Raw genomic sequence first — 72,089 nt, 5'->3', positions numbered from 1 at the left:
GCCTAACAACTCATGAAACTCCGCAACACATAGATCAGACAGAACGAGCATCTAACCCGAAATTACTGCTTATCCATACTTCAACAATATTCCAAGACAAAATAAATACCAATCACGGACGACTTGACCACAATATTATTACAGAATGGGGTTTTCCAATTACATACCAGAGACTTCTTGCGGCTCGACCTTGACCTCCTGAGGAACGATGATCGCTGGAATCTAAATTCCTTCTGTCCTCAACGCAGAACAACTGGATCTGAAATGACCTGGCTGGTGACAGTGAAAGCATATCCGATTCTTCTTGCAATCCTGTTGGACATGCCCTCTCTCCTCGTACTGGTAGCACCTGAATTTGTGACACGTAAATCCGTGGGTTCCCCCACACTTGCCACACACCTCCTGACCCTCCTGACTTCCAGTACTTAGGTTAGCTATCTCCAACACTTCGTCCTCAGCTGAAAAGTCCCTCCTCCTCTTTCCTAGTCGTGACCCCACCACCGGCACTCCCCCAATAGTCATCCCGGTAGAAACATCTCTCACAGATTGCAACGCTGAAACTTGCTCCTCGCACTTGGCGATCACCCTGGCGGTGACCCGGTCCACGACACCGAACAATTCTTCTCACAAAACCTGAGAAACCTCAACGGAAATCATCTACCGTATCTGATCGACAGACAATACTGGCCTATCCTGGCCACTCGCTCCCGATCCTGATCCGGATCCCGCCTCAAATCGATTTGCCATCACTATACCGAACATATACCAGGGAGATATCAAATAATCCGCATACATGACGGGGAACCTACTCCCGACCGAACCCTAGGGGTTGTGATGTAACGCCCGTGTTTCTGGGCTAGACATTAATGTTGATGTAATAGTCTAGGTTAACCTTTGTAACTCATTTTGAAATAATAAGGATGTATTATTTGAGTATTATGTGTTTTATGCTTAATTATGTGGCTTAATTGAATTAAGAATAAAAATAAGCGTCAAAATGAAATGTTAGATAAACCCGATATCTATGAAGGTTGTGGTAGTGGTCGTGACGAGGTTTCCGAATATATAAAGAATGTCGAAATCTGAGTTATAACGAAGAACTTATGACCTGTCGAAGTTTCGCGACAGAACCGGCACGACGCTGAATGACGTAAAATATGAATTTAAGATAGAGCGAGATCTAGCCTTAGTAATCTAAACAAAAGTCGTAGAATACGTTAAACCGAGAGCGTGCATAAAAAGAACGTTTAAATCTGACTTCGTATGAGGAAGTTATGATTTTTCTAAGTTTCAGCTTAGCAGTGTACAGCCCGAAGTTCGAATATGAGATCGAGCGATATTTAGCCGAAACAATCTAAATGAGAATTGAAGATCTCATAGATAATAGTCCAACGGTAAAAAGACAGACGAAAACGGACGTCAGACGAAGAAGTTATGGATTTCTAACGGAGTTTTCCTGTCCTGGCCTACTAAAAATAATATATTAATAATATATGAAAACTAAAGTAAAAATTAGACAATGGAGTCTAAACGAGAGTTGTAGAGCATAATCTCACCTACGCGTTGATATAAAGAACGTCGAAAACGGAGCTCGTATGCGAAAGTTATGAATTTCTGAAGTTCGGGGTGCGAACCCCGATACTGTGTCAGAGTTCACGACGTGAATACAGTGTTCACGACGTGAACTCAGTGATTTGACCTTTCAGAGCCTGTCAGACGCAACCTGTGATGACGCATGCAGTGACGACTAAGTTCACGACGTGAGAACTTAAAATTCACGACGTGAGAGCTGAAAAATGGCCCTATAAATAGAATTCAAGGGTCAGCCGATTTTGGTTGCTCCTCCCTTACTCTCTCACTCCTGATACCCTCTCTAAGCCCTATTTTAACCCCCCGAAGCCCCGGTATCATCCCGAGACCCAAAGCGAGTCCCGAAGCCCGAAGATCCCGAGAAGAAAAGAGTTTCCGAGCCGAAGCTCTGCTTGCGAGAAGCCCGGTGTGTGAAGACCTTCTAGTTTCATAGAAGAACTTCTACTCTTAGAGCCGTAGTGCTGTCCGATCATCTTCTGATCAAGTGAGTGTATATTCGTTTTCTTCTAACACATAGATATGAAGTATTCTTTATAAATACGTGCTATGTGTGTATATATTATTTGGTTATTTGAACTAGTTGTTGAATGGATGTTTGTACAGGTTTTAAGCTGTATATAAATGTATATATTTTATCTACTAATATGTTGGGTAGAACATGGGTAGATAGTTGGTGTGTGATAAAATAAAATGATGAGAGGCCTCGATGTTGTTGTTGATCTAGTCATCTAGCGGAGTATGGATGACGACCACAGACTCATTCTAGACAGTCTAGTGGAACGCTAGCAGGATCATAACCTGTAGGTGTTGTGAACGATGTGTTAACCGGTGTACTCTATCCCCCTCATGGTTGCCTTTAGGACATCTATTGTTGAGGAAACCCCTTGCAGTAATGTCCGTCCCGATGAAAAATCCTAGATTAGGTCCCTTGAGATAGATGTTGTTTTAGGGACGTAAAGTGAGGATAACGGGAATGGGTAATCGGGTTATTGTTGGTTGGTGAAATTAAATATAATTATTTATTGTGGGTTGAAAACCCTATATGCTCACCAGGCTCCCAAGCCTGACCCACTCAGTTTTGTTGTATTACAGGTAGTGGCGCGAGAGCATAAGTTGGATGACTTATCAAGATCTTTTGATATTAGACCAGTTGTTATATGTAACTGTTGTATGGTCTATCTTTTGTTGTTTATGCTTTTGGTCTGTTTATCGGAACATGACATCCCGAATATTGTTATATAATGAAAATGCATCTCTTGATGAAATGCTTTGATAAACGTTATTTTATCATATTTTGTTTTGGGAACAAATTCCGCAGCTCTTTTAAATCAATGGATTTACTCTGAAATTATTTTAAAAGCATAAATTAAAACGGTCTTTTCTGGCCGTGATTTTGGGGATGTCACAGTTGGTATCAGAGCATTAGTTTAAGCGAACTAGGAATTTGTAGGATTTCTAGACTTAAACTTAGAATGCTAAGTGAAGAATGTGAGATAAGTGTCTGTTATACTTTAGACACGAGCACTAGTTTATTTTAGGAAAGTTGCCTAAAATGCTTTTATGTGCTAAATGTTATATGTTTGCCATATATGATATTATTTGTTCGGATCTATGGTCTGTTGCCGACCGGATCTGGAAACCTTATGTGTTTAGGATTCTAAGCATATGACGATGGTATTAGAACTAGCATGTAAACGTTTCGAAGTGATAAGGATGATTTAATTATCTATCATGGATGAGGATCTAAATTCACCTTATTCGGTGTATAGATAAAGTATGGCAAGAACAAGAAGCGGAGTTGGAAACGCGAATGAAAACAGGAATCAACAGCCTCAACCACCAGTGATTGAGCAAGCACCTGTTGTAGCTGTTGCACCAGAACCAATCACCATGGCTGGAGTGTAAGCCATGATTCGGGCTATGTTAGCCGAACAAAGGGAAGAAATGCGACAGATGTTGCATGGAAATAGGGACGAACCTATCATACCCATTGAGGAACCCGAACTGATTCCCGAGCGATCAGAGGAAGGGAACAATAGTCGCATTGTGAGTCAAGTTGGGACTCAAGAAGAACGAAGGAATGACCCGGAAAGGGGAAACAACAAGGATGGGCACATGTATAAGAATTTCTTGGGCGCCAAGCCGCCAAGTCTTTCTGGAAGCCCAAAGCCTGTTGAAATTATGGATTGGATCTCCGAAATGGAGATGGTATTTGAAAGTTGCGACTGTAGCAACAAACAGAAGACTGTCTTTGCAGTTAGACAACTGAAGACCGGAGTCTTGAGCTGGTGGAAGTTGTTGGCAGATACTATACAACGAGGAGAAGCCCTGAAAATGTCATGGGAGGAGTTCTTGGAACAGCTAAGGGTGCAGTATTGTTCAGAGATAGATCTGATTGATCTGAACAATGAGTTCCAAAACTTGAAGAAGGGGAGAATGAGCATAGACGACTATGCTACTGCATTCACTGAGAAAATGAAGTTATTTCCGTACCTAGTGCCAACGGAACTCTCCAAGATTGAGAGGTTTACTAATGGACTGCCTGCCGACTTTGGCCCGACAGTCAAGATGGCAACCACTCTGAAAACAGCAGTTCGAGCAGCTAAGAATGTGGAGGCCCAGCAGAAGGAAAAGGGTCTGGAAAGAATAGAGGTTGGAGAGAAAAGGAAGTTCGATGGACCTTCAGGGTCCAACAAGAAAAGTAAATTCTCGAAATCTGGTTCGAGAGGAGGAGGAGGCGAAGCGAAATGGTGCGACAAATGTAAGAAGAAGCATCATGGAAAATGTGAGGTAGTGGCCACATGTTTTAAATGTGGAAAGCCAGGGCACTATGCCAATGAATGCACTCTCACCAAGAAAGTTTGCTATGGTTGTGGTGAGGAGGGACACATGTCTAGGGACTGCCCGAAAAAGAAGGAGGCAGCAAGACCCAACATTCCTCCAAAGCCGAAAGCGAGAGCCTTTCAGATGACACTGGAAGCTGCCAAGGAAGAAGCTGATGTCGCTTCAGGTACCTTTCTCGTAAACGAATTGCCTGCCCAAATTTTATTTGATTCTGGAGCCAACTACTCCTTTATTTCGCATGAATTTGGTAGAAATTAGCTTTGCCTGTCGATAGACTAGATAATGCTTTATTAGTCGAAGTTGCTAGTGGCAAGTTTGTACCTGTTAGCCATCGTATGAAAAACATCTTAATTGATTTGAATGGGAATGAGTTCCACGAGGAATTATTGCCTATTGAGCTAAACGGTTTCAACATCGTGTTGGGGATGGATTGGCTTAGCGCCAACGATGCCGAGATTTTATTCAAGAAGAAGATAGTAAAAGTAAACCCGCCAGGGAAAGAGTCATTTATGGTGTATGGGGACAAACCCAGAGTAAATTCTGGAATCATTTCGCTAATGAAAGCCAGAAAGTGTTTGGCCAAAGGATGTACATCATATTCGACATTCGTGATCGATGCTAAGAAGGAGAAAAAGGAGATGCAGAGCATTCCTGTCGTGTGTGATTATCCGGAAGTATTTCCCGAAGATCTTCCCGGATTACCGCCTAATAGACAAGTGAAGTTCAAAATAGACTTGTTACCAGGGACGACGCGAATAGCAAAAGCACCTTACCGACTAGCACCGACGGAGATGAAGGAGCTGATGATGCAACTTCAGGAGTTATTGGACAACGGTTTCATTAGACCTAGTTCATCACCCTGGGGAGCTCCAGTGTTATTCGTAAAGAAGAAAGACGGGAGTATGAGAATGTGCATCGATTACAGAGAGCTGAGTAAAGCAACGATAAAGAATAGATATCCGTTGCCGAGGATTGATGACCTGTTCGATCAGCTTCAAGGTTCAAGCTATTTTTTCGAAGATCGATCTGAGGTCAGGATATCATCAGCTGAAGGTGAAAGAGCAGGATATAGAGAAGACTGCATTCAGAACGCGATATGGGCACTACGAGTTTTTGGTTATGTCGTTTAGACTAACCAATGCTCCAGCAGCATTCATGGATTTAATGAACAGGGTTTGTAATCCGCTCCTTGATAAATCTGTAATAGTGTTCATAGATGACATTCTGATTTACTCAAAAAACCAAGAGGAGCATGGCCGACACTTGCGAGAAGTGTTGGAAGTCTTGAAGAAGGAGAAGCTGTATGCAAAGTTCTCCAAATGTGATTTTTGGATTCGAGAAGTCCAATTCTTGGGTCACGTGGTCAAACAAGAAGGGATAATGGTTGATCCAGCAAATATTGAAGCTGTGACGAAGTGGGAACAACCGAAAAGTCCCACGGAGATCCGAAGCTTTTTGGGATTAGCCGGGTATTACCGAAGGTTTATCCAAGGCTTTTCTTCGATCGCTACTCCACTAACAGCTTTGACTCACAAAGGAGCTACCTATGCTTGGAGCGATAAGCACGAAGAAACATTTGAGAAGCTAAAGAAGAAGCTATGTGAGGCACCGATTTTATCTCTACCCGATGGAGTTGAAGACTTCGCTGTCTATAGCGATGCGTCTGGGGTTGGGTTGGGTTGTGTTTTGACCCAAAGAGAAAAGGTGATAGCATATGCGTCTCGACAGCTAAAAGAGCATGAAAATAACTACCCCACTCATGATTTGGAGTTGGCAGCGGTAGTTTTCGGTCTGAAAATATGGAGGCATTACCTCTATGGAACGAAGTGCAAACTTTTCACTGATCATAAGAGTCTCCAATATCTCTTTAGTCAGAAAGAATTGAATATGAGGCAACAACGCTGGCTAGAATTACTTAAGGACTACGACTGTGAGATACTTTACCACCCCGGTAAAGCAAATGTTGTCGCTGATGCTCTCAGTCGGAAAGTCAATCTTGAGAGAAAAAGGCCAAGAGCGTTGAGAATAGAAGTTGTCTCGACAATTGTGGAGAGTATAAATAAAGCTCAAGAGGAAGCTTCTGAAAAGAATGACCGGAAGGAATAACGTTTGGGCAAAACGTTGGTGTTCGGTACAAACGGTCATGGACTGAAGGTATTCCAAGATCGTGTTTGGGTACCTAAGTCAGGAGGAATAAGAGATCTTCTGATGGAAGAAGCTCACAAAACCATGTACTCGATTCATCCTGGTAGCACTAAAATGTATAGGGACCTAAAACCCTACTACTGGTGGCCGACGATGAAGCTTGATATTACAAGGTATGTGGCCGAGTGTGTGACCTGTGCAAGAGTTAAGGCACAACATCAGAAACCATACGGGAGTTTAGAACCTTTACCTGTGCCTATGGGTAAATGGGAAGACATTGCTATGGATTTTGTCACTAAACTGCCCAGAACAAAGAATGGTCACGACATGATTTGGGTAGTCGTTGATCGCTTCACTAAGAGTGCGTATTTCATAGCAGCCAATGAGAAATGGTATATGGATAAGCTTGCGAATTCTTACGTGAAGGAAATTGTGAGGCTACATGGTGTTCCATTAACGATCGTATCAGATCGTGACAGCCGTTTCACCTCAAGGTTTTGGAAAAGTCTACAAGAGGAATTGGGTACCAAGTTGTGTTTCAGTACAGCTTACCATCCACAGACTGATGCGCAAAGCGAACGAACAATACAAACACTTGAAGATATGTTGAGAGCATGTACCCTGGAATTCCAAGGCAACTGGGATGAACATTTGCCTTTGGTAGAATTTTCCTACAATAATAGTTTCCACTCGAGCATTAAGATGGCACCTTATCAAGCTTTGTACGGACATAAGTGTCGTACGCCGTCTTGTTGGCTTGAGGCTGGGGAAAAGCAGTTTATGGGACCAGAGATAGTCCATCAGACTGCTGAAAAGTTGAAAATAATCACGGAAAGAATGTTAGCCGCTCAGGATCGTCAAAAGAGCTGTGCTGACAAAAAGCGAAGACCGATGACTTTTTAAGTTGGAGATTCGGTTTTGCTTAAAGTCTCGCCGTGGAAGGGACTTATAAGGTTTGGTAAAAGGGGAAAACTGAGTCCAAGGTTTATTGGACCGTTTAAAGTTCTTCAGAGGATTGGGAACCAAGCTTACAAGCTGGAATTACCCGAAGAACTGAATGGAATTCATAACACTTTCCATGTGTGTTATTTGAGGAAGTTCACAGGAGAAGTTCCCGACATAATTCCAATTTCTGAATTAAGAATTGATGAGAACAAAAGGTTGATTAAAGAACCAGAGGCAATTTCTGACCGAAAGACTAAGAAGTTGCGACGCAAGATGGTCGAATTAGTACTTGTCCGTTGGAAACACACGAATGGGCCGAATCTCACCTGGGAGACGGAGAGTGACATGATGAGTCGCTATCCGCATTTGTTTGTTGATGTGTGATTCCGGGGACGGAATCATCCTAAGGTGGAGAGAATTGTAACGCCCGTGTTTCTGGGATAGGCATTAATGTTGATGTAATAGTCTAGGTTAACCTTTGTAACTCATTTTGAAATAATAAGGATGTATTATTTGAGTATTATGTGTTTTATGCTTAATTATGTGGCTTAATTGAATTAAGAATAAAAATAAGCGTCAAAATGAAATGTTAGATAAACCCGATATCTATGAAGGATGTGGTAGTGGTCGTGACGAGGTTTCCGAATATATAAAGAATGTCGAAATCTGAGTTATAACGAAGAAGTTATGACCTGTCGAAGTTTCGCGACAGAACCGGCACGACGCTGAATGACGTAAAATATGAATTTAAGATAGAGCGAGATCTAGCCTTAGTCATCTAAACGAAAGTCATAGAATACGTTAAATCGAGAGCGTGCATAAAAAGAACGTCTAAATCTGACTTCGTATGAGGAAGTTATGATTTTTCTAAGTTTCAGCTTAGCAGTGTACAGCCCGAAGTTCGAATATGAGATCGAGCGATATTTAGCCGAAACAATCTAAATGAGAATTGAAGATCTCATAGATAATAGTCCAACGGTAAAAAGACAGACGAAAACGGACGTCAGACGAAGAAGTTATGGATTTCTAACGGAGTTTTCCTGTCCTCGCCTACTAAAAATAATATATTAATAATATATGAAAACTAAAGTAAAAATTAGCCAACGGAGTCTAAACGAGAGTTGTAGAGCATAATCTCACCTACGCGTTGATATAATGAACGTCGAAAACGGAGCTCGTATGCGAAAGTTATGAATTTCTGAAGTTCGGGGTGCGAACCCCGATACTATGTCAGAGTTCACGGCGTGAATACAGTGTTCACGACGTGAACTCAGTGATTTGACCTTTCAGAGCCTGTCAGACGCAACCTGTGATGACGCATGCAGTGACGACTAAGTTCACGACGTGAGAACTTAAAATTCACGACGTGAGAGCTGAAAAATGGCCCTATAAATAGAATTCAAGGGTCAGCCGATTTTGGTTGCTCCTCCCTTACTCTCTCACTCCCGATACCCTCTCTAAGCCCTATTTTAACCCCCCGAAGCCCCGGTATCATCCCGAGACCCAAAGCGAGTCCCGAAGCCCGAAGATCCCGAGAAGAAAAGAGTTTCCGAGCCGAAGCTCTGCTTGCGAGAAGCCCGGTGTGTGAAGACCTTCTAGTTTCATAGAAGAACTTCTACTCTTAGAGCCGTAGTGCTGTCCGATCATCTTCTGATCAAGTGAGTGTATATTCGTTTTCTTCTAACACATAGATATGAAGTATTCTTTATAAATACGAGCTATGTGTGTATATATTATTTGGTTATTTGAACTAGTTGTTGAATGGATGTTTGTATAGGTTTTAAGCTGTATATAAATGTATATATTTTATCTACTAATATGTTGGGTAGAACATGGGTAGATAGTTGGTGTGTGATAAAATAAAATGATGAGAGGCCTCGATGTTGTTGTTGATCTAGTCATCTAGCGGAGTATGGATGACGACCACAGACTCATTCTAGACAGTCCAGTGGAACGCTAGCAGGATCATAACCTGTAGGTGTTGTGAACGATGTGTTCACCGGTGTACTCTATCCCCCTCATGGTTGCCTTTAGGACATCTATTGTTGAGGAAACCCCTTGCAGTAATGTCCGTCCCGATGAAAAATCCTAGATTAGGTCCCTTGAGATAGATGTTGTTTTAGGGACGTAAAGTGAGGATAACAGGAATGGGTAATCGGGTTATTGTTGGTTGGTGAAATTAAATATAATTATTTATTGTGGGTTGAAAACCCTATATGCTCACCAGGCTCCCAAGCCTGACCCACTCAGTTTTGTTGTATTACAGGTAGTGGCGCGAGAGCATAAGTTGGATGACTTATCAAGATCTTTTGATATTAGACCAGTTGTTATATATAACTGTTGTATGGTCTATCTTTTGTTGTTTATGCTTTTGGTCTGTTTATCGGAACATGACATCCCGAATATTGTTATATAATGAAAATGCATCTCTTGATGAAATGCTTTGATAAACGTTATTTTATCATATTTTGTTTTGGGAACAAATTCCGCAGCTCTTTTAAATCAATGTATTTACTCTGAAATTATTTTAAAAGCATAAATTAAAACGGTCTTTTCTGGCCGTGATTTTGGGGATGTCACATGTGACTTCCTTGACACGCGTATGGGTCCTGTACTTTCAGTAGTACGGGCCCATACTACCTTCCACACCTACCCATATTTATCTCAAGTATCACCACAACACCTACAATATGCATATACATAGCGAGCGCTAAGTCCTCACTCCTAGAGGAATGATAAATATCTCATAACTGGCCTCCCAGCCTCTCACTACCCACCCATCCACCAACTGCCACACGACCCTCCATTGGTGCCAGTTAACTATTGCATGAATACAATCACATACCGCACAGATTAAACAATCTTAGACTAAAAGATTTAATCCCACAATGGTTGGACTCAGACAAGAGCTGCGCAGCAGGACCAAATCCCTTACCCTAAGACCACTTAAACCATGTAGCATGTGACTTAGAGTATTCACCCAATAGTTAGTTCACACACGAAAGAGTCACAAACAATCAATGATGTACTCTACATAAGATAAGACATCAAAGATCAGGAAATTCTATCATACGATTCCTGAGGATCCCTACATTATTACTAACATGCTGTTCTAACATATCACAATATCAAATAACCGTATTGTATTTTGGGGTCTACTTACTGGCTCCGGCTGATCGTACACTTCACATCCTCTTTTACTTATTTTGAAAACCATTTGAAAATCATTTTGAAAATCCTTTCCTTGATTTGAGACTGGAGTTACACGAGTGTTCCTCCAATTCACTCAATCCAAGGCTCTGATACCAACTTGTAACATCCATAAAATTCGAGCCAATTTAAAACTTTTTAAGACATTTCAGAACACATGATTATTACAAACTTGTTTTCAAAATAGTATATTGTCAAAGTATCCCAGAATCAAATCATAAAATGTGAGGAGCGGTACGATCACGCCTTTGCCTTCCCGCGATCATCAGTAGTACCTGAAACAATAATCGATAAATGTAAGCTCGAAGGCTTAGTGAGTTACCCCTAAAATACCGACGTCATACAGTCATAATCATATCATATAACATATAAGCAAACAACATGCATAATGAGCCATCAGTATGACTAGACCAAATCCCGGTCCACAGTCTATCTGGACCGCTCTCCGAGCCCTCGGTACGTCTGGACCGCCCTCATTGGGGCCTTCAGCCTATCCGGACCGCTCGCTGGGCCTTCGGCCTGACTAGATTTGCCCGGCCCGGGCCTGCAGTCTACCCGGTCCGCCCATGGTGTCTTGGCCTACTGCACACAGCAGGACCTGCCTCAACCCTTTCCCCAAACCAATAAACATGTGCACATATATATAAACAAGTAAACATGCAGATCTAACAGATCACTAACATGGCAACCATCCTATAACCAGGATACCGATCTAACCGATCTCTAGCATAGTAACCATTCTAAACCAAGATGAAATCTAACATAACAACCACCCTAAACCAGGATGAAATCTAGCATAGCAATAACATAGCAACCATCCTAAACCAGGATGTAATCTAACATAACAACCATCCTAAACCAGGATGAAATCTAACATAGCAACCATCCTAAACCAGGATGTAAATCATAAAGGGCCGGCCTTGGTGCCGTAGACCCTGTTGATATAGTGAGGGGAACTCACCTCGAAACTGTCGATTCGAAAGATAAGCTCAAACTCTCGGATCACCGACACGAACTCCACCACCTATAGTTACCATCAAACCATGTTCATAAATTTCCCATTTCCCAAAATACCCCAGGAGTCCAATAGTCAACCCTTGGTCAAAGTTAAAGTCAACTGTCAAGGTCAACAGTCCATGCTGACCTCAACTCATCGAGTACAACCAACCACTCGCCGAGTTCCTTGCATAACCTGCTAACTCGCCGAGTTCCTTGCATAACCTGCTAACTCGCCGAGTCACTGGAGCGACTTGTCGAGTTCCTAATGCCAGTGGCCGCAAACTCCTTGGCCAACTCGTCGAGTTTCCCCCTTACAACTCGTCGGGTTCATACGTGTCCAAAGGTTGGGAAAACCCTAGCCGACTCGCCGAGTCATTCGACTGACTCGCCGAGTCATTCGACTGACTCGCCGAGCCCAAGGCATTCTTCATCGGACTCGCCGAGTCGTTCATCCGACTCGCCAAGTCCATTCAGTCCTTCATCCATACAGTGACTTTTTAAGCCATGCTAAGGCTCCATATTGTAGATCCAGCTTCCCAAGGCATGTTTATAACGTAAAGTTGCAAACTTTACGTGCATGCAAGACCCTAAAGTCTTAAAATGACAAACTATGCTTGCAAATGGAGGTTTGCACCTAGGGAGAGTCTCATCTTTGCTGAAGTTGGAAGCTTTATGGACTTAAAGGTCCAAGAGAGTTCAGATCTGAAGTTACAACTTCAGATCTTAGCTTATACACGAGAAAAGCTTCCAAACATACTAGAAAAGCCCTAAAATTTACTCAAAAGAGATCTAGAAATGAAATGAGGTCAAGATAGCGATTTGATACCTTCCAAAGGATGCCACTAAGATAGATTTCAGATCCCACACGTTCCATTGCTTCTAGATACTTGCTCTCCAAGATTTCCTCTCCAAAGATTCTCTTCCAAAGCTTAAGAATACACAAATGGAGCACACTCACACAAATTAGGGTTTCTGGATTATCAAGAGGCTGTAAGGGGAGGCTGAGGAGGCCAATGATCCTTTAAATATGGTGCAATACCCCGAAATTCAGGGTTTCATCTGCCAGCTCCTACTCGTCGAGTCCCTTTTGGGACTCAGCGAGTAGGTCACTTAAGTGCGCGACCTAACCCGCTGCTACTCGACGAGTCAGGCAACCAACTCGTCGAGTAGACCTTGAATCCATGAGAATTTATCACCATAAATTGGTATTCGAGAATCGGGGCGTTACGCAAAATGAGAAGGAAATAGTATGAAAGTTATGTGATATGAGAGCGCGTGATACGCAAAATGAGAGAAAGATAAATGAAAAGTATAAGAAGAAGACTTATGGTTTGAATAACATTCCAAATTAGCTTCTCTCATTTTTCATTTCTTAGACAAAGAAATCTTTTCAAACTTTTGGCCACCTTTCAAGACGAGTGATCGAAGAACATGAGAAGGATGGAGACTAGAGAAGTACTTGTCGCTAGGTGCAGAGAAACGCAAAATGCAAGGAGATGGGTAGAACCGACAAAGAAGGGGAAGACCACTAACAAGAATCAAAATTTAAACCGCCGACAGATTCTAGCTGATGTGATAGCTTGTCGAGTACCGATGAAACGAGAGTGGAGAATAGATAGGTGCACTAAGGCTGGTTAAAACCGGTTACTATTTTTAAAATAACCGGTTATTTTTAATTTCGCTTTCGGTTAAAACCTAATTAACTGTCTGGTTGATTTTTTATTTTTATTATTATTTATTTATTTATTTTGTAGTGAAAGTAAGTTAAAGAAACGGGTATTTTCAGTTACAAAAATCGGAAAAATCATGGTAAAAAACCGATTCACACTTTCTTAAAAACCTATATTCAACTTGAACTAGTTATACAAAAACTGGTTATGGAAAAACCAATCCAGTTTTTTGTACGGAAAACGGTGTACTTTCCGGATAATTCCAAAGACTAACAAAAAGTAATAATCACGTATTTGAGGATATTGTTAGGTGTTTTGGCTTTTTTAGCTGTTTTTTATACTCGATTTCCATGTTACACGTCCTTATATAATTTGTTAAAACTGTTGTTGATTTGGTAATTTTTTTTTCTGTTATTGTTAATGATTTTGTTTTTATTCAGTTCCTTTTTGCTTTCTCAAATTCCATGTTACACTTTCTTATAACGGTATGATTTGGTTTAATCTAAAATACTATGGATGTCCATCTTAAACACATATATGTACCAAATTTGACATAATCTCTAAATTTTTTCCAAATAAAAGGAAGTATATGGGCACCCTTTGTACATCAATTCACTACAACTCACTAATATTCTCATCCCTTGTTTAAACGGGGCTGTGTAAAATTGAGACAAAACAAGATTTCTTAACCATTTTGTATCAGCCATATTCGAATCATTCCTTCATGATTACACAAAACAAGATTTCTTAACCATTTTATATCATTTCCATGCATGGGACACACAGTGTAGATACGATCCATAACACCCTGACGCTAATATTAATGTAGGACCAGAAACTTCAACACCCTTCTGCCTTTTCTCTTTCGATTCATCACCTTCTTTTTCATCGACTTCATCTTCTTCATGCACATCCCCCTCTTTTTCTGATACACCGGAGCCACCTTCCTCAGCCTGCTGCTTCCCTTTTAGTTTCTTACCATCAATTAATTCGCCACAACTAGGTTCTTTAAACTGGTGCATCATTTCATTCAACGCTTCATCACTAGATAATTCCTCATGCTGCATGAACAAAATCCCATATAAAGCCCAATTAATTCTACAATCATCAACCTAGCTATCAAGTTTTTTAATTATTAATAAGTTAAAAAAACTAACATCACCTCACAGATTACTGACTCAATTAACGACTTTGCTTTAACAATATTTTCCTGTGGACCAAATACGTTTACTACTCTCCATTCAGAACCAAGAGAAGAGAGACCTGGTTCAATCTGAAAATTCAAAGTTATAATAATAGCAATTTACTTATTCCTTAAAATAAGATCATAATTTGCAAACCTTTATCCATGCACCAGACTCCGTTTCCATCCTCAACAGATTACTGCTGTAGTTGCCAAGGACATGATTAACCTAAATAAACATATACAATATACACGAATCCTTCATATAAAGATCAGATAATTAATAATTTTCTTGTTTTTGATTCAGTTAAGTGTATATTTATAATCACCTTGTGGACAGGGATGGTGATGTTGTCTCCATAAATGATTGCTGGCATCAGAATTACTGGAAAAATCAAGCTACTATATGTCTACAAAAGATGAATTAATCACAATATTTGCAAGTATATATAAGTATCAAATGAAAAATAGTTCATCATAGTTTTTTTTTTTTTGTTTCTTTCAATAACCTTTAGGGTTTCATCTAGGATGAGTTCTTCAGCAGTTGTAACTTCTTCAGCAGTACCCAGAATGTCCAGAAACGAATGCCTCAGAAGATTGGATTCAGCATCTGCTAGTATCCCAATTGTGGCTTTCGAGACTCTTTGAATCTCCTTCATCCCTTCAAAATCGTCCCCAAAGACTGTAACAAGCTGTGAAAAAGAGTAATATATACAGAATTTTCAGCGAAAATGATTTCTATATTTGTAACAGATATGAGATACGTAGAATGTGATCACGTACTTCTTTATTACGAATCCTATATACTTTTCTATCAAGTTTGGCCTCTGAAGCATCTGTCTCAGTTACTTGGTGAGCTTTCCGAGTATTATCTTCATATTGAAAATTAGAGAAGTAAAAACATTGATTACAACTAATTAACAACTTTCTTGATGATAAAATCAAAACAGATAGATAACTTTAATCAAATTACTGAAACAAAAAGACAACAAGAGCACACCGCAGCAGAAATCTTGTGAGAATTGAACGAAGTTCTCCAAGAACCCTTAGCAAAAAAAGGAACAAAACATCGATCAAATTCTTAAACGTGGAAATTACAATACAAAAACAAAAGAAAAATGGCGCTGATATTATACAATTTTGTAATGATAATGAAATCCTTACCGAAAACTTTCATATAGCAGAGATCATTTAGTGGATGATCATCACGTTTCAGAAACAGCTCTGTAGATAAACGCAGATTTAGATTTGGTTCTTCAATTTTGGCCTTCGCAAATTTGTCTCTTCTTGGATTTCGATTCATTTTCTTGCACCCTTCGAACGATTGTAGAAAGAAAACGATCAGGAAAAATGAAAATGATTTTTGTTTTTCTGTTGCGTGAAGTGATTTACAGGTTTTTGTACGAAGGGTTTCAAGTAAAGAAGAAGAGAAGCGGGAAATTCTGTTATTAATCGACATGACACTTAAAAAATAGTTTGTACTTTTAAGTCCTTTGAGATATAAGGTATTTACGATTAGTCCCTGTATTTGTTGTATAATGTATAACGAAGAGGGGTTCAAGTTCGGATTCTTCTAATCGAATATAATTGGAAAGACAAAACTGCAATTTTGGTCCCTGTGGTTAGCAAAAATATGTGGATGGAGTCCAAAAATTTTCCAACTTGCACCACTAGTCCAAAATCAGAAGTTTTTGTGGTTTTAGTCCCTCAAAAAGTTGAAAGGACTATTTTGCCCTATTAATTTCTTTTTTAATTTTTTGTATTTGTTTTAACACCCTTTTAATTGAAAAATAATACAAAAAACAAGGATTGGCCCACCCTACCCTCACCCACCGTATCCCTACCTCTCTCTCTCTCTCTCTCTCTCTCTCTCTCTCTCTCTCTTTTCTCTCTCTTCATCTTCTTCTTCCTTACTGCTCTATTTCACACCCTTCTCACAATTTTTTTTAACCAAGCCATGAAATCGAGGTTCGATAACCCTTCTGTGGTTGTGAGGTTTCTTTGATTTGAGGAACATAGGATGAATCTGGGATGAAAGCAAGAACACGATCATAGGATGAATCAGGTATGAAGCTTTAGTTTGAGGCTAAGTCATTGAAATTCTCTTATCATTCAGACCTGCAACATAAAATCGAAGGCAAAAAGGGTGATTTTTGTAGTCTTGTACTTTCACTCCTCACTCTCCAACATTCTCTAATGGAGGAAATTGGATTTCCTCTCCTCTGTGTTCTTTTCACTTTATCACTCCCATCCATTCTTTCTGGTAGCAACTTACCCACTCCACCGGATGGATAAATCTCAATTCAGAGAACATGCATAAGAAAGAGCTCAAAGGTGAAGATTCTAGTTCAAGAGGTGATGCAGAATACTCTGTTAGTCATCATCATTCATTAAGACCCAAAACAACCCATCTTTGAAAGAAACAAGAAAGATGTTTACATGTGGAGCTCGATACATGGACCTCACGCAGGTGGGAGGATTTTTGGCGACCATGGGTGATTTTACCGTGCAGTAGAGGTGAATCTATGGTGGAGATGGTGAAATTTGGTGGTTCTGGGTTTTCTTGGGGATGTGTGTGTGTGTGTGTGTGAGAGAGAGAGAGAAAAAAAAGAGAGGGAAGAGGGAAGAGGGTAATCGGGTAGTGGGGTTGGGAGGTTTGTTGTTTCTTTTTTATTTTTAAATTATAAAAATGGTAAAAGAAATAAAAAAAATGTAAAAAACAAATTAAAAGGGTATAATAGACTTTTTATGTTTGATAGGGACCATAACCACAAAAAAAAAATCTTATTTTGGACCAATGGTGCAAGTTGAAAAGATTTTGGACTCCATCCACATTTTTTTGGCAAACCACGGGGACCAAATTTGCAGTTTTGTCAATTGGAAAAATTGCGTTAAAGCAAGACAAAATTGCAAGAATGGTCTCTGTGGTATGTCAAAACTAGCAACTTTGGTCCAAATAGGGTTTGGCTCCCAAGGATGGTCCAATAGTTTCATTTTGTTGTGAGTTTAGTCCAATTTCCTATGAACTTTTTTATAATGACGGATTTGCCCCTTATTATTTTATTTTTATTTTTCTTTTATTACAACAATTAAAAATAAAATAAAACAAAAATAAAATCTCTCTCTCTCTCTCTCTCTCTCTCGGGAACTAGACAATATTGACCAAAATCAAACTCCCAAAATCACCACCACCAATCTCTCCTCCAGCTCCTCCACCCTAACGTCACTACCACCGTCTCCTTCTAATCGGAACCATTCCTACTTAATCACCACCGCCCCTGATTTCTCTTCCTCCCACGAACCAAGAAGGTTCCAAATACTGATCATGAAAACAAAGATATGAAGGTTTTTGTAACATAAAGATTATTGATTATAGCCATCCGAGAATCAGATGCGAGAACTAAAGAGAAGAAAATGAGTAAAGAAATCGGCTTTCTTTTATTTCTACAACAAAGTGAAATCCTCCCCTCTTCGTTGACCTTTCTTCTTCTTCACCTTCACAACTCCATCCGTAGTTGCTTGTACAAGTATCACTTGTAAATAAGAGATTCTCATCTCCTATTTGGCATCTGGAAGTGAATCGATTTATGAAGTTGTTTCATATTCTACTTCGCTTAAATTGACTTCAGGGTTCTGATTCTCGATGAGAAACATTTCTTCCATGGGACCATGAGATTTTGGGGAAAAGAAAACTAAAAGACTGGAATCGGTAAACAAGAACGAAGAACAACCATTGTGGATTTGGATTTGGGATGTTGGATGGTGGTGGGTCACGACAGGGGGAGGCGGAGGAGTTACCACAGTCGACTGTGGTGGCTCTCTTCTTCGGAGAAGTGAGAAACGAGGGAGATAGATGAGTTGGAGATGAAAGGGAGGTTGAGGAAGGGATTATGACGACATCGGTTGTGGTTTGTTCTTGAGTTCGCCCATATCTGATGAACACACACAAAATCAGATCTAACACACACACACACAATCATATGAACATACACACACAATAAAATCAGATCTCTCTATCTCTCATGTATTTTAGAGGTGTTGTTGGAGGGAACAAACCTTCCAGATCTGGGTCGGAAACCTCACCGGGGGTGGTAATGACATTAGTTTAGCCTATCTGTGATGATGGTGGAATCAATGACTTCATTAGCAGATCACAATAACTAGGGTCTCATAAGATCTCGACATCACAAACCCTTTCGAACTATGATTGTTATCAAGCTTGAAGGACGAATGGAAGTAAAGGGGTGTCGATGACATTACAGGTGGGTGAATCCATTATTGATGATTTCTAGATTGATTATAAATAGTATTCTTAAGTGTGTATTTGTTTGTATATGGAGTTCTTGATAAAAAAATAAACCCCCAAAATGTTTTAGGGGCATGATTTTGATTTTTAAAGAAGATGAAGATATGTAAAAAAGATGATGATGGTGTTTTGTGGATTGTCTTCTGGAGAGAGAGAGAGAGAGAGAGAGAGAGAGAGAGAGAGAGAGAGAGAGAGAGAGAGAGAGAGAGAGAGAGAGAGAGAGAGAGATTTTCTTTTTTTCTTTTTCTTTTTTTGATTTCTGTAATAAAAAAATTAAAAAAGGGAAAATACCAAGGGCAAATCCGTCATTATAAAAAGTTCTAAAATTTTTGGACTAAACTCGCAACAAAACGAAACTATTGGACCATCCTTGCGAGCCAAACCCATTTTGAACCAAAGTTGCTACTTTTGATATACCACAGGGACCGTTCTTTCAATTTTGTCTTAAAGCAATAACCAACGATATGATGCGAGATATGAAAAATTATTGTTTAAGAACGTTAAAAAAATATATTTTAATCACTAATTTACTACTCAATTATTATTTACTTGTAAAGCGGAGGTGGGTTGATTTTTTTTTATTAAGAGTTATTTCTCAAAATGATCATATCTTTTTATATTTTTCTATACTAATAAAAGAATAGTTATTAATGTTATTTGTCATTTTCTCATAATTTACGTTTTCTTTTCAAATGCTTTATAAAAATGGCGTTTGTCATTTTCTCATCATTTTTTATTTATTAAAAAGTATTGATGTTGATAATAAGTTAGACAATTATTTATTTGATCCCTGATTTTTAGGAGAAATTTAAATTCGTTTTGAGTAAGTTTCAGTTATAATTGCCGATAATTAATTATATTCCAATATTGAAAATCGTACAAAATCATGTTTAATAATTGATTAATAATTATGAATTTTACTGTAAAATTTTAATTATTTTTAAACTGTGTTTCATGGCTATAACCTAGTTTTCATTTATAAAAAAAATAACCAAATTTCAACAATTATCATAAAAGGATCATTAATTTTGCAAAAAAAAAAGGCCTCATTAATTCCAGATATAAACGCTTCGCCGATTTTCATTTAATTAGTATTGTTTGGCATCTTTTTGTCTTTTCGTTGATATCTATAGTATGATATTCACGTTGGGTTTCTTTCTAAAAGCATCCAGCTTAGTTTAACGAGAGAGTTGAATGAGATGACATATTTAATTGACATTCAATGGATTAAACTCTATCATTGTGGGATGCCATGTTGGCATTCAATGGATATGGAGTTTAATGGTCACTGAACTTTTCAATGGAAAAAAGAAAACCTTTTAACTATTAAATATATATTCCATCGGCTCTTGTGGTCATGAAGGTTCGTCTGCAGTGACTCCAGGGCATGAGGCAAAACCTCATGTTTGCAGTGGGGGATTAGTCGGTGCGCGAAAGCTGGCCCGGAAACCCTCGTTAGGGAAGTTCCCTTTCCAAATATATATATATATATATATATATATATATATATATATATATATATATATATATATATATATATATATATATATAGAGAGAGAGAGAGAGAGAGAGAGAGAGAGAGAGGAAGGATCATTTGAGAACTCAAAGTTTCCCGAGAACTAAAGGTGGAACGTTGGATCAAAAAAAAGAAACGGTCGAGATGCAAGGTGACGTTTTTGTAAATAAGTAGACAAAAAAAGAAGGAGGGGTATCTTAATTAATTCAGCTTGGGGTATTATAGGAATAAAAGTATAATTAAATGATTTATTAAATCTAATATCTGATAAAATACATTTTCATCTCTCTCTCTCTTTCCTCCCCGTTTTCCTCTCTCGCTCAAAGCTACGATCCATCCTCCGACGACTCACCTCCGTCGAATTGCCTCCAATCCTTCTTCCAATTCCATGCTTTCGATTCTGAAATTGCTTCTACTCACACGAATCTGAAATCCCCCAACGATCGAAGTTTCATTGTTGCTGAACTCCTTGATCTCATGTTCTTCATAGAAAAAACTCCACTGAAGATGCTTTGATTTTGAATCGTTTATCCTCCATCAATCGTTCCCCGGAGTACACCGTAATCGTCGAATTCATCTCGGCCTCCACTGTGGATTGAAGACCTGAACGAAGAAGATGATCCCTTGTCGATCAAAATTTAGGTATTATCTGTTTCTATAGTTAACTCCTGACCTTTGTTTGAACTTCATGAATTGTTTTTGCCTAATCATTAAGTTGAACCTGTTTAGTCAATATGTTTTTAAGAAGAGTTAAATCCTTGTGTTGATTGTAAGTATAAAAATAGACACCTGTGTTATTGAAAAATATAGATATTTGTTTGCACTCAACATGTTCGATGAAATGCCTCAATGAGAAATATCACATGTTAACTTCACTTTGACTTCATGAATGAGGAACCAATTCCAATTTAGTATTCTGAAGAATTTTTTTTGGTTATATTTTGAGAAATGTAGGAGATATTTTTATTTGTGGAAGACTGCAGCCTTTTGAGCATATAATATAATGTCAGAAACTAGTCGTCTTTTACAAATAAATTTTCATAATACAATTTAAATGGATTACTGCAGCCTTTTGAGCATCTGGTATGCTTGTATTTTCTTGGTACCCAAGGCCTAACATATGCTCTAATGTTGTTAATGATCAGTTTTTTCTCAGCCATTTTTACAGGTAATTTATGAATTTGTAGTTATTTACTCATCTCTGTAAGAATTAAGAAGCAAATTGTTTAATGTATATCAGTTTTGTTCTTTTCTTGAATGAAAATTTCGTTTTCTTGTTTCATTTCCAGCTTTCCTCTATCAAACATGCATCGTTGGTTCTGTGATTTTACCTGCAACCAGTTGCTATGCTCTTAACGATTCTAGCCACATTCATGATTTTGTATCCTCCTCAAGTAACTGCAATTTGGAATTAAATTTTGTATTACTTGGTGGTAAAAAAGTTTGTTTTCTCTAACATATTATACAGAGTAGCTGGTTTGGACACCCTATTGAGTATGATGGAGTGGTAATTTCCTTTTGTACATATTGATCTTGATATCATTCTAGTTGTTCGAATTTGGGATAGTTCTTTTCACAGTTTTGGTTGTGTTTTATGTTTCATTTCCTGTAGCTTCATTGAGAGTTTGTTTTTGGGATAATGCAAAGAATTTAGAGTTGTAACATTTCTATTAGTCAAGAATGGGGAAGTCTCCTGGAAAGTGGATCAAGACTGTGTTTTTTGGGAAGAAGTCATCAAAATCTAATCTCTCAAAAGTAAGAAAAAGGTTACTTTTTGTACATCATTTGTCTGTTCTCTTAGTATGTGATCCTGATGCCATCTAATTCTTGCAGGATGCTACTTCAGAAATAACAATATCCATCACTGGTAAAACACCATCAAACAATTTTGATGCTGATTCAATGATCATCTCAAGTCCAGTGCGCCCTGTAATTGATTCAAGTGATCATACAAAACTTGAAAAGACCTCAAGTGATAACTTAATAACCGATTCACCTGAAAATGATAATACAAATGATTATACAGAACTTGTATAATTGATTGTTGCAATTAAACCCTAGAGTAGATGATGAGTTTGATAAATGATAATGCAAATATGAGCACAACAACAAATGTACATGAATATTATTATTATAATCTTTTTATTTAAAAAAATGCAGAATCTTTACAAATATTCTAATATTTATATTATTTTTTGGACATAAACTAATTATATAGTGCACTAATATCACCATCTGCTTCTTTAGTATTCTATTTTTGAATTTGTGTTTTGGAATTCAGCAAATCTCATATCGTTATAGAAAAAAATCACATGTAATTCACATATGGATCACATGTGATTCACATGTAAATCATAAGTGAATCACATATGAATTACATGCGATTCACATGTGAATCACAAGTGATTCACATGTGAATCACAAGTGATTCACATGTGAATCACAAGTGATTCACATTTGAATCACAAGTGATTTACATATAAATCACAAGTAAATCACATATAAATCATAAGTGATTCACATATGAATCACATGTAATTCACATATAAAATCACATGTAATTCACATGTAATTCACACATAAGTGAATCCCATATGAGTTACATATGAATCACAAGTGATTCACATATGAATTACATGTAGATCACAAGTGAATCACATAAGAATTACATGTGATTCACATGTAAATAACATGCAACTTACATATAAATTACATGTGATTCACATGTAAATCACATGTAATTCACATATGAATCACATGTAAATCTTATATGATTTATACATGTGCATTTTTGTGAGTGTTCTTGTATTAATCAAATTTTTTTATTTTCTTGTAGATTTTGAAGAATTTGTGGAAAATATTGAAGAGGTGAAAAGTGATAAATTAAAGAAAATATGAAAATCTTGATATGAAGAAATGATAACATTGTGAATCTTCGTAACATTTTTTATTTTTTATATTTTATTTTGTATCGAATAAAATACTTGTACTATTATGTTTATAGATTGATTAATAAAAATGAGATTTTTTATGATTTACTTACGAATATTATAGTATAAGAAATATGCATATATTCATTTGAAAAAAATATGCATATATGCACCTAAAATGTTGATTTTTTTGTTAAAAAAATTAGAGTTTTTGTAAATATTTTAGTTTTTTTTATAAATTTACTGATTTTTAAAATTTATATATATATTTTTAAAAATGCAGCTTTATTAAAAAAATTGCAGTTTTTTTTTAAAAAAATTACAGTTTTTTTGAAAAAGTTACACTTTTTTTTTAAAAAATTGCAGTATTTTAGAAAAAAATGCAGGTTTTTTTGGAAAAAATTACAATTTTTTTTTTTAAAATTACTGTTTTATTAAAAAATTTGCAGTTTTTTTAATTACATTTTTTTTAAAAAAAATTGCAGTTTTTTTTTTCAAAAAAATTGCAGTTTTTTTTTTGAAAAACTTGCAATTTTAAAAAAAGAATTCAAAATTTTTAAAAATTTATGCTTTCCAAAAAAGTTAAAAAATCTGCAGTTTAAAAAAAAACGAAAATTATTTTTTTTTATAAAAAAATCCAAAATTTTGTTTTATAATGTTAATTTGAGAGCTTTTTATTAATATTTTCAATAATACAAAAAATTAAGTGAGATTCGTATGATGACGATCATGCCCTTAATGATTTGATTTTGATCCAACGCTCCACCTTTGGTTCTTAGGTTCTCGGGAAACTATGAGTTCTCAACGGATCTCAACCCTATATATATATATATATATATATATATATATATATATATATATATATATATATATATATTCCATTGAAATTTATTGAGTTCAATGCATTGTAGGAAGATTAATGTAGAGTTGTATAGTAAGTAAAATAATGATGTGTCAATCTATTATACTCTAATAAGTCTAATGCATTATGGATGCCCTAAGTTCTAACGTCATTCATTTTTAGATTTTTATTTTAGATTTTTAGGGAATTCTTATTTTGTTGGTAGTGTTAAATTGCCACGGTTGATAAATTTCTTGAAATGGTTTATTCAATTGCCACGGTTGATAAATTATATTAATTTGAAAATCAATATATATTAGAGACATCTTGGGCAACATATATTATCTAACTTCTAACCACTGATGGCATATTGTGATATGGGTTTGGTGTATTTTCTTGCTGAGAAAAGTGAAGGTTATTGCGTTCAAGTTCAAAATATTTTTCAGCCCTTACAAGGTGCATTTGTTTTCGTCATACAACAAGATAGTAACACATGATCGAAAGATAACATTTGAGATAAAGATGGATCCCAATCCATCTGTAGTGAATTTATATTCATCATACGTGATAGTGACACATGACCCAGGATTCTGTAGTAGGTGTTGCCGGTCCGTAATAGGTGTTGCCAATCCATAGTAGGTGTTGCCGGTGACACATTTTATAGTAGAAAAAAGAAAAAAAAAATCGAAAATTTTGTACTACATCGGGAAAAACTAGGTGTTGCCGGTGCCATCGTTGGCACCATACTAGATCCGTCCCTGACGATATATATGATGACAAAATTGTATTTATAATTTTAACATTTAGATTCCAATTTATGTTTTTAATGCCTATATATCTATATACTAATTGTTTCCAATTTTGTTATATCCATCGAATATAGATATGAATGAATTCTACTTAAAGTAAATTACAAAAATGTCCAATGGTACCTATGGTTTACGAAGACCTCTATGTTTAATCTACTTTTTTCTTCTACTCACACCAATGGTCCAAAATGTTTTGTTTGTTTTTGTTTTTGTTTTTTTTTTTTTTGGAATTTAGATCCTTCAAGTTAACTGTTGTCTTCTTATGTTTTGTTTTGTTTTTGTTTGTTTTTGTTTTTGTTTTGTTTTGTTTGTTTTTGTTTGTTTTTTTTTGTTTTGTTTTTGTTTTTGTTTTGTTTTTGTTTTTTTTTTTTGTGATTTAGGTCCCTCAAGTTAACTGTTGTCTTCTTATGCCTGTTATATCTCATATGTGCTCCCCACATGAGGTCATTTTCGTATTTTTAGGTTGGAAAACATATTGACCATTTTTGCAATGTATTATATCTATAAAGGTTGTATTATATCTATAAAGGAAGACTGAACATCCCTTTCATCTCTATCCCTTTCAACTGAACTAAAAAACAATCGACAATGATGATCTGTTATTTTGGTAAAGTGGCGATCGTGCGTACTTTGTGGACTCATGGCAACCCTGGGAGGCGATCATGGTGTTGCCCTAAACCAGTATGTATTATTTTTTAGCTTGTGTTTTTGAGATTTTTTTGTCCGTTCACATCTTTTTGAAGTTTTTCTTAATTTCTTAAAAGGATTCTACATATGCGTTTCTTGGCTCAACCTATGTGTAAACGAGCAAAAGACATAATTCTAGGATTATTGAAATCAATGAACAAACTTCATTGTTTGGTAAAATGGAGGACGAAGTGACCAAATTGAAGTTGTACCTAAGAAGCATATATTTTCTTCATGCTTGTCTATTTTATGTTGAAATAACATACATGTGTCATGGTTTTGTTGTGTAGGTTTTTGTTAAACTTGATTGTAAGTAAAGAAACCGTGTACATGCACCAACCACCAGGATTTGCAAAATTTTCTTGCCTCGGTTATGTTTGCAAGTTACGCAAATCACTATATGGTTTGAAACAAGCCCCATGGACTTGGTACCAAAGGTTTGCTCAATACCTTCTTAGCATCGGGTTTGTCTGTAGCAAGAGTGACAATTCTCTATTTACCTTTCGTCGAAACAACCACTATGCTTATCTGCTTGTCTATGTCGACAATATCATTCTTATAGCTTCTTCTCCTCAACTCAAAGCTGAAAGCATATATTCACTCAAGACAGAATTTGATATGAATGATCTTTGCAAACTTACATATTTCTTGGGCATTTTTGTTAGTTACTTATTGGGTGGTATGTTCCCGTCTCAATAGAAAAATACTACTGAAATCCTCAAAAGGGCTAAAATGGAGAATTGCAAACCCGTTGCTACACCCGCTGATACCAATTCCAAACTTAGCTCAACCGATGGTGATCCCGTTCAAGACGCATCAGCCTATTGACAGTTGGCCGGTGCCATTCAATACTTAACTTTCACTCGGACCGATGTCGCCTATGTTGTTCAACAAATTTGTCTGTTCATGCATGCACCCCGAGAACCACATTTGAATGCTTTAAAAGGGATCGTACGATATTTGAAAGGCACTCAAAATCTTGGTTTATATTTAAACAGATCAACACCTTACACCTTCTCAACTCATTGTCTACACAGATGTCGATTGGGGTGGCTATCCAGATAGACGTCGATCCACTTCAGGATATTGTGTCTTTTTAGGAGACAATTTGATCTCTTGGTCTGCTAAGCGCTAACCAACTCTTTCCCGCTCCAGCGTTGAAGCGGAGTATCAGCGTGTGACAAATGTTGTTGTTGAGGCTTGTTGGTTGCGTAATCTTCTTCTTGAGATACATACTCCTCTTAAGACCGCTACATTGGTGTATTGTGATAATGTTTCAGCGGTCTATCTTTCGGGCAACCCTATTCAACATCAACGCACCAAACATATCGAGATGGACATTCATTTTGTTAGAGACAAGGTGGCTCTCGGTCATGTTCGAGTTCTTCATGTTCCATCCGCCTATCAGTTCGCCGATATTTTCACTAAAGGGTTGCCTTGCCAACTGTTCTTGGATTTTAGATCCAGTTTGAGCATCCGTCCTCTTCCTGCTCCAACTGAGGGAGGCTATTAGTTGATATTGTATATATATTATTTGTATTTATCTTTGGAAGTCATTCTTCCCTTCATTATAGGGATTCGATTGTACTTGTATATATACAGATACAAAATTAATGAGAAGGCAAGGGAAATTCATATTATTTTATCAAGTTTAAGATTGTGTTGTGTGGTTATTTTGCTCAATCAAATGGTTATTTGTAAATTTTGATTGAAAGTTTATGATGGAGTAGTGGAACAATTTTTTGCATCAATGGAATGTTCGGTTGCCGATGAAGTGTGCATAAGTTTAAACCCAAGACATACTAAACTAGTATGTACCCATATCCAACATAATCAACAAAACAAATCTTAGCTATGAAACCAATTGTCAAGAATAATAAGTCTCTCACATACACAAGACATAATATTTATGTGGTTCGGTGAGTATGACCTATGTCCATGGGAGTATTATTATTCACATAGTTGAAAACGTTATCACAATCATACACGACGACCACTTTAAACCCTAGCTATTATCCCTTATATATAGGCAAAGTATACACATAAACCCTAGCTACACAACCGAATTGGGGCTCCATTCCGTTAGCTGATCGTCAACCAAGCTAGTTACTCAGCCAACTAGCTATGAATTAGTTACAGATCATCCAATTGATGGTTCGTCAGCTATCTAATGCTTTGCCAACTAGCTGATGGTCTTTAATTCTCAAATCACATTTAACACAATAAATTTTTATTAAAAATAAAAATTAGAAATAACGGCGACACCAATAATGACAACATATGCCAGTAGGCATTTCATCAAGTAACAACACATAAATTCAGCCAAAATATATTCCTTCCTTTGTTTCCGTTTTGTTAATACAATCAAACGGTTTCGAAATCCGATATACATATGTGCCTGAGGGAGGGATAGACATTTCATCAACACAACCAAAAATTTTGAAGATTCTCATCCCTTGTATAATGGGGTGGTGTAAATTTGACCAAAAACAAGATTTCCTAACCATTTTGTACTAGAAACATTTGTGTATCATTCATTCATGACTATGTAACAAAAATTTGTTCCCTTTCCCTACACAATCTAATACCATTTGCATGCATGTGACACACCCGATCCATCATGCTGCTGACAAAGGACCAGCATCTTCAGATTTCTTATGCTGCAAATGCTGCTGCTTTTCTTCATCTGTTAGACTGGAACCACCTTCCTCAGCCTGCAGCACCTGCTGCTTCCCTTTATCTAATTCACCGGATTCTTCTGTTTGTTTACTTCCCTCTGAAGATTCCCCAGGAGAAGAAATTACAGGTCCAAAAGTTTGATTCCAAGTAGGTTCTCTAAACTCATGTTGCTTTTTCTTTTCTTCTGATTCACCTTCTGTTTGTTTAGAACTAGATCCCTCTGATTTCCCACCACCAGAATTCTTAATTCTTAGAAAAGTTTGATCCCAAATAGGTTCACCAACCTTCTGCTTCTTCTTTTTGTTTGATTCATCATTAATAGCAGACTTCTTATGATCAATTAATTCACTACAACTAGGTTCTTTAAACTGATGCAGGAATTCTTTTAGTGCTTCTGTAGCAGATAGTTCTCCAGGCTGCATGCAACAACAAATTAAATCCCATTAAGCCCAATTCAATTATATGCAGTCTTTGAACAAGTTAAAAGAAAAAAAAAATAATTACATCACCTGTTCAGATATAACTGACTGAATTAACAACTTAGCCTTGTTAACATTTTCATGTGGACCAAATATATTCACTACTCTCTCCCATTCCCAAACACCAGGAAAAGAACCTTGTTCAATCTGAAAACCGACAGTTTTAGTAATAGCAATATATTTATATATGCTTCAAGATATTTAAATGAAATAACAAACCTTTATCCATGCACCAGACTCCTTTTCAATTCTCAAGAGATTACTCCTGTAGGTTCCAAGGAGCCGACAAACCTATATAAACAGATTCAGAGAAAAGTAGGCTTCAGACAATTAAAGACCAAAATGCCCTCAGATTCTGGTTTTAGGTCCAGTTAAGTGTATTTATATTTCTCACCTTGTGGAGGTGGATTTTGATGTGGTCCATATAAATTTCTTGTGGCATCAGAATTACTGGATAGCACAAACTACTATATGTCTACAGATAATGGAAACATTAGTCAGAAAGATGAAATGTTTTTTTTTTTTTTTTTTTTTTTTTTTTTTTTTTTTTTTTTTTTGCAAAAACAAGGGAGTTAATTACCTTTAGAACATTCTCTAGGATGAGTTCTTCAGCAAGTTTAACTTCGTCAACAGTACCCACCAAGTCCAGAAATGAATGATTCAGAAGATTGGATTCAGCATCAGCGAATACTCCAATTGAGGCTTCTGAGATTATGTTAATGTCCTTCATCCCTTCAAAATCTTTGTCAATGAATTTGACAAGCTGTAAATAGAATTTTTAGAATGAGAATGAAAACTTGAGTTCCATATTTGTAACAGATGGAATGTACGTACTTCTTTATTACGAATCCGATATACTTTCCTATCAAGCTTTTCACCTGAAGCAATTGCCTCAGCTAGTTGCTGAGCTTTCCCATATTCTTCTGATAACCATGAGAAAATAATTGATAAAGAATGTATATTAATCAAACAAATAAATGAAATGAATCTACGCATAGGGATTATTTTCAAGAAATAGATTATAGAACAGAAATTTCATGGAAAAACATCATTGATTACAACATTCTTGGTGAGGAAATCACCTACGTAGATCATATAAATCAGATTACTGATACAAAAAACAACAAGAATCTCCTACAGATACAGATTAGTGTCAACAAAAACAATACAATAGAATTCTCTTGAAAATTAAACGAAATTCTTCAAATACAGATGAAAAAAACAATTATCGATCAACTTCTTGGACATGGAGGTTAGAATTCATCTCTTTACCGAAAATTTTCATATAGCAGCGATCATCCATGGGAACACCATTTGGGTTCAACAGCGATTGAAGTAAACCTGGATTTTGATTTGGATCTTCAATTTTGGCCTTCGCAAAATGTTCTTTTTCTGGATTTGGATCCATTTTCTTGCTTCCTTAGATAGATTGAGAGTTGAGAAGTAGAAAAGGAAGAATGCAGATGAAATTTGTTGTGTTGCGTGAAGTGATATGTGTTTTTTGAACACAGCGTTTCAAGAAAAAAAAGAAGACTGGCGGGAAATTCTGTTATTATTTGACATGTCACTGAAAAGATAATTAATAGATGTAAGTCTTTTTAAATATAATTTATTTACGATTAGTCCCTGTATGTATTATATAAATTAAGATGGGGAGTTCAAGTTCTGTTTTTGTAGTTGAATATGATTATAGGCAAATTGCGTTCAAATAGGGCCAACTCTATGTTAAAAAAAGAAATATACGAAGTAATGAGAAAAAAAGAGTTTTTTTTTTTTTTTTTTTTTAATATTAAAAAAAATTATTTTTTTTTAGTTTTTTTTTTTGATGAGGGTAGGTTGAAGATGACCACCCCATATGTGAAAGTATTTGTTTAATTGAGACGTTTAATAATCTTTGTTGACTTCTCTTTTAATTCATGTTAACTTCTAATGAATGGTGTCACATACAATTCTCAATGGAAAATACATTAAATGCAAAAACAATTTGAATTGCGCCTCCTAAACTCCTAATTACTAATGACAATGGGGCAGGCATCGGGCGGGGTATGGTATCCCGTCCTGCATCCAAAACTAAAATGCTTCCGAACATGTACTATTTCCTCTTGGGGATCTTATGGGATAAGTTTTTCCCTAAACCAAAATCTGGAAAATCAAAAATTAAGGTTGCGTTTAGTTACGGAAAAATAATTTTCATTTTTCGTTTTTCGTTTTCCCTTTTCAGTTTTCAGTTTTTGTTTTTAGTTTTCATTGGAAAATTTAGAAAACACGTTTAGTTAAAACTTATTCATTTTTCATTTTCGGTTTTAGAAAATTAGAAAACGTCTTTAAATGTGTATATTTCTATCGGTTTTCATTTTTAGAAAACGGTAGCGATGGTAGGGTTGGGGTGGGGGCAGCGGCGAGGGGCAGTGGTGGTGCCGATGATGGTGACAGTGGTGGTGGTGGCGGCGGTGGTGGTGGTGATGGCAACGGTGGTGATGGTGATGGCAGCGGCGGTGGTGATGTAGGTGATGGGGTAGTGGTGGTGGTGATGGTGATGGCAGGTCGGTGATTGTGGTAGTGGTGTTGGGTGTGTGTATGTGTTTGTGGGGGTGTAGGTGTGAGCGGGGGTTGGTGTGTGTGTGTGTGTTTGTAGGGGTGTGGGGGTGGGTGGGGGCTGGGGTTGGGGTGGGTGTCTTTTATGGGTGTGGGTGTGTGTGCGGGGGGTGGGGGGGGGGCGTGTAGCTGTGGCTGTGTGTGTATGTTTGTAGGGGTGGGGTGGGGGTAGTGGTGTATTTGTGGTTGTGTGTGTGTGTGGGGGGGGGGGGGGTGTTTGTAGGGGTGGGTAGGTAGGGGTGTGGTAGGTTGGGGGTAGATAGAGGTGAAAGTGAGTGTGTATTTATATTTTAGAAAAATTTTGGAATTAGAAAAATATGGAAAATAATAATTATTGGTTTTCCAAAAATTTCAAACTTCTTTGTAATTTTAGAAAACGGAAAATTTTCATTTTCCGTGAAAAATTTATAAAATTAGACGACCTAAACGCGTTTTCAAAATTCTCATTTTTTTTGGAAAATTTTTCTGAAAAACGGTATATTTTTCTGCAACTAAACGCAACCTAACATATTTTTGGAAAAAACTAGAAAAATTAAACAGTTAACCGAAAAAACTAATATTGTAACATAACCAAGTACAAAATATGGAAATACTAAGTCCATAAGTTTATTACAAATTTACAATAATTTTAGCACAAACATCAAATCATCCAAAATTATTGTTTTATTTCAAGTGATAAGTAGTTTGCGTGATTGGTCTTTAACTTTTTTATTTTAAAACTTGGATGATCCTTAAAACTTTATTCTATTATGTATGCTGTCCCTGGTATACATGAAAAAAAAATCCTTTTACCCTTATTTATTTCTTATATATATATATATATATATATATATATATATATATATATATATATATATATATATATATATATATATATATATATATATATATATATATATATATAACATCCGGATTCCCAGGTATCTTAAATTATGTATTTTATTGAGTTTTGGAGAGAGACTCGGCGAGTAGGCGCTCAGACTCGCCGAGTAGAGTCGCGAATCTCCATCCGGGTTAATGACTGGACTCGGCGAGTCCATACGTGGACTCGGCGAGTCCACGCTGTTTAATGAAACCCTAATTTCTCGGGTTTGGGGACTATTTAAAGGCCCTTATGGCCGCCATTTGAGGTCACCAGTCATAAAGAGAAACCCTAGAGTGCTTGAGCGTTTTGGGAGAGGAAGGAAGCCATTTTTTTGACCTTGGGAGTGTTGTTTAGCAAGAAGAAGGAGGTACTAGCCAAGAGGAAGCATAGGAGATTGCTATTCTGTGGATTTGGAGCTAAGATCTTCACATTTGAGGTAGTAATTCGACTCCCCTTCTGTTCTTATGATGATCATATGGATTTAGGGTTTCTTAGACCCTTTGTTGCTTAGATTTGAAGCCCAAATAGTCCCTTATGATGAGGAGGCTTTGGATCTGGATCCATAGAGGTCCAGAGAGCCTTATTCATTAAGCTTTTTGAATAATAATGGAGGCTATGGCCTTGAGTTATGGTATTTGGGGCTAAATCATCATATATGATCAAATAGATGTTGTATGTGCATCAAGATGGAAACTTTACGTGGTTATTGGGTTTGGGAATGATAGATCTATTGGTTAGAGGACTGGATCTGACCTCGGGAAGTTGTTTGAGGATGTGCATGAAATGAACTCGCCGAGTCCATGAACGGACTCGACGAGTAGAGTCGGGTAGCCCCGCGACTCGCAATCTGTGACGACTCGTGGAGCATAGGGTTGACTCAGTGAGTCGGAGGGAATTAGAGGACTGGAGTTCAAGGCGGAACTCGCCGAGTCCATGAACAGACTCGGCGAGTTGAGTCGGTGTGGCCCTGCGATTCATGCCAGGTGTCACCCGTCGAGTAAAGGGAAAGACTCGACGTGTCATGCGAGATCAGAAAGATAGTGGGCACGTGTAGACTCGCCGAGTCGCCCAAGTGCACTCGGCGAGTCGGGTCAAAGTTTGACCGTTGACCTTTATTGACTTTTAGGGTTTGGTCAACTTTAGGGTCTTTGAGCCATGAGAGGGGTAAAATGGTCTTTTACCCTTCTGAGAGTACTAAGAGGAGGAATAGTCTAGCCTTGAGAGATGTATTGATTCAGAGTGTTTATTTCATATGATTAGGCGGAGGCTAGACCCGACTTTACAGAGTTCGAGCTTTACCGAGTTAACCGAGGTGAGTCTTCTCACTATACTTTACCTAGAGTGGTAATTAGAGCTATGAGACAGAGTATTGTGTATGCTTTTGCATGATGTGATTTCTATGTGTTATGTGCTATGTGTTACAGAGTTTTCAGAGTTAGGACCGGAAGGTCCACATAGTTAGGGTCAGAGGACCCATAGAGTTAGGGCCAGAGGGCCCACAGAGTTATGGGACTGGGGGGTCCCACAGAGACACTTTGACCAGAGTGTCAAACAGAGTTATAGCCTCGAGTGGCTAATATGTGTTATGTGTGGTATTTTGGGGAACTCACTAGGCATTTATGCTTACAGTGTTGTGTTATGTGTCTCAGGTACCAGCGAGGATCGCGGGAAGGCGCCGGCTTGATCAGTACACACGCGGGGAGATTTTATTATGATCTTGGGAGATGATGTTATGTGATACAATGGTGTTTTTATAACGATTATGAATGAAAACGTGTTTTATAAAATGTGAAAAATTGTTTTGAAAATTTGGGTGTTACAAGTTGGTATCAGAGCCTTGGTTTGAGGGATTCAGATTCATCTTCGGGCGTATCTGAACTCAAACTGAGGATTTGAGAGAAATTTTGATGACTAAAAACTTTTTAAAAGAGTTAAAAGAGTTTTGAGACAAACAGAGCAGAGCCGTGTGTACGATCAGCCAGCGCCCGAACGGTGATTTCCCAAAATACCCTTGTAATTAGTGTTATGAGATATATTATGTTATGATATATGATGTGTTATGCTATGAATGCTAGAGTAGACTAGGTATTCTTATTAGGACTAGAGTGGCCTGATATGTGATGCCTTAGTCTAGGAGTTTTGCTGCTAGGGATACTTGAGAGTGTTTAGATAGCAGCGAGGAGTTTATGAGAGAGCTGCTAGTGAGTAGCATATGGTTAAAGAGAGTAGAGTACTTGGGACTTGGGATCCAAGGAGGAGGACTTAGAGTGGATGCTGATGCGGTGTGGACGGTAGTATAGGGCCCGTACTACTGAAGACACCGGAGCAGTGCGCACCCTAAGTAAGAATCCATTGGGTACTAAGGAGCAAGTAGGGTGGAGTTATCGAGTGCGAGTATACTCGAGCGAGTCCCTGATATTTATTATGTTGTATTTCAGAGACATCATGGTTGGGACACGCCACACACCAGAGAGCAGCGGTACTAGTGATGAGGAGATCCGTAGGATCATTCATGAGGAGGTGGCTGCGGCCATCAGGGCAGAGATACCAGAGATGTTCGGGTCTATCAAGACCACACTGATAGAGACATTTGACGAGAGATACGCTGCTCTTTCTGAGGCTGCGGTTGCTGCGGCCACTGCAGCTATAGCTGCGACTAGGCCGCAGGGTGGTGATACGTTGCTGTTTCGTGAGTTCAGCAACACAAAACCACCGGAGTTTGATGGGACCCAGGACCCGATTGCAGCGATGAGGTGGGTATCAGACATTGAGGGGTGTTTCTTTACTTGCTCATCTCCAGAGCATTTGAGAGTCTGGTTCGCGTTGAACCAGCTTCGCTTGGGAGCGAAGGACTGGTGGAAGTTTGTGACGGCGCACTATTCGCCTACTGAGCTTGTTGCAGTGACCTGGGAGAGGTTCACTGCTATGTTCTGAGAAGAGTACGTTCCCCAGGTGGAGAGGGAGCGTTTGACCCAAGAGTTTTTGACCCTCAAGCAGGGTACAGAGTCTGTTACAGTGATCACCAGGATGTTCCATGAGCGGGCGATGTTCTGCCCAGAGCACGTGTCCTCCGAGCAGGCACGTATGAGCCGATATCTGAGCATTTTGAGGAGGGATATACGAGAGTTCGTGGCGAACTCGACGTACCGGACATTTGCCGAGCTTCAGGCAAATGCCCGGAAGAGGGAGATAGAGCTGGAGACTCAGGCTAGGGAGGAGGCGGAGTCTCAGGGGAGGGATCGGCGACCGGCACAGTCTCAGCCGGCAGCCAAGCGGGCCAAGCCTGCCGATTCGAGATCAGGGAGCCAGAGGGGCCGCACTTGTGGCAAGTGCGGCAAGAGTCATGATGGAGTGTGCAGAGCAGGGTCTTGCTACAAATGTGGCAAGGAGGGGCATATGGCCAAGGATTGCCCCAAGGGGTTTGCAGTCTGTTTTCACTGCAACCAGACCGGACACCGGAAGGCCGAGTGTCCACAGTTACGAGGGTCAGCTCAGGGAGCTTCTCAGGGATCTGCTCCTGCTGCTGTTCGAGCTACAGAGAGTCGGCCGGCGAAGGCTGAGGCGCCGAAGGCTCGCGGGAGAGCCTTCCAGTTGACAACGGAGGAGGTCCGCGCAGCACCCGATGTGGTAGCTGGTATGTATTCTTTCCTCTGTTTATTTTGAGTTTGTAGTGTTATGCTTATATTATGATATGCGTAGGTACATTTCTTGTGTGTTCTGTACCTGCCTTGGTGTTATTTGACTCGGGTGTGAGTCGGTCTTTTGTGTCACTAGCGTTTAGTCAGCACATCAGTACCCAGCGTGAGGCGTTGAGTCGACCTCTACGAGTTTCCATAGCTGACGAGCGAGCGGTGTATGCTACTGATGTGATTCGAGGATGTGTACTCGAGATCTTCGGTGTCGAGTTTCCGATAGATCTGGTCCCGATTGCTATGGGGGACGTATGTGTCATAGTGGGCATGGATTGGTTGAGCCGTTTCGGAGCTGTGATTGACTGTGAGCGACAGTTGATGACGATACGAGACCCCAGTGGGGGAGTACTTACGGTGTACGGCGAGGGTTCCCATTCTGGGTCAGCATTTTGTTCGGCCGCTAGAGCGAGACAGAGTTTACAACAGGGCTGTAGTGGGTTTGTGGCTTATGTGGTGGATACGAGAGTAGATGCAGAGAGACCGAGGTCGATCGATGAGGTCCCGATAGTGCGCGAGTTCCCAGATGTTTTCCCCGAGGAGTTGCCGGGTGTGCCTCCCGAGAGGCAGGTAGAGTTCCGTATTGATTTGGTTCCGGGGGCAGCGCCTATCGCCAAGGCGCCCTATCGCCTTGCGCCACCAGAGATGCAGGAGTTATCCTCGCAGCTTCAGGAGCTGCTGGGGAAGGGGTTTATACGGCCGAGTAGCTCGCCGTGGGGAGCGCCGATCTTTTTTGTCAAAAAAAAAGGATGGTTCACACCGGATGTGCATTGATTACCGGGAGCTGAACAAACTGACGGTCAAGAACCGTTACCCCTTACCGAGGATCGACGATTTATTCGATCAGTTGCATGGAGCGTCTTGGTTTTCCAAGATCGACTTGAGGTCTGGATATCATCAGATGAGAGTACGAGATGAGGATATCCAGAAGACAGCGTTCAGGACTCGTTACGGGCATTACGAGTTCGTGGTGATGCCTTTCGGGCTCACCAATGCACCGGCGGCGTTCATGGATCTCATGAACAGAGTATGCAGACCGATGTTGGACCGTTCGGTGATCGTGTTCATCGATGATATACTGGTGTATTCGAGATCCAGAGAGCAGCATGAGGAGCATTTAAGAGAGTTACTTGGAGTTTTGAGATCGGAGAGGCTTTATGCCAAATTCTCCAAGTGTGATTTCTGGTTACGAAAGGTCTAGTTCCTAGGGCACCTCATTAACCAGAATGGGATATTGGTCGACCCGGCCAAGATTGAGGCGGTTATGAGTTGGGAGGTGCCGAGATCCCCCACCGAGATCAGGAGTTTCTTAGGGTTGGCTGGCTATTATCGGAGATTTATCAGGGATTTCTCCAAGATCGCCGTGCCACTCACCAGGTTGACCCGGAAGGGTGTTGCTTTTTCATGGGGACCAGAGCAGCAGGCCTCCTTCGAGACACTTCGCCAGAGACTGTGCGAAGCCCCAATGTTAGCCCTTCCGGAGGGGATGGAGGACTTTGTGGTGTATTGTGACGCATCGATATCGGGGCTGGGAGCGGTGCTAATGCAGAGAGGGCATGTGATAGCATACGCATCGAGGCAGCTGAAGCCTCACGAGACGAGGTATCCCACCCACGATCTGGAGTTGGGGGCTGTAGTGTTCGCCCTCAAGATCTGGCGTCACTATCTGTATGGGGTTCGGTGTACCATATACACGGACCACAAGAGCTTGAAGTACTTGATGGATCAACCCAACCTGAATATGCGCCAGATGAGATGGTTGGACGTGGTAAAGGATTACGATTGTGAGATCCTGTACCACCCGGGCAAGGCTAACATTGTAGCCGATGCCCTGAGTCGTAGGGCGGAGAGCGCCCCGATACGGGACGTTTGTATGAGATTGAAAGTGATGACTCCGGTGTTGGACACCATCCGAGGGGCCCAGGCTTAGGCCGTGAGACCGGAGAACCGCAAGAGAGAGCGAGTTATCTGATATGTATCGGAGTTTGTTACCGATAGCAGAGGGCTTATGACCTTCCAGGGTCGGATCTGGGTGCCATTTGTGGGCGGGGCACGTACCATATTGATGGAGGAGGCACACCGATCGAGGTTTTCGATCCATCCCGGGGCCACTAAGATGTATTTGGACCTGAGAAGAGATTATTGGTGGCCCTGTATGAAGAGGGATGTAGCATGGGTTGTTGACAGGTGCTTGACCTGTCGCAGGGTTAAGGCCGAGCACCAGAGGCCGCATGGTAAGTTGCAGCCGTTGGAGGTTGCCGAGTGGAAGTAGGAACAGATTACCATGGATTTTATCACCAAATTGCCAAGGACTGCGAGGGGCGTTGATGCAATTTGGGTGATTGTGGACAGGTTGACGAAGAGCGCTCACTTCCTTGCTATCAGTGAGAGCTCCTCCGCTGAGAGGTTGGCAGAGTTGTACGTGAGGGAGGTGGTATCACGGCATGGAGTGCCGATCTCGATCGTCTCAGATCGAGATGTGCGTTTCACTTCCAGATTCTGGAAGAAGTTTCATGAGGAGTTGGGTACGAGGCTACATTTTAGTACCGCATACCACCCCCAGATAGATGGGCAGAGTGAGCGGACGATTCAGACGCTCGAGGACATGCTTCGGGCATGTGTGTTGGATTTCGGAGGGAGTTGGGACACATACTTACCCTTGGCTGAGTTTTCCTATAACAACAGCCATCATTCGAGCATCGGTATGCCACCCTTTGAGCTGTTGTATGGGAGGAGGTGTCGGACTCCTATTTGCTGGGGTGAGGTCGGGAAGCGTGTGATGGGTAGTACATAGATAGTACTTCAGACGACTGAGCAGATTCAGCAGGTCAGACAGAGGTTGTTGACCGCTCAGAGCCTCCAGAAGAGTTATGCGGACAGACGTCGCTCGGGGCTTGAGTTCTAGGTTGGTGATTTAGTACTCCTGAAGGTATCTCCTTGGAAGGGGGTGATCCGATTCAGGAAGAGGGGTAAGTTGGGACCTCGGTATGTTGGTCCTTTCAGGGTGACTGCCAGGGTGGGCAGGGTAGCGTATCGTTTGGAGCTACCTACGGAGTTGAGCCAGATTCACGATACCTTCCACGTGTCTCAGTTGAGGAAGTGTATCGCTGATGAGTCGATAGTAGTTCCGTTAGAGGACATTCAGGTGGATGCGAGCCTGAATTATGTTGAGAGACCGGTTGCGATTGTGGATCGAAGGATCAGGACTTTGAGAAACAAGGAGGTGCCATTGGTTCAAGTCCAGTGGCAACATCGGAAGGGTTCTGAAATGACCTGGGAGCCGGAGTTAGAGATGCGCGAGCAGTATCCAGAGTTATTTGTGGAGTGAGACTTCGAGGGCGAAGTCTGATTCTAGTGGGGGAGAATTATAACATCCGGATTCCCAGGTATCTTAAATTATGTATTTTATTGAGTTTTGGAGAGAGACTCGGCGAGTAGGCGCTCAGACTCGCCGAGTAGAGTCACGAATCTCCATCCGGGTTAATGACTGGACTCGGCGAGTCCATACGTGGACTCGGCGAGTCCACGCTGTTTAATGAAACCCTAATTTCTCGGGTTTGGGGACTATTTAAAGGCCCTTATGGCCGCCATTTGAGGTCACCAGTCATAGAGAGAAACCCTAGAGTGCTTGAGCGTTTTGGGAGAGGAAGGAAGCCATTTTTTTGACCTTGGGAGTGTTGTTTAGCAATAAGAAGGAGGTACTAGCCAAGAGGAAGCATAGGAGATTGATATTCTGTGGATTTGGAGCTAAGATCTTCACATTTGAGGTAGTAATTCGACTCCCCTTCTGTTCTTATGATGATCATATGGATTTAGGGTTTCTTAAACCCTTTGTTGCTTAGATTTGAAGCCCAAATAGTCCCTTATGATGAGGAGGCTTTGGATCTGGATCCATAGAGGTCCAGAGAGCCTTATTCATTAAGCTTTTTGAATAACAATGGAGGCTATGACCTTGAGTTATGGTATTTGGGGCTAAATCATCATATATGATCAAATAGATGTTGTATGTGCATCAAGATGGAAACTTTACGTGGTTATTGGGTTTGGGAATGATAGATCTATTGGTTAGAGGACTGGATCTGACCTCAGGAAGTTGTTTGAGGATGTGCATGAAATGAACTCGCCGAGTCCATGAACGGACTCGATGAGTAGAGTCGGGTAGCCCCGCGACTCGCAATCTGTGACGACTCGTGGAGCATAGGGTTGACTCAGTGAGTCAGAGGGAATTAGAGGACTGGAGTTCAAGGCGGAACTCGCCGAGTCCATGAACAGACTCGGCGAGTTGAGTCGGGGTGGCCCCGCGATTCATGCCAGGTGTCACCCGTCGAGTAAGGGGAAAGACTCGACGTGTCATGCGAGATCAGAAAGATAGTGGGCACGTGTAGACTCGCCGAGTCGCCCAAGTGCACTCGGCGAGTCGGGTCATAGTTTGACCGTTGACCTTTATTGACTTTTAGGGTTTGGTCAACTTTAGGGTCTTTGAGCCATGAGAGGGGTAAAATGGTCTTTTACCCTTCTGAGAGTACTAAGAGGAGGAATAGTCTAGCCTTGAGAGATGTATTGATTCAGAGTGTTTATTTCATATGATTAGGCGGAGGCTAGACCTGACTTTACAGAGTTCGAGCTTTACCGAGTTAACCGAGGTGAGTCTTCTCACTATACTTTACCTAGAGTGGTAATTAGAGCTATGAGACAGAGTATTGTGTATGCTTTTGCATGATGTGATTTCTATGTGTTATGTGCTATGTGTTACAGAGTTTTCAGAGTTAGGACCGGAAGGTCCACAGAGTTAGGGTCAGAGGACCCATAGAGTTAGGGCCAGAGGGCCCACAGAGTTATGGGACTGGGGGGTCCCATAGAGACACTTTGACTAGAGTGTCAAACAGAGTTATAGCCTCGAGTGGCTAATATGTGTTATGTGTGGTATTTTGGGGAACTCACTAGGCATTTATGCTTACAGTGTTGTGTTATGTGTCTCAGGTACCAGCGATGATCGCGGGAAGGCGCCAGCTTGATCAGTACACACGCGGGGAGATTTTATTATGATCTTGGGAGATGATGTTATGTGATACAATGGTGTTTTTATAACGATTATGAATGAAAACGTGTTTTATAAAATGTGAAAAATTGTTTTGAAAATTTGGGTGTTACAATATATATATATATATATATATATATATATATATATATATATATATATATATATATATATATATATATATATATATATATATATATATAGAGATAGGTTCATTTGTTTAAACTAAATATTGTGTTATCGTATGCATAAATGTGGGCCAATCAAAATTAAATAAAAAATTAAATAATTAAATAAATAAATAAGGGTAATTTAGTAATTTGTTTAATAACTTCCAAAATTAATCACTATAATCATGGTATTGACCTAATCTCTCCAATTTAAATCATGGACTACAAAACCGACTATCACCGGCGTTTTCTTTCTTGTCTTTCTGGCCCGATCAGCAGCCATACGAATGGGGAAGGCAAAGAAGATCGCTGATCTCCACTGGGGTGTTTTAGGTGGTTTAATCGACTGAATCGGATGGAGAGGAGGGTGAAGCGAGGGCAGCAAGGGTTGATTAGCAACTCTCCGCTTACTCTCTTCTGATTCTAACGGCGAGGGGTGAGACCAGAAGAGGGTCCGACGACAGGTGGGGATTCAATTGAATTTTGGGAATTAGGGTTTTCAGAAATTTGGATTGACAGAAATATGCAGCCAGAAATTTCAGAAGCAGCCGCTATACAAAATATGACGAGGGTTCCTGGCAAGAGAGGTAGGAATGAGATTCCGCATGAGATAATTGAGGTTAGTCAGGATGAACTGATGAAGAATCGACCACGAGAAGACCAAGTCAAATCAACTGGAATAGCTTTTGGGCCCTCATATCAGGTAATTGGTTATATTTTCTTGGTCTCATAGTAAGAAGTAAGAACCCTATTTCAATTTGTAAGATTGAAAATGTTTTTGATGTTCTAGAATTGTACTTATGGTCTCCTATTCTGGATTATTTTCAGCCGGCTTCTTCAGGGAAAGGGAAGCCAACGAAGCTGCACAAGAGGAAACAACAGATTGGATCTTTATACTTTGATATGAGATCTAAAGAGATGGAATTGGCAGAAAGGCGCTCAAAAGGCTTTCTCACAAAAGCAGAAACACAAGCCAAGTATGGATGGTAATAAACTCATAATTTTTTTGTATGTTGCATGTTAATGTTGTGTCAATTTTTCTTCTACAAATGAAAAGCGTTGCAAAGATTTTTGCTTTGTTTTCTCAAGAGCTCGTCAATGTTTCTAAAATGGAATCATGAATTCCAATTCTGTTGGAATGGAATCATGAATTCCAATTCTATTGGAATCTAAACTACAATTTGATTTTGTTTTGACAGAAGTTGATGCTTGAAGAACGGACCGCAAATTTGAAAGTGATTCTAAGCATTCTCAGAGAATATTATTCTTACATGATTTGATTCATGACAGTTATTTTCGTTAAATGTATAATTTCATGGATGATCAAGGAAATAGCTATTCTTCTGATAGAATAATCTACAATAGAATGATAGGAGTATATGTAATAATATATTCTGCTAGAATATTAAGGTCGAATAATATATATAATTTTATTTGTTATTAGTGAGTATTTCATTGTCATAGACTATTATATAAAGTTCTTATTTTTTTACGAATGTAATGAAAAATTTGAAGTTGTATCCAAAAATGTGTTTATTAGTCGGTGTTGGCATTCACATAGAATATCATTCTAATAGAAACATGTAGCCTGAAATTTGTAGAGAATCTGATTCTAACAGAATAAAATCGGGTTTAATTATAAAAATTACGTTATAATTAAAATTAAAGTAATTAAAAAAATTAGAATTTTAAAATCAAGAGAGTTAATTATCCCCAAAAATATGGAATTTTCCTTTTTGAAATTTATCTCAATTGTTTAAAATACCCTTAGAATGAAATTAGATGGTATTTTTCAATTATCTTTAATTTAATAATATATATTAATCACTTTCTTAAATTAAGTAAAATGATTGGCCTACATTTATGCGTACAATAATATACATAGAATAACCTAAGCCTATACATATATATATATATATATATATATATATATATATATATATATATTTCTTACTTATTATTTATTATTTTAATTATATGAAATGAACCCACCAACCCACAAACCACACCTTATCCCTTCTATCCCTCCCATTGTCATCTTCTCTAGCGGCCATCTCCAAAAAAGAGTAATTGATGATAGTCATTTTCTCCATCGATGTTTATAACTTATTATTCTTTTTTATTGAAATCGTCTCTTTTGTGAGTTCCATAAAGAGGTGAATTCATGAAGAAACACTCAAGTCTTGATCAAGGCACCTAATGACTCTTTCGTACCGAACCAACCAACACCTAAACATAAAAACATCAATTCCACCATCAACTAACATAAATCCTAACATAAATCCTAACATCATGGCCTTTATGTTTACATCCTTCTATGTCATCATCAATATGTCGAGAAAGACATCCTATCTAGTGGTGAGTCTAGAACTAAAAACCACATGATTCACAAGTGAAATCGATAGAAAATAGAAAAAAAATAAAAAAAATACTAGTTGCGGGTCCGGATCAGGTTATATTAACATGATAGAAAATGTAAAAAAACAAAAATAAAAAATACCACTTTTGATAGTATGCCATTTTAATTTTAATCTCTCTAAATTACATGATAAAATTTCATACTTGGTCGTTATGTCGGATTAAGAAATAGCGAACTTAAACCAACTCTTATATGTTTAGACAAAATTGTAAGATTGGTCCCTGTGGTATTCAAAATACTTTGGATAAGGTCCAAAAAGTTTCCAACTTGCATGGAAGGTCCAAAATCAAAGTTTTTCTGGTGTTTTGGTCCCTGATACACTTGAAAAGTCGAGTTTGCCCTTTTCATTTCTTTTTTTTCTATTTTCTTTATTTATTTTGGTATTTAAAAAATAAAAAATAAAATCTCTCTCTCTCTCTCTCTCTCATCAAACTCAATACTTTAGCTTTGCGAATCTGCATCTCAAACGAAATACAAAATCCTTTCTGTGTTCAAAAAATTTACTCATCGCAACACCAAATTCTTTTGACCAAGAGTCGATAATCATCAATCCATATGAAGCTGCAATCAATAACTTGACGAATCCATCTCCTCCATTAATGAATCCAAGTAACAAATACAAAATTAAAACACAGAAATTGAAAACATTAAAATCTGCAAGTCAAGAACAATCACTCACAAAATTATCTCCTCCTCTAACGAATCCATCCCCTTTGTTTTCTACAATTACATATATGAAACTGAACATGATTTACACCTGTGTTTTGTGTTTTGGTTCATTGAATCAAAATTGAAACTGGAGAAAAACACATAAAAACACAGTAAAAAATAGAAATTGAAACACACATGCACAACCAAATTCAAAATCAAAATCAAATTCAAACCTTTAACTTCCTCATCGAAATCATTTGTACCATAAGAATATGAGGATTGTTTAAAAACCCAGATTTTCTAACCCTAGTTTTGTACCACCGACGTAATCAAGCCATAGATAATTAGGCAATCGTAATCAGTGACTAAAATCAGACAACCACCAATAAAAATCAGCAATTGATATTGAAGGATGTTTCATTGCGTGATGAGTGGAATCACATATCTATAGGAAAACAAAGACATAGGATCTTCGTTGCTTTTAGTGACAAGTGGAATTAGCGAGCAACAAGGTAAGTTCTTCCAGCAATTCAGCAACGCCGGACGTGGAGGTTGGCCGCCGGAAAAGATGAAGGAGAGGCTAGTGCAGATGGAGGAGTGTGGTGGGTAATTTTGGATAAGGTGGTTGGTCGCGTTTGGGATAAGAGAGTATAGAGGAGTGTGGTGGTAGTGGTGAGCCTTTCTCAAACGCACGAATTCTGGTCATATCTTCACCAGAGCTCAATCCACCATTTTCGTTTGTGCTATGCTAATCTTCATCACTTTCCTCTTCTTCACTCTCTCATCTTTCTTGCCTAACAACGGTTTCGTTTCCTCTTATAATCTTCATCAATATCATTGATACCTCTCTCTGAGTCACCCTAAGTTTAACGAAAATGAGATTCAGAATTACTAGACACTATGCTTTAGATTGATGAAATTGAGAGAAGAAAGTAGATGAGGAAAATAGGAAGCGGGTGAATAGGAGAGAGAGAAGAAAGTAGATGAGGAAAATAGGCGGCGGCTCACGGCGGCGGCCACCATTATCAATGGTGGTGGCTTGAAATCTTGACACAAAAATAGCATATATCCATTCACACATAATGCACACACACACAACCACCTCCTACAGTGGCTGGCGGCGGAACTGGGCGGCAGAGCACGGTGGCAGCCACCACCTTGTGGTGGTGGCGGGTTTTCCGGCCACACAACTCACAAACAACATCATAAAAACCGAAAGCAGCATTTACACTCTAACACACACCTATAAGCACACCCACAACCACCTCCCACGGTGGCTGGTGGTAGCGGGTTACGGCAGAACGACAACCGATCGGGCGGCGGCAACCACAGCCGGCTTATCCGACGTCAAAGCATCGAAAATGACAAAAAGGCGAGAGAGATAAGTCGCGACTTTACCTTACCGAGGGCCATCCAGTCGTTTCCGCCTGAACTTAGTCGTTCCCGGCTTCCTCCATCGATTTCGGCGACTTTCTGGCAGCATACGAGGTTGGGCTTCGGGTTTGCGGCTTCGTCGGCAGTGGGCGTCACCGGTAGCAACCATGGCGGTCGATTCTCAGCTGGGCGGCGGCGGATGAAGAAGGTCCGCATGGTGGTGGCGGCTGTTGCATAACATTAGGTTTAGGGTTTAAGATGCGCGAGGGAGAAGGCACGGATGTAATCCCGTGTTCCATTTGAAACCTTGAGGCATTATTACAAGTCTGGCCCTCCTTACAAGATTTGTTTTTCAATTGAAGTCCAAAAGTTACCCTACAACCCTCCACTTGTGAATTATTTGCAAAACTAATCCGAAAATTATCTTTTAACCCTTGCTTCCATAATTCCTTTCATAATAAGTCCCAAAGTTACCAATTAGCCCCCTAAACCTTCAAATCTTTTCAATTTAAGTCCATTAATTACCAGACGCACCCTGACTTCTGAAATCCTTTTCAAATTAAATCCAGAACTTGCACCTCTAGCCCCCAACTTCTAAAATTGTAACAACTAACCCTCGAGACCAACAACCTGCTATATAATTATTTATTTTAGGGTTACTATTCATTCATTAATTCGTTTATTTATTTATTAAATAAACGGGGTGTTACAATAGGGTATGAGGTTTTTTTTAATTATTAAAATATAAAAGTAAATAAAGAAAATGTAAAAATTAATAATAAGGGAAAAATAGTCCTTTCAACCTTTTTAGGACCAAAATCACAGGAAAATCATAATTTTGGACCTTCCATGCAAGTCGGAAACTTTTTGGACCCTATCCAAAGTTTTTTTAATACCACAGGGACCAATTTTGCAGTTTTGTCATATGTTTATGTTGATCATTATCTTCTTAGTACTTTTATTTATCATTCATTTAGAAAAAAAACTTGAATAAATATATTTTTTATTCTAATTTATGAAACAAATGACAATTAACAAATAAACAATTAACTAACACAATTCTAAAACTTGGAAGTGAATGTAACTAAACAAGGCCAAAGAACCAATCGCCAAAATCATTGACAAATTGGCCCCTATTCCTATGAACTATGAATCAAAGGTTTGTAATTTGGAAGTGAATTTAAATAAAGTATCAAACAAATACTAAAAAGATGAAAAATGAATTTTCAAATTGTCAAATACATTAAGAAAATAGCCCCTTTGAATCAAAATCGCTAACCTCAATGAATCGGTAAAAAAAATTCAAATAACAATGAACATTGGAAGTGATTAATTCAATGTAATTAAACAAAGTTACAAAGACCTTAAACCAAAGACAAAAGCAGTATAATTATGAACTAAGAATTGTACAAACCTGCTGGAGTGTATGTGAGTTTGGTTGGTCGGTAGTGTCGTAGGAAGAAGGCGGGCTTGTGGCCGACAGGAGTTGGCTGGTTAAGGGCGCTGAGAGCGTTGAGGGCATCGATCACATTCACACTGACCTTCACAATTGTTTTAAATTTTCATATATTGTTTTTCCTTTTTTGTTTAATTACAATTTTTTAATGGGCCATTGTTTTTTGGCTTACTAGATGCGGATCGGGTATCTAATTGGGTATTGAAATATAAATTTTAGGCTTCTATTTTTTTTCTTTCTAAATACTATGAGGTAGTTCACTCAAAAATTGTAAGGTGTATCACAATTTTTTTTTGTTAAATAAATCTCTATATTATGTAAAAAAATATTAGATGGGTCAAAGGACCCACCTTCACCAAACATAAACTCGCCACTATTCCTATCGAAAAACCAATCGTTGTTGATTCTAACAAGGTTAACAACATATCTCGTCCGCAAAAAATCCTTTCATTCACTCTAAGAGCATCCACAATGGTGAGTTCAATGAGAGAGTTGAATGTGGTGACAAGTCTATGTGTCATTTAATGGATGAAATTCTACCATTATGAAATGCCACATTGGCATTCAATAGATTTGGAGTTCAATGGCCATTGAACTCTTCAATGTGAAAAATTAAGTTTTTAATCTTAAATATTTCTTATAAATTACATTTTGTAACATTTTATTGAACTTTGTAGAGTTCAATGTATTGTAGGAAAAAAAAAATGATAGAGTTATATGGATTGCAGAAAGATGATGTGACAATCCATTGAACTCTAAAGAATTCAATGCATTGTGGATGACCTAAATTCACCATTATGTATAGGTAAGGAAATAGAGACGATTTGTTCGGTGGAACCAACAAATCAAAATTCCTAACTAATGGAAATCAAACCTAAATACACTTGTTTATCTTTAGCAAGCCAAAATCATCTCCAACATTTTCATCATAAAAAACCTACGAACCTCACCTACCATGGTCAAATCCTAACCACAAAAATCATCCCTAACAAGAACCTACAAAAAGGCAAAATCAATGGAATCGGGGACCAAACGATGCACAAACTAGAGACATATATGAACCCGAACCGTCTTCTTCACCCACAAATGAAGCTTGGCGGGTGGCAATGGTGATCCAGTTGCTTTACTTGTGAATAGAGCTTATGGGCGGCAATGGTGTTGCAGAGAAGAAATACAAGTTTGGTTCCTATATAATAGGGACTAAATACAAAATATAATAATGTTTGAGGGACCATCTTAGTTAAAAAAATGTTAGGGACCAAGTATGCAAACTAACCCAAACGATATGGACCATTCATGTAATTTACTCTAAAAAAACATGCATCTAAAACTAATTGCTAAGTAATGGTCTTATAAACATTATTTACCTAAACGGCTAAACCATATCATAATCATAATCAATAAAACGAGTTGTATAAATAACATAAAAAATATTGGGTAACCTTGAACTCTGAGCACACATCAAAGCCTCAAAACGGGTGTTAGCATACAACTATATTTCCTGTGTATATCCGTTATTATATATTACATAGATTGTCAATTCCATGTATATCTTTAATTGATAAAGATTCCTTCTTATGATCACATGTACCTCAAGGAGTGGATAGGCGGCATTTCATCAACACAAAAAAAACTTTCTAATATTCTCATCCCTTGTTAAATGGGGTGGTGTAAATTTCACCAAAAACGATATTTCATAACCATTTTGTATCAATAATACTCGAATCATTCATTCATTCATGCATTAATATTACACAACAACAGTTTGGTTCCAATTCCATACATGGGACACACACAATGTAGATAGATTTCATAACGATTTCGGATGACATCTTCTGATTCTTGACATCATTCATCTTCAGATTTCTTGTGCTGCTTCCCTTTATCCATCTTCTTGTTTTCTTTTTGTGTTGAACCAGAACCACCTTCCTCAGCCTGCAGCGGCTGCTGCTTCTCTTTCTCCACTTGATCACCGGATTCATCATCATTATCATATTCATTCCCTTGTTTTGTTTGTTTACTTCCCCCAGGAGAATTACAAGTTACATCTCCAAAAGTTTGACTCCAAGTAGGTACTTTAAACTCTGATTTACCTTCTGTTTCTTTAGATCCCTCTCTATCAGATCTCTTAACTCTTAGAAAAGTTTGACCCCAATTATGTTCACCAACCTTCTGCTTCTTCTTTTTGTTTGATTCCTCATTCGTATCAATTAATTCACTACAACTAGGTTCTTTAATCTGCTTCAAGAATTCATTTAGTGCTTCTGTAGCAGATAGTTCCCCAGGCTGCATGCATGCAACAACAAAAACCCCATTAAGCCAAATTTAATTATATACAGTCTTTGAACAAAAAAAAAATATTAATATATAATTACTGAATTACATCACCTGATCAGATATTACTGACTGAATTACAGACCTGGCCTTGTTAACATTTTCCTTAGGACCAAATACATTCACTACTCTCTCCCATTCCCAAACACCAGGAGAGGGTCCTTGTTCAATCTGAAAATTCAAACTTTTAATTATAAGTTTATAACAGAAATTAATATGTACTTATATATACATGATCAAGATGTGTAAATTAAATGAAATAACAAACCTTTATCCATGCTCCACACTCCATTTCAATTCTCAAGAGATTACTTCCATAGGTGCCAAGGACACGACAAACCTATATAAACAGATACAGACAAGTAAAAACCGGCCAAAATACACTCAACTTCTTGTTTTCTGTGAAGCTAAGTTTGTACATATATTATATATATCACCTTGTGGAGAGGGATGTTGATTTTGTCCCAACAAATGCCTGGTGGCATTAGAATGATTGGATAGCAAATGCTACTATATGACTGCAGTTATTGAATTCACACAAAATTGGCAAGTGTAAGTATGAAATTAACAGAAAATGTTGGTGTCTACGTTGTAAAATGCTACTATATATATGACCTTCAAAATGTTGTCTAGGATAAGTTCTTCAGCATGTATGACTTCGCCAGCTGTACCCACCATGTCAAGAAATGAATGATTGAGAAGATTGGATTCAGCATCAGCTACTACCCCAATTGTGGCTTTTGAGATTACGTGAATGTCTTTTATCCCATTAAAATCTTTGTCAATGAATTTGACAAGCTGTGAATGAAAATTAAAAGATCAACGAAACTTGGGTTAAATTAGATTATTAATTAGCAAGAGATCAACGAAACTTGGGTTTCATATTTGTATATAATTACAGAGGGAATGTGCGATTTCACATACTTCTTTATTACGAATCCTGTGTAATTTCCTAACAAGTGTCTCCCCTGAAGCAAGTGCCTCAGTTAGTTTCTGAGCTTTCCCTTCTTCTTCTGATAATCGTGAGAAAATATATAAACAAATCATGTTAGTTAAACAAATATTTGAAATGAATATACGCACAGAGATTATTTTCAAGAAACAGATTATAGAACTGAAATTTCTGTGAAAAAACAGATGAATTCGTTGAAGTAACGTCACTAACTCAAAGACGTTCATCAACAGTAGCTTGGATTTGAAATTTAGATCATGATTATATATGAACAGCGTTGATTGCAACTTTCTTAGTCAGGAAATCAACCACATATCATATAAATCGGATTACGACGCACAAATACTTAGGTCAAGAACCCCAACACAACATAAATCTCTTGAAATTCAATCGAAATGGAAACCTCACCATAAATTAGAGAAAGAAAAAACAAAGATCCATCAAGTTCTTGAACATCGAGGTTGTAATCAAACAAGCAAAAGAGATGGTGATTATATTCAATTCCTTACCAAAAATTTTCATATAGCAGTGAGGATCAATGCAACCACCATCAGGTTTCAGCAACGACAGATGTACGGGCAGATCTGGATGTTGTTCTTCAATTTTGGCTCTCGCATATTTGTCTATTTCTGGATTTGGATCCATTATCCTGCTTCCTTCCAAAGATTTGTGAAGTAAGAAGATGAACAGGAAGAATGAAAATGAAGTTTTTGCGTTGTGCGAAGTGATTTACAGGTATTGCATGAGGGGTTTCAGGTTAAAAATAAGAGAGGCGGGAAATTCTGTTATTAATCGACATGATGCTGAAAAATTTATTTTGTTCAATTAAGTACTTTGAGATATCATTTATTTATGATTAGTCCCTGTATATATTGTAAAACCATGGGTGTTAAAGTTTTGTTTTTCTAATGGGATGTTGACATAAAAATTCTTAAGTTTGTAAGTTTTTGTCGATTTAACTCTTTTATATATTTTACGTTTATTAAAACCGGATGTTTATTAAAGTTCTTACATTTTATAGAAATATTCAGTTTTATCATTTTTCTGGTTCAAAAAAACCCTTGAGTTTGATTTTCTAGTTCATTAAAACCTTGAGTTTGCAAAAATGATAAAATACAAAAAAAAAATTGCAAATTTGAAGCATTAATAAAACTAAAATACAACTATAGATAAAACCGATAAAAACTTACAAACATAAGAGTTTTTATGACAATTGCCTTTTCTAATTATACGTTCTTTTACAGAATAGTTATTTTTCAACAGGAAAATGCGTCAAGTGAAATCATATTACAAAGAGACGTATCCCTCACCTGCCAAGAAAGGAAAATTGATTTATTACTCTCTCCGTCTCATAATAATAGTCAATATTTCATTTTTGCTTCATCCCAAAATAACAGTCTACTTTTAAAAATAAATCTCTTTTATCAAAAACATCCCTCATTATTGGTTAACCTACCATGAAATTAAATGCAACAAAAAGATGTAATTAAATACAACAAAATGTTACAATTGTCATTTCATTTAATAAAGTTAGTGATAATTAATGTTTTATTAATCTGTGTGTTTTTTGTCTGTGGACAACAATTTTTGAACGGAAGAAGTATGATTTTTTTATATTTTATTATTATTATTTTTTTAATTTTGTCGGTTTTATAAATTATTGCAACAACATACCCTTTTTTTATGTATGTTGTATGTCTAAAAATATCTCAATTAGGTAATTTTTTTTAATCTAGTCAATGGTATTTGGAAATTATTTTTGGGTATAAAGATATCATAGGATAGATAATTGATTTCGTTTAATGGTTTCAACAAAATTAGCTGAAAAGCTGCTAACTGAACGCTGGAAGATGTAACTTTTATTTGTATATGAGCAGTGGCAGACCTAAAGGTTCCTCGGGGTCCCGGACCACTACTAGGTTTTCGCTTCGAAGTGTAAAAATGTGAATTTTTTTTTCTCTTTTTTTGTATTAAGATCAATGTTCTAAATATCGTAATGCGTGACTTGGCGGCAATGTCAAGCCTCAAGCTTTTTTGAGTCTTGGCGAGCCACTTCGTTTGTAAGGCGTGACGTAAGGCGGCAATTTTGTATATAATTAATATTTTTATATGCATTTTCAACTATTATTCTATTTTATACACATATATGAGTTAAGGTGGCGTTTTGGTAAAGTTTGGCGGCAGGAACAAGCCTTGGAGCCATGGCGTAGGTACAAGCCTAGGAGCCATGACGCACCATGGCGGAGCCATGTCGAGCTTTTTAGAACCTTGATTAAGATCAAAACACTAAAAAACATATGCAACGGTGATTTTTTTGCCACTACTGCTGTAAATTCTTGTGCCTGCTAACGTATATGGGCGTACTCATCCTGAAGTTGACTTATTGACTTTGACTTCTGTTGACCGTTAACTTTTTGACCAAGTTTGACCTTGGGTCAAACTTGAGGGTTTTGGGTTATTAATTAAGTTTCATCTGGTTTTGGTGTTAGTGGATTCGTGGGTGCAAATAGTGCAGAAAAGGGATCGTATCATAGTGTTTTAGAGTTCTTCGGTTCAGGCGAGTCTTCTCCTGGTGCTCGTGAGTCGAAGGCACCAATGCCGACTTACTAAATTTTGTAAGTAGGATGCTAGCTGTCTTTGTGAATCTCGCATGTTTGTATAAGCCTATGTGGTAGAATAGTTGTATCTGTGATGACCAGATGGGTCTAACTGTTATTATTGTGTTATGTTGTTTATGTGTGACTGAGACTGCTGATAGTCTCCAGGGTTGCTGATAACCCACCAAGCGTACTGTTAGCCCACTAGGACTGCTGATTGTCCCAAGGGTTACTGATAACCCACCTGGCGTGTTGTTAGCCTACTAGGATTGCTGATAGTCCCCAGGGTTGCTGATAACTCACTAAGCTTTGTGCTTATGATTTGTGGTTTTCATGTTTAAGGTTTTCTTATATTAAAGGACGGGCACGACTCAATTGCATCACATTAATGGGGGACTTGTGTACTTGATTACTTTTAATGATATTCTGATAAATGTTTGAAGATCTTGCAGTTGTGATTCCAATAAATACTTAATGTTTTAATCGAAAAATTTGAGTTGAATTTTAGGGCATTACAAGCTGGATGCATATTTGGAGCCTAAATGGAGTTGGAACTAAAGGAGAATTATGAGGAATGCTTAGAAGCTATTTTGGTCAAGAAACATTCGATCGAATTGATTTTACGAAGATAGATTGCTACATTCTAAACTCTAAAGGATGTTGCTGGCAACTTTGACTCCCTGTCAGTATTTTGACCATATATCATGACTCGTAACTTCGATTGATGAGATTCAAAATGTTCCGAAAACTAGACAAAATTTCGGACGACTTTCATGTTTACTGAAACTGAAGAATCGCGACTGAAATGTGCTAAAAAGCCAAAAATACGATCGTACTTTTCACTTCTGTGATCGTATAAATGGGTCGAAGTTTTCCATGGTCGAAAAAAGTCATCTAAGAAGAAAATTCAATTTCTGCGATCGCATATATCATATCTGCAATCGCATTTTTGCGCGCGGCTCCAAAAATTTTTAAAATAACATTGTACATCATTTAAGGGTAAATTTGGAAAAAACCTCAATTTTTGCGATCGCATATATGCCTTCTGCAATCACATTTTCTACCAACTTCTTCCGGAAGCTTCTGTCTTGCGTATAAATATGACCCTCATAATCAGATTTGAGGGTGATATGGTTCCAAACGACGAAAAAACCCTTCCAAAGGCGATTTCTGATACCTTTTAGTGATTTCTAAAGATCCGAAGGTTGTGAATCATCTCCTACACTTAGTTTAGAAGATTAATCAGTTCGTCTTTCTTTTTATTAGTTGATATTTGTTTTTAGCCATGTTTGGCTAAAACCCAAGTTTTCAGTTCTGCATTAGACTAGTACTTTTCATGTGACCAGTTATCAGATGTGGTTTTTGATTTGTGTTTCTATCTAGATTTTTCAGTTTTGAACTTAATGAATGTTTGATTTTTAATTCTCGTTCGTCTGATCACCTAGCTAGGGTTTTATCATTCCAGTTAATCAGTTGATAGAATCCGTAATTGTTCTTGTCAACTAGTAATAAGTAACAAGTATCAGATTGGTTTCATGTTTGGGATTTAACTCTGATATAAACTGGAATTTCATTGTAACACCCCGAATTCAGAAGACCAAGAAAGGAAAGGAAAACCCTAAGTCAAGGAGTCAACTCGTCGAGTCCAGGGAAGAACTCGATGAGTAGAAGTGAGTTCTGTGTCGCGGATTAAGTGGCCGACTCGGCGAGTCGGGGGACTGACTCGGCGAGTCTGGTCTGGGTTAGGAAACCCTAATTTCAGGACTTGGTGCCCTATTTAACCATCATATTCTCATTCCCTCAGCCTCATCTTCAGCCCCCAGACCCCAAACCCTCACCCACGAAACCCTAGTGCAATCTTGAGCCATTTTCCTTGCAATTGTGTGGTTTGAAGCTAGGAGAAGGAAGGCAAAGAGTGAAGACATCAAAGGAGGGCAGAAGATTTAGAGTTCTTGGGACATCTCAGACTTGTTAAAAGTATAAAGCTTATACCTTGGCTTCTATCCACTTAGATCTTCTTATGGACTTGTTATTTGCACTTTTTGGGTCCTTTCCAAGGTCATTCCGAGATTTGAACCTTGGGGGATGAAAGGAATTCAGATCTGGACATTTCTGAGCTTTAGAATCTCAAAGTTGCCACCTTTATTCAGCCATGACTCCATGACATGAATTAGGCCTTCATTTTGGCTTGGAACGAGTGTTTTAGCTTCATAACATCATGCATGAACGTAAAGTTAGCAACTTTACGTGTAATGCTAGTCTAAGGAGTCCAAATCTATGAGTTAGAAGCATTGTAATGGATTAGAATCGACTGAATGGATATGTCACAAGGAGGACTCGACGAGTCGGGCCGTAAACCCTAACTCATTTTCTGGTTGTAAGTGGAACCACTAAGTTGAGGAGGTGACTCGGTGGGTTGGAGAGGACTAGGACTCGGAATTTGAAGAACTCGACGAGTCATAGGGTGACTCGGCAGGTCGAGTCGCGAATTGTAAGGTTTCTGAGTTCTAGAACTCGGCGAGTCAGTAGGCTGACTCGGCGAGTAGGGTCAACTTGGAAGTGTTGACTTTGACCATTGACCGTTGACTTTGGCTTTGACCAGAGTTGATTTAGTTTGACTTCTGGAGGGAATATTGATCTAAGTGTTATTTTGATATCGGTAGCTCGAGGAGCCGAAGGATCAGCAGTTCAGGAATCGCCAGTTCATCGTCATCAGAGTTCCAGTCGAGGTTTCAGCAGTGCAAGGTGAGTCTCCTCATTGTGTGCATGGGTCTACGGCCACAATGCCGACCCATTATGTTTATGTTTATGCTTATGTTTAAGTATAGAAGGAAGACCCGAGGGTTAGCCCTAGGCACTTATTGTTTTATGATCTGGGTTACGACCTGATGCCGGGCGAGGCCCGAGGAATGTTAGGATGCTAGAGGTCTTTGTGATTCTTGCATGTGTCGGTACGATAGGTTCCGGACTGAGGGTCCGATGTCGGGGTAAGCCCGAGGTATGTTAGATAATAGTATGTCTCCGGACGGGGGGTCCGATGTCGGGGCAATCCCGAGGAAGATTCTTATATTGTATGTTAGATTATACTTGTGTCTCTGTGATACTTGTATGTGCCTGGTAGGGAGGTGAGTGTGGGCGAGGTCCCTTATCTCATCACTAGCTGAGTATGGATGGGGTTCCATATCTTGATATTAGCATAATAGGGGCGAGGCCCGTGATAGAAAGGATGTGAGTGTGAGCGGGGGACCGTATCTCACTACTAGTAGGAGTATGGACGGGGGACTTCTTTAGCAGACCAGGGGTGGGGCCCAAGTTAGGCGAGGCCTTAGATCAGGGTACAGTTAGAGTATGTTTATGTATGTTCTAGTATGCTATTTGATTGTATGTATGTGTGTAGCGGGCGAGGCCTAGAGACAGGCGGGGCCTAAGAGAAACATATATGTATACCGAGCGGGGCTCGAAGCCAGGCGGGGTTTGATGCCGGATTCGTCCGGAGTCGGGCGGGGCCCGATGTAGCGGGCGAGGCCCTATACTTGCAGTATGTGATTATGTATGGTATGTGGTAGGTTGGGGAACTCACTAAGCTTCGTGCTTATGGTTTTCAGTTTTGGTTTCAGGTACTTCCGGTAGCGGAGGGTAGAGCTCGGGATGATCGCATTGTACACACCAAGAAGTTTAGCCTGGGATGTTTACTCTGATAAGATGAACAAGTGTTTGAAATGATACTCTGATTTGAGATAATGACTTATGATTTTGGATGAATGATTTTATAATTATGGTTTAATTAATGATTTAAAAATGAAACTTTTACTCTTGATTTTTGGGATGTTACAAGTTGGTATCAGAGCCTTGGTTTGAGGGATTCGGGCACACTCTCGGGTGTGACTGAACTCAAACCGAGGGCTTGGTAAGGAAATTTTCAAAGGAAAATCGTTTTTTTATAAAAAGAACTTTGAAAAGAAAAAGGATTTCGAAAAAGGAATAAGAACTTTAAAAAGAGAAAAGGGTGTGGTGCATGCAATCAACCGAGCTCAAGTAAGTTCTCCCAAATTACCCATACAAGTTTAAGTTATGATATGATTATGTGATCAGCATGCTAGATTTAAGGCTAAGGATCTAGGAGGATGCCTTATATGCATGTTATATGTGTTTGTTGAACTGCATGCTAGTATTGGTTAGACAACAGTAGGATAGCCTGTTTAGGTTATGCCTGATTATATGAGCTTAGCATCGTATGCTAGTGTAGATTCTTGTTGTGTGGATAGAATTGCTTGATTATGTTCTGGTTAGATTTCCTTTTTTTGTCTGAATGCTACTTGCTTTGTGCTTTGTGGGACTCTGAGTGATGGGAGTTAGCCATTAGGTGAATGCGTCAAGTCATAAGTGACCAGGGTTGAATAATCTTAGAGTGCTGGATTTGGCCCTATTGCGCAGCTCTTGTCTGAGTCCAACCATTGTAGGGAAGAGTCCTTTACTCGAAGGATTATCTAAGCCTCGTCACATGTGATGGTATTCAGGTAGTGGCTAATTGGCATTATGAAGATGCCTTCAGTAGCTGAGGACTAGGTTCGAGTTGGAGGTTACCCTAGGGCAAGCCTAGGATGAGATTAGCGCTGGAAGCAGTGTTAGTAGTAGTGAAAGGGACTTGGTGGAGTCGAGGCAATTCTTGAGGAAAGTACGGATAGATGTAGAAGGTAGTATGGGCCCGTACTACTGAAAGCAGAGGATCCGTACTCGATTCAAGAAGGGCTGAGATAAGACCAGGGAACTTGTAGTGAGTGCGTGAGATCCCTTGATAGTATTGAGTATTCAGATGGTTGTTATGATATGTTTGCAGCATGGTGACGCTACGGGGTAGACCAGTTGGCGGTTCAGACGCCGGTGAGGGATCGGGCTCAGGTTCAGGAGCCAGTTAGCTCGAGGAGCAGATGAGAGAGTTTGTATCGATTGAGGTTACGCGCAGTATATTGGACCAGACTCCTTTGATCTTCGGTACAGTCAAGGATGGGATTTTGGAGCTTTTGGGTAGCCGCCTCGGGGCCCATCAGGGGCCCAATGCTTATGGATCTTTGCGATCTCTAGGAAGGGAGGATTCCGTTATTAGCTATTGTCATCAGGGATCAGGGGTGGGTTACGGACCTTGTCTCCAGGAGAGACCACTACATGATTGGATCGCTATGGAGGTTTCGCGAGTCGTACGCGAGGAGTTGCCCGACATTATTGAGCGTGTTATTGGCAGAGTATCCGCTAGGTTTCAGGGCCAGACAACGACTGTTCAGACGGTAGATGGGACATACGGGATAACTCAGGAGCAAGAGATTGACGTGGAGTCAGAGAGGAAATGGAAACCGGATGAGGTTCAGTTGTCCACATGATCGGGTAAGAGACCCAAAAGGTCGGATTCGAGATCGAGAGACTTTCAGAACCGCAGTCGCGAAGGCAAGCGCGGCAGGACGCACGAGGGTGCGTCTAGGAGCAGCAGTGGTGGTGATTTGGGTTGTTTCAGGTGCGAGCGGATCGGTCATTTTTGTTGGATTAATGTCTAAGTCCATAACTATAATTGGTAAGACTTGACCCGACCCGGCATGGTCCATTTGGGTTGCATGGCATCATGCATTTGGATAGACTATAATGAGAGAAATAACACTTAAGGTTGGTTAATATATTATAAGTTCTAATATATTAATAAGGTTATTTAATTAGTATTGATCAAGAATTAATTTGGAATTAATTAAGTGATCAAAAGGAGACTAATTAAATATATGGGTTGATTGTGTAAATCATTCATTCTTATATATGTGGGCTTGTGATCCAAGATTCCTTATGTTGGACTAAGTCCATGGGGTGACCCATGGATACTCCATGGAGGTTAAAATCCATGGAGCATAAGGAATGGGTAAAGTTATGAGTTACATGGTGTAACCCTAATAGCCACCATATAAAAGAATCTCATGGCTCAAGAAATCGTGCACTAATGTGTGAGTGTGAGGGCTAGACGATTTCAAGGAGTGTTCAAGTTTCTCTCAAGTTATTCCAAGTGTATTTGGTGTTGTGTGAACCATTTGAGGTGTCACACTTGGGGCACTAGGCACTCAAGCTTCATGAAGACATTCTACATCAAAGAGGTATGTATTCTATCTTGTTATATTTATTATTTTGTATGCTAGATTAGGATAATACCTTGGATGTTCATAATTGTATGTATAATAGAGAAAACATAGATCCAAGGTATTTAGGGTTGCATGTACACTTAGGAGTGTTACAATGCTCATAACCCAACAGTGGTATCAGAGCCTAGGCTTGTTTTCTTGTTATACTTGCAAAAGTAGCTGAAAAATCGAGTTGGATGCATATATTCGATTGTTTTGGCTGGAATTGGACTAGGAACATTACCCTAAGATGTTTTTGGACTTATAAACTTGTTTTTGATGTGGTAATGTTCATGCTAATCCAATTTCTAAGATAATTGTCATAATTTCAAGATTTGTATTAGTTTGTATGTTCATGCTAATTTCTTGAAGATTGATGATTTGAATTATCTTGTTCTTATGAGGTTCTTAGATTAATAGAAAAGTTGTGTGAAATAGTTGTTTTCAATCCATTTTAATCTAAGAGTTGATTCCAAAGTGTGTTTTTGTAACTTGTCCTCAAGTTATATGAAAAGTCACATTTAAGAATCATAAAACTCATAAAAGTTGGCAAAGGTTACAAAATGAAGAGTCTAGTTCTAATTAAATGGTTTTATGACTCCATAACTTGTCCTCAAGTTATGTAGGTTCAAGAGTCTCTTCATTAAATTAAAAAAAAGTGTAACCTTAATTAGTTCCATAAGTTACAATAAAAAAAAAGTTATTTTTTTTTATTAATTAGTTTAAAGTCTTCCATAACTTGTCCTCAAGTTATGGAACTTGAAGAGTTTTTTTTTTTAATTAAAACTACTTTAAACTCATAAGTTATGGAATTAATTAGTTTTGAATAGTTTCAAAACTTGCCCTCAAATTTTGGAATTTGAAAAGTTTTCACTTATGAATACTTTAATTCCAAGTTAGCCCTTAGAATTTTAAAAGTTAAAATTCAACCCTTATACGTTATAATATTATAAGTTAATAATATTTATATATATGTATAAGAGTAAAGTCAGTCTTACCGTTAGTAGGCCTCATTCACGAAGCCGGTCAATAAGAGGGGTATAAGGTTACTGCCTATAAAATGGCAGTTTAATGGGTGTCCACTCTCACCCACCGCTTCCTTGACTGGTGGAGGGTCGTTAGCCGAACGGGTAGGACAAGGACTATAATTCTCCTTTCATTAAAAGTATTAATGATAAATACTAAGTAACTAAACTCTTATTAATACCCAATCTTAGTTACTTAGGAAAATGTGAATTTGGTGCTAACCCATGAAATTACACTTTGCACTTTGCTTAAGTCGTTAGTGGAGCGTGTGTGGTTAACCGGCACACTAACCTGGACTTAACAAGGTAGGCAAAGGGTAACTTAATATTTATCATAGTATCGGTGGAGCGTGTGTGGTTAACCGTCACACTGATTAAGGGGTAAATATTAAGGGTACCAAGTATATTTGCATGGTTATTCACACCTTGTTTTGTGATCCTCGGCATCCCAGTCACAAAACCTGAAGGGCACACTCGAGATTGAAACATGCCTTTGAACAGTTCAATGAATCTCAAAGATCTAGGACTTTCAAATCCAATTAAAACCTAATAAATTATTTCGTTTTTCATGGTGGAAATTGGTGAATCGTCATTCACCTACCTTCAAATATTTTATAGCTTGGATTACGACATCCCTCTTCTAAGTTATAAAATAGTTTGTTGGGTCCTAGCCTTAATATTTCATATTGGGTGTCATATTAAGGACTTTAAATCAACTATCTTGAATATCTCCCAAGAAGATGTCTGGTCTAGACATTTATGATCTTCCCAAATCTCTTGAAACAAGCTTTCCTAAATGAAGATGATGTCCCATGGATATCATACTTCTTTCACCTCCTCCAATTATTCTCCCTAACCCACAAGTTCCTAAAAAGTTTAAGGTCACTCAAGCCCTATTGGCAAGGCAAGGTCTAGGTGTGATCACACTTTGGAGATGTAGTCACATATTGACAAGCCGGGAGAGTTGGGTGTCAAAGTATTGAGAAAGTTGGTGGCTCAACTACTTTCTAAGTCACATAGTGAGTTCTTTTGGGAATCCTATGAAACAGACTAAGACAAGACCCTTAATGATCTTATCTATTTACTAAGATCAACTTCCTAAAACGCTATGGACATTGACAATGATGACATTGGATATCCAGTAAAGCTCTCTCTTCCCAATGGAAAGGGATCGGCCATAGTCAACTCTGTTGACCCAATGGTAAAGAGAGAGGCGAAGTCTGAGATAGTCCCATTATCAAGGATCCATAGGTAACTATTGCCAAAGGAAGGGGCATTGGTTACGAAGCTGCCAAATTTACCTAAGGATGTTAAAGTCAATAAGTTTGGCTCTACTTCAGGTAAAGTCCATTGTCTAACTCTATTAAGTACATGCTGATTCTGATCGCGAAGATGGATTTCAATCGCATGGTTCGGTGATCAGAATTTTGGGCTATTACTTAAGAGTTATGATATTTATATTGCTTAGGAATAGATAACAACAAGGTTTTCATATGGATTGTAAGGATAAGTTTTTCCGCAAAGTTTTAAAATAAAAGAAAAAGGTTTTGATTTTATTTATTTTAAGTATCCTTACAATGACATTTGTGAAAAGTTGTTGCTTATAAGTGATAGCAATATTGGAAAAATGGATTTGATTCTTTCGGTTGTGGTAGTGTCTAATATTACCAAATAAGGAAAGATTCTCATCACCCAAGGTTCAATTGGACCGAAACTTGGAATCATGCAAGTTGTATAGTATGATGAATGAGAACTTTCAGCTTGGAAAATTAAGACTAATTCCTTATGTGAATAAGGAAAGGACTAAGGGATCGAGTACACATTCTTGTGCACTGGTCAAGTCCACCACAAAAGATCAAGAAGACTATTCGTCATGATTCACTTAAGTTCAGTAAATATGGTTATACTTATAAGTTTAAGTATAAGTCTGTAGCATTGGAGAAGTTTCAATGTGAGACAGGACGAATAAGAAGAATCAAAGTATGGCAGAAAGATAAAAGTTTCTCAAATCTGAAAAGATGGGAGAGTACTTTAGTATCATGTTTATGATCATCTTAATGATTAAGATACCATATCACAATTGGTCCTCTAAAGTCAAGAAGAGGAGTCATGAATTGTTGAAATGGTTAAATCAAAAAGATGAGTCATACTTCGTTCCAAAACAATTCTTAGAGTCATACTCCAAGATTGTAACTTGAGTGACATATCTTAAAGAGGGTTTGTTAACACTAGTCAAATGTAAGAGTAAAAGGTTATCTACTCTTGTACATTTGAAATTGGTAAGTTGTGATGTTTTGGATAAAACAGAGACCAACTTAGGCCAATTGTGTAAAGTGTTATTCTTGATAAAGAATCCGCACTATCTCTTGAATATTTGACAAGGGAGTCTTATATGTCAAGAGGACAGTGGGAGTCTTAAAGCTCTTGAAAGTTTCAAGACTTAATCAAGAATAAAACCTAAAGTCCTTCACTAGCACACGACTTGAGGTTTATAACCTATCGTGTTGAAATTTGTGTGCCTATTCAAGTTGGCTTTGCATAGGAGTTCTGAGAGTTCTCAATTGGTTGCACAACTACTTGGAAGCAATGGCATGCACCTGAGCTGCCAAATGGCAAGAATTTAAGATTGCACAAGTTTAATCAATATGAGTTTGGATTTGTCACTAACCTTGTCTTGTGATTATGGTTTTGACAAATTCACATGGATAAGAACACATACACTATTAAATCTAAGTGTCATAAGGTTTCTCTCCGATTCATGAAAATGATGGTGAGGAAACACTTTCACTAAGTAGATTTTAGCTAGATAACAATTGTGATATTTGCATTCTCAAAGTCGTTAGTGGAGCGTGTGTGGTTTACTGGCACACTAACATGGAATTGTGAGAAGTGGCAAAGGTCTAAACAATTGAGACTATGATTACGGCATCCCTTTTCATAGTTTTAAAATTGTTTAGACACACACGTGAGCTATCTAAGAGAGGTGTATGATTTTGATAGAGTTTTATCAAAACAATCTAGTATCAGAAATCTGAACTTTGGTAAGAAAGTCAGCTGATTTCTGAGTACATGTCAAAGCTAGTGGGAGCATAAGTGTTATGCTAATAATCATCATCTTAGTGGGAGCATGATAATTATGACAAAGGTTGCAAGTTAGCAATGTTAATTATAGAAAACAAAAGTTTCAATTCGTGAGGTTGCAGGGGTTGAAAAAGTTGTTTTGCTATAATTAAGGGAGAGGAAATTATACTTCATTTCAATTCTAAAAGCTTAGATTGAGATTTTAATCGTATTTAATCAAGGATATATATATGAATTTCATGTTGGAATGGCTCAACATAAGGAAATTCTATATATGGGTCCATTATTTGCATTCTAAAATCCGATTATGATTACGACATCCCTTTTCATAATCTGAATTTTGAGAACTTGGCAAATTGAAATGGAAATATTATAGCAAAAGACTGGTTTAGTCTTTATGTGAGACATCATGAATCGTGTCCCATATGCTTCGGATATAGGATCGATTACATGTGCTATATTCATCATTTCTAAAATTTTCCAAATGCCTGGGGCATTATGAAGGGAAAAGGTCTAGAATTGGATATGACTAAAATGATTAAGCAATTGTCGAGGACAATCTAAGGTTTACCAAAGATTGGTTGCTCAAGGACAGTTAGAAGTATAATGTTAATTCTGGAAGGACCATATTGACATAATCTCTAAGGAGGCAACTCTTGTTCAGAAGTGATAGTCAAAATGGAATATGGAAATGTTTCAAAGTTAGAAATTATTCAATCTGTGTAAGATTAGGAAACTTAATGAAAGAAGGATGTTTCCAAGGAGCTGATCTCCTTTGGAATGCTCTGTAATGATTGTTGTCAATTCTTTCTGACTTCGTGCATAATCATTAAGAGGATCAATGCATATAAGTTTAGAATCTAACAGATTTTAGTAAATGGCATGAATTTGGAATTCTTGCATTTGCAGTAAGGATTTGGGACTGTGAAAAGAGGATCATTGGAGTATGTTCAATTGATCTATTTTACAAAGTAAAGATCATAGACAAACATAGTATGCATACTTGGTGTATGGCATGACTAGTGTTTAGAAAACATAGTGTACATGCTTGGAGCATGGGACAACTATTGTTTTAAATTCAAGTATAAAGTTGATAAAACCGAAACAATGAATAATGAGTAATCAGTATGGTGATAAATAAAAGTGTTTATTTATATTCATAGGGTTTGATACCATATTTGATTCATTTATTCTTGTGTTTCACTTTGCATGTTTTGACTTCCAGAATAACTAAGTCGCTCTTCCTGAATGATTAAGTTATTCAAACCATCCACAGTCGGTCATATGTTGGAAGTAGATATGAATCAAGACTGTCATGGGTTGGTTTGTAGAGGTCCAAGTTGGTGGACAAAGTGGTGCTACAACACTCATGAGTGCTCATAAGTTCTGAGTATTGGATTCAACCCGCGCTCATTTGAATCACTTCATGGATTTTATCACGAGTGATCATGAGACGATAATATCTTATATTCTTCAAACATAGAGATATGAGTTGTTACTATGAGTTGGTTATACATTGATTGCACGAAAACGCATTGGTAACTCGACGTTATAAAACGTGCCTTTGTGTATGATTCAACAAGTAGTAGAACAAGCCATATGAGTCGAAGTTTATCCATTCCTTTTACCTTCGGGATAAAAGCGATATCTGTGGGCCCCTCGATGATTTAAAGATGATACATGTGAGTGCTTGGCCAAGCCAGGACTGATTTTATTTGTTCAATCAGTCAGTCATCATGAATCGGAAATCGGGAAACAACAAATGGACAGAGAGAATGATTGATAATCCATGTCTCAGTCCATATGATATCTAGAATGGAGGAATATATGATCCCTTATCTAATGGACAAGTCATTGACAAAGGTCAGAGTTCATCGACAAGGTCAGAGTTCGACAGAAGCTTTTGAGAGCTACGATTGCTGATCGGTTCCTGAAGTCATACGCAATAATAGTTTTAGACTTATCCAAGTGGGAGACTGTTGGATTAATGTCTAAGTCCATAACTATAATTGGTAAGACTTGACCCGACCCGGCATGGTCCATTTGGGTTGCATGGCATCATGCATTTGGATAGACTATAATGAGAGAAATAACACTTAAGGTTGGTTAATATATTATAAGTTCTAATATATTAATAAGGTTATTTAATTAGTATTGATCAAGAATTAATTTGGAATTAATTAAGTGATCAAAAGGAGACTAATTAAATATATGGGTTGATTGTGTAAATCATTCATTCTTATATATGTGGGCTTGTGATCCAAGATTCCTTATGTTGGACTAAGTCCATGGGGTGACCCATGGATACTCCATGGAGGTTAAAATCCATGGAGCATAAGGAATGGGTAAAGTTATGAGTTACATGGTGTAACCCTAATAGCCACCATATAAAAGAATCTCATGGCTCAAGAAATCGTGCACTAATGTGTGAGTGTGAGGGCTAGACGATTTCAAGGAGTGTTCAAGTTTCTCTCAAGTTATTCCAAGTGTATTTGGTGTTGTGTGAACCATTTGAGGTGTCACACTTGGGGCACTAGGCACTCAAGCTTCATGAAGACATTCTACATCAAAGAGGTATGTATTCTATCTTGTTATATTTATTATTTTGTATGCTAGATTAGGATAATACCTTGGATGTTCATAATTGTATGTATAATAGAGAAAACATAGATCCAAGGTATTTAGGGTTGCATGTACACTTAGGAGTGTTACAATGCTCATAACCCAACAATTTTAGCAGAGATTGTACTGTTACCATCTCCCAAGGATCAGACATGGTATGCTTCCATTGCGGTCAGCGGGGCCACAAGAAGGCCCAATGTCCGAGTTTGCTTCCAGTAGCATAGGCGAGGGCTCCTGCCCCTGTGACTTTGAGAATCACCGGCGGTCGTCGAGGCCGGGCAAAGGCACCTACGACACGGAGCAGGGCGTTCCAGTTGTCTATAGTGGAGACGCGTGTAGCACCGGACGTTGCAGATGTGTATCTTTCATTTCTCTATCAGCTTAATTTATGATTTTATTGTTATGGTTCTGCATCGGTAATGATAATGATATTTCGGAATATTGTGGCCTGCTTGTGATTGAGTTATATGCCATCAGCATACCCTGGATGTTAGAATGATAGTGAGGGGTCGTTCCCTTTTTAGAGTAGGTTACTCAGGATGCATGACCGTAGCATGTAGGTGTGGGACTCGGTAGTGTCTCGCTAGTTATCGGGGAAGGTACCATTTGGGAATAGATCGGTTAGATCACCAGCTGTGGTAAGCATGGGTTTTCAGCAGAGTGGTCCGGGGATGGTAGGTAGAATTAGGAATTCTTTCAAGCTGTGAGCTGTGAGGAGCTAGTCAAGTCGAAGTGGGGGAGAGCCACCCGAGTGGCCAAGAGCAGAAGTAAGTGCAAGACTGGGATGGTCTCGCAGTCTTGGTGAGGAAGAAGGCAGCTCAAGTGGCTGCTTGGATTAAGGAGCATGTAAGTTGGGAGTTGGGGAAAACTTTCCAACCTTGAGTTCGTATATTCGCGATTAGTTGATGACTGGTTTGGGGAATAGGTCGAACAGCTTCCGACAAGGTGCGAGATTAGTCCGGATATAAGACTGCGGGATAGCCGCAACATTCCCCAACAGCGAGCCAGTGAGGGAAGTGTTGTAAGACTGCGGGTAAGCCGTAGCATTCTTTAGCAGCTTAGTTAGAGGAGTGTGGGCGAGGGCCCGTATCTCCAAGTTAGCGGAGTGTGGGCGGGGGCCCGTATCTCCTAGCTTGCGGAGTGTGGGCAGGGGCATGTATCTCCGAATTAGCATGATAAGAATCAGGAAAGGATGGCAAGTTGAGATTAGAGGAGGAGTGGGCCTGCCTAGCCCTGGATAGGTGAGACCTGCGGGAGAGGCCGCTCCGAAGTATGGTTGGGTGAGACCCGTGGGTGAGGCCCGTGTACTTATAGCAGCAGGTGGGACCTGGTAGAGACCTTAGGGTTAAGGTAGGGGATCGAGGATCCCAGATCTTCTAGAGCCAGAGTGGCTAGGTTGGTAGAGTAGTTCAGGTAGCCGTAGTATCTTCAGAAGTCGCTGAGAGCGACTGAGGGATTGTTCTTACGTTCGGTAACCGGTAAGGAACCGACATTTCGGATAATGGTAGATCAGTAGAGACCAGGGTGGTCTCAGTTCATCCGGAAGGCGGATAGGAGTCAGCAGGACTTCAGACAGGAGTGATGATAAGGGATTATCTGATTTACACGTTGGGTGGAGTTTTCAGTATTGGAGCATCGCTTTCAGTGAGTATTGGTGTGATGGCCGGCACCGGGAGTGGCCGGGATTGCAGTTTCAGCAAAAGGTTTATCCTTGATGGAGTTTGGAAAGGTTTTATGTTCTTGGAAAGTCGCCTTGGGAAGACCAATGGCAGCGCAGGGTAAAAGGGGTGAACCCCTTTTATGTCAAGTGTAAGTGCTCGGGAAGTACCGGTAGGGTTACCGGTTGAGTAAGAGTGTTGTACTCGAGGATAGTAATGATCGGATTATTCTGAAGATGATATTTTCAAGGTTTGGACCGAATGGACGGAGTGCGTAATTAGTGGTAAGGTTGTAAGCGGGTTGTAAGGCAGTTGACCGTGGCGGACTTCGAGGACGAAGTCTAGTTTAAGTGGGGGAGATTTGTAACACCCCGAATTCAGAAGACCAAGAAAGGAAAGGAAACCCCTAAGTCAAGGAGTCAACTCGTCGAGTCCAAGGAAGAACTCGACGAGTAGAAGCGAGTTCCGTGTCGCAAATTAAGTGGCCGACTCGGCGAGTCGGGGGACTGACTCGGCGAGTTTGGTCTGGGTTGGGAAACCCTAATTTCGGGACTTGGTGCTATATTTAAGAATCATATTCTCATTCCCTCAGCCTCATCTTCAGCCCCCAGACCCCAAACCCTCACCCACGAAACCCTAGTGCAATCTTGAGCCATTTTCCTTGCAATTGTGTGGTTTGAAGCTAGGAGAAGGAAGGCAAAGAGTGAATACATCAAAGGAGGGCAGAAGATCTAGAGTTCTTGGGACATCTCAGACTTGTTAAAGGTATAAAGTTTATACCTTGGCTTCTATCCACTTAGATCTTCTTATGGACTTGTTATTTGCACTTTTTGGGTCCTTTCGAAGGTCATTCCGAGATTTGAACCTTGGGGGATGAAAGGACTTCAGATCTGGACATTTATGAGCTTTAGAATCTCAAAGTTGCCACCTTTATTCAGCCATGACTCCATGACAAGAATTAGGCCTTCATTTTGGCTTGGAATGAGTGTTTTAGCTTCATAACATCATGCATGAACTTAAAGTTAGCAACTTTACGTGTAATGCTAGTCTAAGGAGTCCAGATCTATGAGTTAGAAGCATTGGAATGGATTAGAATCGACTGAATGGATATGTCACAAGGAGGACTCGGCGAGTTGTTCATGGACTCGGCCATTTGGGCCGTAAACCCTAACTCATTTTCTGGTTGTAAGTGGAACCACTTGATGGGATTTAGGTACAACAAATAAACTAGAAAACAATTCCTAAGTTCACATGCAACCTACTTTGGATCTATGTTTTTAACTATTGAACATACAACTTTGAATTGCAAAACAAGAACCCTAGAGGAGAGAGGCTATTTTCGAAAATAGTAAACTAGGGTTTAGGATTTACATACCTTTCAATTGTTATAGCAAACAATTGATATTCCCTTAATCTTGATCTTGATCTTCTTGGAAGCTTTAGCACCACAAGTGTAATGCCTCTAATGGAATCACACCCAAACTAGCAAGAAGGAAAGTAGAAGAGAGAGGGGAGAGGGAGTATGCAAAATCTCGGCCTTAGGGTTTCTTCAAAAGAAAGAGTGACCAAAAACATGAACCAGGAGGCTCCTTATATAGCTGAGGGATCTAGGGTTTAAGGGAAACCCTAGTTATCCTTTGCTTAGGGCCTAAGCAAACCCAAGGGCCTTATCCAAGCCCCTATGGACGAAATTATTAGGGTTTCCCCTAAAGATTTCGTCCACCCTCTTCCAAGGGGGTTCTAGAGCCTTCCACTCAACTATTAGATAATTGCAAACTAGTCCCTGCACCTTATAATTAATTCTTTTAACCCCAAAATCAATTCTGATTAATTCCTGGCTAACAATTAATTAAACATAATGATTTATAATTAATATATTAATCCATTAACATATTAATAAATCATTTATATATATATATATATTAATTTATTAATCTTATAAATTAATATCTCTCCTTTCATAATTTCCTTGTCCAGTTGCTAGGTTGAGGGCAACCCAAAAGGACTGTGCTGCTATCAATTCAAGTACATACCAATTATAGTTATGGGCTTAGACACCTAATCCAACAGTCTCCCACTTGGATAAGTCTGTAACTATAATTGCTAGTATGCCTTCTAAATTTGACCAGCAAATTGTAGCTTCCAAAAGCTGCTGCCGAACTCTGACCCAGTCAGTTACGTGTCCTAAGATAAGTGATCATATAACCCTTCGTTCTGCTTGATATCCCCAGACAAAAGACATGGAATGTAATCAATCTGTTTGTCCAGAATTTATGTTTCCCGATTCCTGATTTGTGATGATGTAGGACTTCTAATCGAACACATCAATTTAGTCCTGGCTGGGCCCAGCACATAAGTCAACACCAAATCATCGAGGGGCCCACATATATCGCTTTTCCTGTTAGGGCAAAAGGAACGAATAAACGTTGACTCATATGCTTGTATCTTTTACTCATCAAATTATGCATGACAATACGTTTTATAACACCAAGTTACTGATGCGTTTTCGTATCACCAATGTATGACCGACTTGTAAATCACAACTCATATATCTTCGTTTCAAGATTACAAGATATTATCGTCTCAGTATTACTCGTGATGAATTCCATGAAGTAATACTCTGAGCGTGGGTTTATCCAATACTCAAATCTCAATTTCTGAGTACTCATGAACATTGCAGCAATTCTATTGCCATGTCTATCCTTAGACAATCTGCAATCCAATTCATGACAGTCTTAATTCACTACTTACTTCCAAGAGTACGAGCGACTGTGGAGTTTGAATAATCTCATTATTCAGGAAGTAAAACATGCAAAAAATGAAACACAATAATAAACAATCGACAAAAGGTAGTAGCCAAACTTATAAATAATACTTTATTATTTAATCACCAAAAGTCAATTACATTTACTTTGTTACAAGTTTCAAAAACTAATCTAACTACTAAAACTAATATCATCTTTCAGTCCTATGCTCCGAGCATGCTGAATATGCTTAGCCCTACTCAGACCCTTTATGAGGGGATCTGCTGGGTTATCTTCAGATGACACCCTCTTTACTATAAGATGGCCTTCTTCAACTCTATGTCTGATGAAATGGTACTTTCTGTCGATATGTCTGGTCTTACCATGATCTCTCGGTTCCTTTGTCAAGGCAACCGCTCCTTCATTATCGCAGAACAGTTCCATAGGCTCCTGGATGGTTGGAACAACTCCGAGATCCCCGATGAAGTTCCTCAACCAAGCTGCTTCTTTCGACGCTTCACTTGCTGCAATGTACTCTGATTCACAAGTAGAATCAGCCACCGTATTTTGCTTGGAACTCTTCCAAGTAACTGCTCCTCCATTCAGTAAAAATACCCAGCCTGACTGAGAACGGAAGTTATCTCTATCCGTCTGAAAGCTGGCATCACTGTAACCATCTACTCTCAAAGTATCACTGCCACCAAGCACAAGAACCCAGTCCTTTGTCCTTCGCAAATACTTGAGTATATTCTTAACTGCTATCCAATGAGCTCTACCTGGGTTTCCCTGATAGTGACTGACCATGCTCAAAGCAAATGCCACATCAGGGCGAGTACATGTCATAGCGTACATGATCGATCCGACAGCGGAAGCATAAGGTACACGACTCATGTCATCTATTTCAACATCTGTACTCGGGCATTGAGTCTTACTCAATTTGGTATTGCTCTGGATAGGTAGCTCTCCCTTCTTGGAATTTTCCATACTAAACCTCTTTAGTACCTTATCCAAGTATGTGCTCTGACTAAGTCCAATTAGTCTCTTCTTTCTATCTCTCAATATTCTAATCCCAAGAATATAGGCAGCTTCTCCAAGGTCTTTCATGGCAAAACACTTTCCAAGCCAAGACTTAACTTCTTTCAAGGTTGGAACGTCGTTACCAATGAGTAATATGTCATCGACATACAACACCAGAAAAGTTACTATACTCCCACTAGCTTTGATATACACACAGAACTCATCTTCACTTCTAGAGAAACCAAATTCTTTGACTTTCTCATGGAAGCAAAGATTCCAACTGCGAGATGCTTGTTTCAATCCATAAATGGATTTCTCAAGCTTGCACACTCTATTAGGGAACTTTGCATCAACAAAACCCTCTGGCTGACTCATGTAAACATCTTCAGCCAACTTCCCATTAAGGAAAGCAGTTTTGACATCCATCTGCCAGATTTCATAATCATGAAAGGCAGCTATGGCGAGCAATATCCTAATAGATTTAATCTTAGCCACTGGCGAGAAGGTTTCATCATAGTCAACCCCTGGGGTTTGAGTGAAACCTTTTGCAACCAGTCGAGCCTTGAATGTGTGCACATTTCCATCCATGTCTGTCTTCTTCTTGAAGATCCATTTGCACCCAACTGTCTTACGACCTGGTGCACTATCAACCAAATTCCAAACTTGGTTGTCATACATGGACTTAATCTCGCTGTCCATTGCCTCTTTCCACTTGGAAGCCTCTGGACCTTCCATTGCTTCCTTATAAGTGACTGGTTCATCTAAGTTTACCAGTGTTCTGTCACTTATGAATGTGTCACCATCTGAAGTAATATGAAAA

The 72,089-nt window shown here is 38.7% G+C and overlaps 1 protein-coding gene and 1 long non-coding RNA gene across 3 annotated transcripts; one reads left to right on the top strand and one right to left on the bottom strand.

Annotated features, from left to right (window-relative positions):
• Positions 1-28,077: 28,077 nt before the first annotated feature.
• LOC145135801 (uncharacterized) lies at positions 28,078-45,909 on the bottom strand. 2 transcript variants are annotated; one of them, XM_079070015.1, is made up of 7 exons: positions 45,659-45,909; positions 29,668-29,756; positions 29,414-29,596; positions 29,228-29,308; positions 29,053-29,124; positions 28,864-28,980; positions 28,078-28,770 (listed from the first exon to the last, which is right to left on the bottom strand). In XM_079070015.1, exons 3-7 carry the CDS (start codon positions 29,561-29,563, stop codon positions 28,294-28,296), a joined length of 897 nt encoding a protein of 298 aa, XP_078926141.1. In that variant the 5' UTR covers positions 29,564-29,596; positions 29,668-29,756; positions 45,659-45,909; the 3' UTR covers positions 28,078-28,293. The 2 variants fall into 2 exon arrangements, 1 of the variants encoding a protein (XP_078926141.1); XR_013720045.1 differs by lacking the exons at positions 28,078-28,770; positions 28,864-28,980; positions 29,053-29,124; ... (1 more) ...; positions 29,414-29,596; positions 29,668-29,756 and adding an exon at positions 44,185-45,120.
• LOC145140823 (uncharacterized) lies at positions 32,579-34,816 on the top strand. The gene is made up of 3 exons (XR_013722301.1): positions 32,579-32,729; positions 33,554-33,605; positions 34,732-34,816. It is a non-coding gene; the product is annotated as an uncharacterized LOC145140823 (long non-coding RNA).
• Positions 45,910-72,089: the final 26,180 nt, after the last annotated feature.

Source organism: Lactuca virosa, chromosome 9, assembly GCF_052849685.1.
Source record: "Lactuca virosa cultivar CGN04683 chromosome 9, Lactuca_virosa_CGN04683_v6, whole genome shotgun sequence".
NCBI lineage: Eukaryota > Viridiplantae > Streptophyta > Magnoliopsida > Asterales > Asteraceae > Lactuca > Lactuca virosa.
This window is presented reverse-complemented; position numbering and strand designations above follow the sequence as displayed.

Coding starts and splice junctions, on each gene's coding strand:
- LOC145135801 (XM_079070015.1), bottom strand. CDS start 29,563: ATGAAGGACATTAACATAATCTCAGAAGCCTCAATTGGAGTATTCGCT. Junction 29,309..29,413: donor TCCTAGAGAATGTTCTAAAG/GTAATTAACTCC, acceptor CATTATCTGTAG/ACATATAGTAGTTTGTGCTA. Junction 28,771..28,863: donor AGTCAGTTATATCTGAACAG/GTGATGTAATTA, acceptor TGTTGCATGCAG/CCTGGAGAACTATCTGCTAC.